Below are 51,181 nucleotides of genomic sequence, written 5' to 3' on the forward strand. Positions count from 1 at the left end.
CAGAGTCAGTTGTCCACAGTCCCATTCCAGTACCAGGGATGGTCCCACTCCAGTCCAGAGGGGTGGCACCAAATCCCCATTTGTCATCAGTGTTCCCAGACCCTCTGGGAGACGCAGGACCAGGCCCCTCTGGGACGGCTGTAACCCGATGGCGAAGGACAATTATTGGTACCTCAAGTAGCTATAACAAAGTCGGTTCCGAGCAGCTCTCACCCAAAACTCCCCAAGAAGGAATCCGTGATTCCTGTTGACAAGTCGGATGCCAGCAGTGAAAAGAAATACCCAAGCGCAGCTTGGCAAACCGTGAGAGCAGAGGGCGCCAGGCTGACAGCCCACAGCCCACCCGTGACCCCTGGCTGTCCCACAGCTCCTACCCACGCACCCTCCCACCTTTTTATTTGCGGGACGGCAGCCCCAACAGGTAGGAAAGGACCCTCTCCCGGCTGCGTCCCCCGCGCAGCTCAGCCCAGTAGGGGCTGGCGCCTTGAATATTTTAACGATAATTAACCACTCTTTTTTTTTTTTTTTCTCAAAGAAAAAACCCAAAACTGTTGTGCATTTAAAAAAAAAAAAAAAAGGCTACTATTAAGAGAAATCAGGCGCCTCGTTACGCAAAGGGGGAGCGAGAGATCCTTACACCAGCTGACGGTGCTCGCTCCCCGGCAGCGGGGCGGCGGGCAGATGCGCGGGTTTGACTCTGCCGTGCGCGCCCCCCCGCTGGCGCGCAGCCCTCGGGGGGGCGCGGGGGGAGCCAGCCCCTGCGCGGGGAGGTAGGACCCTGCGCCGAGCCCCTCCCCGCCGCCGAGTCGGAGAAGAGATGCCCAACTTTCCCCTTCCTCCCCGGCGGCGCGGAGCGGTGCGCGGAGCGCGGAGCCGGGCGGGCGGCGGCGGGGCTGGAGCGCGGCGCAGCGGGCAGCGGGGGGGTCCCGCCGCCGCCCCCGCCCCGGCCCCGCGCTGAGCCCCCCCCCGGGGCCGGTCCTCGCCTCGCCGAGATGCCCGGGACGGTGCTGCTGCTCTGCCTGGCCCTCGGGCCGGTCCTGCGCGCCAGGTGAGCTCCCCCGCCGACCGGGACGCCCCCTCCCCGCCTCAGTTTACCCGTCGGGGCAATGGGAGGGGAGGGGGCTGGAGACGACAGCGTCTCTCCCCACGCCACCCCCAGCCCGGCTTCAGCGGGGGTCTGGGCACCTCTGTGCCCCCAGCGATTCCTTCCAGCCGGCCCCGAGGCAGGATCAGGTCTGGTCGCGGCAGCACCTAGTGCTCCCCCCGGCTGCCCCCCTCTTCGCATGCCGGCAATCAAGAGGACACCCCGTTCTCCATCACCTCGCAGGCTGAATCCTGCCGGGGGCTGAGCCCCCTCTGGGGGTGCCCGGAGCAGGAGCAGAGGGAGCTCGGCACCTCCTGGGGGCTCCATCCATCACCGGGGCATTTCCACGCAGAGTCAGGCTGGGTGGGAAGGAGCTCGCCCCCCCTTTTCCCTGCACTCCATCCCCTGGCACCCCGACAGCCCCCGCAGGGCTCGCAGCCTGGCAAGGAGGAGGGAGGGCAGCGCGGGCTCCTGCCCCGCTCTACAGGTTGGCCCCAGGTCCCAGCCCTGGCTACGGGCTGCCAGCCCGGTGCCACCGGCACGCTGGGCGAGCGGGCGAGCGGAGGCGTGGGGCTGGCAGATTACGGTTCTCTCCCAGGGCCAGCATTCGTAGTGCTTCTCTGTAAACAGCGATGAAAGGCCCCACGCACAAGGGATTTTCAAGTTTCTTTTTCCTTTTTTTTTTTTACAATTCCTAGCCCTGCTGGTGAGTTTAATGGCTAGATCGGGGAAAGAACATGTTGTCAGCAGATTGTTGCCCCCAGGGCTCGGGGGAAGAGGGATTTTACTGGCTGAAGCTAATTGGCAGAATAAGCTGCCTTAAAGCCGATCAAATCCCATTACAAATGCAGTCAGGGACAGGGAGCATGAATCCTGCTACTAATGGTCTGCTCTGCCGAGGCTTCCCGACCTCGGGTGCAGGCAGAAAGTCCGTCCCTGCCGCGGTTTCTCCAGGGCTTGGCCTTCCTGGGGTCGAGGCGGCCAGAGCCACCCCCCGGGCTCGTGCCCCGACACCAGGGCCAGGGGGCATTTGAGGGCCGAGAGGGGGGTCCCTGGTGGCCCCAGCTCCTGTGCCCTACCACCCCTGCAGCGCACTGCCAGGAGCACTGCGTTTTGAGAGGGTGAGTCGTAAGCTGCACGATCGCACGGAGGAGCAGTGAAATCATGTATTCACATGCCCTTGAGCGGGAAGATTTCCCCCAATAGCTGGCCCAGCTTCCCTCCTGCACCTCATGTCTCTCTCTTCCCTGAGCCCTGCTTTGCCAGGAGCAGTATCTCTGCGTGTTGTGGGGGTGATGGATCAGGAGAGGAAGCCTGTGGGAGAGGAAGGAGGAAAGGAGCAACTTGTATCAGTGTCTTACCCTGCATTTACTGCATTTTTCCTGGTTGCAGCTGGAGGGGGGTGAATCTCGCCCGCCCTACAGTTGATGGTGGGTGCTGGGGTGAGGAGCTCGGTTCAGGTGCCGCGTGTGTGTGAACTCCCAGCACAAGCTGCAAGACCCGTGCCCTGGTGCTGGAGTGGGCTGGATGCTTCGTGCTGGGTGACTCAGCACTCCCCAGACGGTGCCCCCCACCACAGAGCCTAATTCACCAGTGTTCCCCAGGGTACTGCCTCGACTGGGACCAAGGCACCCAACTCTGAGCCCTGAAGGCAGGATCCCTGCACAGCATTGCACCACCAGAAAGCTGGGATTGGCAGATGGTAGAAGCTGTGTAGGCTTGACCATCAGGGCTTCACGGAGTGTGATGTGAAAGAAGAGGTACAAACACATGTGAAACTGGTATGATACAGTTTAGTGAGCCCTCGTCCTTAAATTCTGCTTCTAATTTAGAGTAATTTGCCTGAATGTCCGTGTGGGATGGGTGGCTAAAAATGTTCTTGTATTTTACTGCTGTTTGATCCTTGGGAGCAGGAGAGGCTTTAAGCTGCACCTGCAGAGGGGCTGGACAATCACAGCCCCAGCATCGACATCTGCTCCAGTATCTACCTCCGCTCCGGGACGCTCCTGACTCAGGCGAGGGGTGGCTGAGAGGGTGTGTGTCACCTCCCCAGTGGGTGCAGGTCTCAGTACAAAATTTTACCAGTCTCAGATAGTAGTGGGAATGCATCCTGGTCAGGCAAGGAGCAGAAGTGTCTTCAAGGGCTTGTGGCACATGTTGCTCTTCCCCTCCTCCTGCCAAGGGAAACCTTGTCAGACAGCTTGGGCACTGGGGGGAGGGAGCCAGCCACCAGCTCTTCGGGTGGCTTTTACTTTGGCCACCAGTGTGCTTGGAAACCTCAGCAAAACAGGTGTCTGCTTGAGTAAAACAGAATTAGGGAGGCAAGGCAGAGCGCTGTCCTGCGGTAATGCCAAGGGTTGCCCAAGGAGGGTTGTCCAACTCCATCCATATATGTGAGCGCATCCAAAAGGACACCCCCCTGCCATGCAGGCCTCCTGCTCTGGGCACCAGCGGGAGCTGCCACGGCCCCGACCACATCTGTCAGACCAGGGGTTTCCTCACAATGTCCCCAGCTCTGCCCTGCTGTCATCCCCTCTGCCCGCCCCCTGCCCACGCTCACGGCTGCGTCCCAGCCCTGTGGCCGAGCGCAGGAGTGGTGTTTCGACGTTTCAACAAGCAGAGGTGAGGAAACGTGGCTCTGTCTTTCCTCCTGGCTGCACGGAGACATATGAGAACTGGCTGTCCCCTGTCACCAAGCCAGTTGCATGAGGAGCCGGAGCCACCGGGCTGTTCCCAGCACGTTGGGGATCACTGCGGGTTTGCGGTGTGACATTCCCATTAGCGGCTGTGGGGGGGACATGGACACGTCACCTTAATTCCTCTCCTCTTCAAGAGCTGTTGGACTCTTCCCTTCTTGATTTGAAGTGGGGCCACTGGGAGGAGAGACTGGTGAGGAGGCAGGGGCTTGCACAGGGTGGCATGAGGGTCACACTCCTGACCAGCAAGAGCTGGTGTGTGTCTGTGTGTGCACAGACACCCAGCAAAAGCATATTTTCTCCAGCAAAAGCTGGCTTGCTTATGCTAAAATGGCTTAGTATGGTTTAGTAGTCCCGGATTAGCTGCATTAGCAAAAAGCATATTTTTGGTAGTGTCACTGCATCTGTAATAGGGATGTGACTCCCTGGAAATGCTACCCCAAGCCTTAGAGTGTTAATCAGCGACTCTAAATGGTGAGAAGCCAGAAAGCTGAAGTCAGAGTAACCAGCCTGGTTTTATTCAGCTCTGGAGGGATGTTTTGGGCTCTACTGTGGCCTTAACGGCTTGCAGGAACTGGATTTTGGCAGGGCAGTGGGACACACAGCGTTGGGTGCTGGCAGGTGAGCTGTCTTGGGCTGACTTCAAGTAGGGTCAATGGAACACTGAGAGAAGGTTTTGGAGTAGCTTCTTCTCACTCTGCTAAAGGCAGCCTGCATCGCCCAAAACACTGGCAGCAAGGGAAGGCAGATAGGATTGCTTTCCCCTGGCCTGAGCTGGGCTGTTGGCAGACACGTGTCCCTCTTTGTGCCCTGTAGGAGCGGGGCCAGCTCCAGATTTCAGCTCTGGCCAGCTTTCGGGTGGGCGCAGTGGTGGTCCCGGAGCCTCCTGCAGCTGCTGGATGCCACGGAGCTGCCTGCTCGGCTGCATTTCGACAGCCAGGTGAGCCCTGGCTGCAGCTGCTCGCATAGGGAAGTGCATCCTGACAGTGTTGCTTAAGACCTCCTTAAGCATCGTTAGAAAGTGCAGTGCAATCAGACAGGAAACAAGCTGATGAACCAGTACCTAACGCAGCTGCACGCAACCCAGCCCTTGTCGGGGCACACATCCCGGTGCCTGAAAACTGAGGAGATGCAAAGAGCTTTAAAGTGATTGTGAAAGCAAGTTCTATCTGGGGTTTTAAAAGAGAAGCATCTGATAAATTGACTGCAACATGTCAATTTAATGCCTTTTTTCCCCCTTCAAGTACCTTTGCCAGGCTCTGCCTGCCCAGGCACCGAAGGGAGATGTGTATTGGTGGAGCCTAACGGCACCTCCAAGCTGGAGGCTCCAGCTGGGAAGTGTCAACACAGTGGCAGCTCCTGCTGCGAGACCCCTTCTGGCGCTGGAGCCGGTGACACACTGACATGGCAGACGTTCAGGGGGGTGTGCCGGGTGCGGGATTGCTCGGCGTCCTCTCCCACATATGGCTGTGTCATTCCGGGGACAATCTTGTGAATGAGCTGCCCAGAGCAGCAGCAGGCAGTTAGAATTTCCCGGGTGACCATGTGGACCTAATTTAATTAGAGGGTTTAGGAAAACTCCTTTAGGAAAAGGGAGGGGTGCAAAAGGTTTAGAAAGGTGGTGGGAGAAGCTGTTGTTAAGTGGATCGTGTCCAAAGGAGGATGCAAGCTTTCCTTGCCTGGCTTGGAACTGGAAGATCAGGAAGATGGAGCATCTTTAAATGGGAGCTCGCACCAAAGGCTGGGGAAGAAGGGTTGGTGAATATAGAGAACGGGCTGTGGCAGGTCTTGGCCTGAGGACAGAGGAGTTTGCATAAGGCTCTAATTTTGGAGGATCTGCGCAGGACAGATGGCTGGGTTCCTGGCAAGCCAGAACTGTATGCTACCTGCTTGGTGGTTTTAGGACTTCTTTTCTCTGAAATGCTTTTATTGTAAATGCCTTGCTCCCCAAAAATGCTATTTGGTCACTGTCTTCTTCTGCAGAGGAAGCGTCATCGCTGTTTACAGAAAGGCAGCAGGCAGAGCAACTGAGGTATTTGGGGTTAACAGGCAGCTCCGGGAGCAGGAACTGCTGGTGGCAGAGGAGGGCCAGGAGGCAGATGGGCAGGAACATGGCAGAGGAGGGCAGGGAGTGGCTCCCACGCTTTGGGGATGAGCAGTGCGTCTCCAAAGGGAGCTGGGAGGATGAGGAGCACCCCATGCCTACTAGTCCTGACCACTGGTGGCATGTCTGGGGACCCTGAAATGAGCAAAGGCACCAGGTGAGTTGTGTCTTCTTAGCAGCATGGCTGAGAGGAGGTCCCTGAGCTCCTTATGTTCTGCCTTTTAGCAGCACTGCATCCTCCTCCTTTACTATATCTGAAACCCAGCTGTGCCCCTACTCCCACAGAGCACCAGAGTGCTGCCACAGTGATGTCTCTCCTCTTTTGTCTCTCTGCTCCAGGTGTGAGAGCACAGAGGAATACGATTATGATTACCTCAGCATCAATAAAACCTGGGTCCTCACCCCCAAGGCACAGGAGACCGATGCCACGCAGATCCTCAACTCGCTGCTGAAGAACTACGACAACAAGCTGAGGCCTGACATTGGCAGTAAGTGTCCCCTGAAGCTCCCTGTGGTCACCAGTGGTGACCAGGCCTGGCTGTGTCTTGTGTTTTCCATGCTTTTGTGAGATGGAGCCATGCTGATCCCAGATGCTCCCCTTGTCCTCAGCCCTTCACAAATGATCCTAGCCCCAGCTCATCTGTACCTATTTTATTTTCTTTACAGTCAAGCCCACGTTTATTGATGTGGATATCTACGTGAACAGCATCGGGCCAGTGTCGGTCATCCAGATGGTGAGTGGTGCTGTTGCTGCAGGGTTGTGGGATTGCTGCAGTGGAGGGCATGGGAGGTGGCTGGCCCAGTGCTGCTGGCGGGTTGCATCATGCTGGCTAGACATGGTGTGAAGGTGGTATAGTCATGAGAGGAGGTGGATTTGTCTCCTTGCCCTTGGGAAGAGGTGCTCTGACCTGCTGATAGCTGGAGGTAGAAAGGCTTGACAGCCATCCCTGGTTAGGAGCAACGTTTTCAAGTGCCCTTGGTGAGCTCAGCATGATCACAAGCCCAAGGAGGAGGATGATGCTGCTGTCTCCACTGGCAATGTGTAGACAGACACCTCTGCCTGGTGGCTTTGCCCTCTCCTGCCTGGGAAGCGTGTGGGCACCGGGATGCTCAGGGCAAGTTGCACCGCCCTGGCTGAGCCAGCGTGGTGGTGGCTGGGAGGGGGAGCAGCGCGCTTCCCAGAAGGACTGAAATAGGTATCTCGAGATGGTTTCCATGGCAATGGTCTGATGGTGTGAAAGTTGGGTGCCCAGGCCTGGCCTGCAGTGCTGTGGAGGGACAAGGAGGGTGCCTTGGGTCCAATGGCTCTTCTTCGGTACATAGCACCTTAGATTGATGCCACCACATCTGTGACAGTAGCTCATGGCTCAGAACCCCACTGTACCAGGAGCTGCAGAGACACTCAAGAGAGCTGCTCTTTGGTCTGAAGAGCCTCCAGGCCATGCACTGGAGAACAACTGTTGATTATTTATTTTTCACAGGAAACTGCCATTCTTATTTTCTCTGTGAAGTAATTTTTAACTCTTTTTTAGCAAGAAACAAACCTGACTGCTGTCAGGTTTTGAAAGACTTCTTTGGTCCACTGGGCAGTGGAGTGGAGAGGACAAAGGAGAGGTACAGCCAGGACAGTTTGGCTTTTCTTGTCTCTCTCGATGCAAAACAGAGCAGAAACAAAACCAGCCCCCTTAAACCAAAAAAAGAAAGTTCTTGGGATGGGCATGTTATTTTTGGTTTCCCAAGTAGAAAATTTCCACTGAACAAACCCCTCTGGGGATGGAGGGATGGCATTGTAGTTGTAGAACCACTTCCACTCCAGAAAGCATTTTGAAGCAGCCCTTCTGACTGGCCACCGCTGAGCATGTGCCTCCGAGCAGCGCCTGCTCACAAGCCACCAGACGGGCACCTGGCTGGGCACTCGCTTGCACGATGAGGGCACCAGCAGGGATGGCCTCAAGGCAAAACAATTTCCTTTCCTTGTTTCTGTGAGCCCGACCTCCAGGAGGAGAACCAAGCCCAAGCCATGTGGATGTCATCCCTGGCTGCCAGCAGATACCGCAAGCTCCTCCATCTCGTGCGGGTGTGTGGACGTGAAGCCACAGCGATGTAAGAGCAGCAGTGTGGGGAAAAGGGTGCAGGGGCTGCGTAGTGTCACTGCTGTGCCTGGAGGTAGAGCATAAGAGTCATGTCATAGGTGGCTGTCCCATCTGCTTTGCACTGCCCAAGGATATGCCAAGAAAACCATGCAAAACCACAGTGCACATCGTCATTCCTTCTCCTTCCTTCTCGTCCATTTACTTTACCCCTTTGCACCCCTGCTGGAAGCTCTGCTCTCCTCCCTGTCGCAGGAGCACTGCATAGCCATGCAGGTGGTAGCAGTAGGAAGTGGCTTATAAAATCCAGTCTTGCATCCAGAGTTCATCTCTTCTCCTAAACAGAGATACCAGGCACTGCTGCTAGTCTGGTTTCCTAAGAAACACAGCTTATGCCATGGTGATGGGTATGTGAGAACGTACGTACGTCCACCCCAGTCTTTCAGTATTTTAGATCCACTGGGCTAATACCAACCATATATGGCTGCAGGTACAGGAGCTTCAGGCATATTCAGCATCTCCAGTATTTTTGTGAAAACAAGATGCAGTGACAACAGCCCTCCCCACTGAGGGGAAAAACTGTTGTGTGAACCCAACTCTTACTAGACACTAGAGAATCATATGGGAGGGTGCTGCTGAAGACAGCCCTGACCATTCCTAGAGCAGCTCAAGCCACGTGTTTAGCTCTTTCTAAGAGTCAGCAGAAGCTTTTACGCTTCATGAGGTGGGGCTGCAGGACTGCACAGGATCCCAGGGGGTGCCAGCACACTTAATGTGAGCTGGGAGTGTGACAGCAAGACTGGCACTTGGAATTGCCTACAGGGCTCGGTGGGGGAAGCTGCTGCCACAGGGCTGATCTACCCATCTGCAGTCTTCCCACCTGTGGAAGGTACTGCTGTTTGTGGGAATGGCATGGCAAGGAGCTGCTCAGGCAGGGGAGGAAGCCACTCAGCGGAGAGACAGTTGAGGGATCTTGTGGCATCTGTCACAACTGGCTGCACTGTCTCTCCAAAGTGCCCAGATGCTACAAGTCCAGGGGTTCTTCTTGGGTCCCAACAGTCACCAGTGATCTGAAGACACTTCCATATGACTCCCCAGGTAGACTCTCTATGGACATCTCTCCTTCCCCGTCCCCTTAGGTAACTTCCTAAGCTTGAATCTGTGATGCCCATGAGCTTTAAAACCTTTCCCCCTGAGATGCTGGGCTGATATTAAAGGTACTGAGGACAGCTAGACCCAGGTCTTGTAGCCTTGGATGGCAGCTTTCTGCCATCTGTACTCTGAATACGCCCCCCTGCTCATGAGAGAGGGTGCATCCTGCTGTAGTGTCTCCTGAAGCAAGAGAAAAGGGCTGTGACAAAGCTGCCACAGTGTCACCTCTAGAATTGGCTGCTTTGCCCACTTGTTTCGTGTTTGTTTGCTTTTCCATGCTGATGCAGTGAATTAAGTCATTCTGTGGGTCATGCCAGCCATTGGCAGGCTGGCATCAAACACATGATACAGATTGTCTTTGCTGGGGACCTGTCATTCCCATTTTGTCCCTTTTTATACAGCTTCTCCCAGCCTGAGAAGCTCTGCCTTCTCCCAGCTGCCAGGCCTGTCCTACCTGCCTGATCTTTCCCTTTTCCCATGCACAACTTGAGGAAATACACGTTTCCGAGAGAAAGGAACCAGAATTTGATGCAGAGCTAGATGTCTCCTGAGCCCATGGTGAGATATCTCTCTGCTGCAGACACAGAGGCTCATGTAGGCTGGAAGGCCCACTAGAGGGGAAATGTCCCATTGATCTCTTCTAGGTGCATTGTGATGACAGAGTCTTACATAAGTATTTCTTCATGTAGCCAGGCTGTGTAGAAGATAAATCCTAGTTCTGCTTTTAAGAAAGATAGCAGCATTACTGTGGCTATTAGCTTGGACCAGCATGGTCTGTGCATCTGAAGCTGAAGGCTGTAGGACGGCCTGACATGCTGGTGGAACAGGCAGCTTCAACTTAAGCAATGCAGGTTGAATACTGGTGTCCTGTGACCTTCTGCTCACCCCTCAAAGGGTTAACTACTAACTGCTGCCTTCAGCCTGGTGATGCTCTGTCAGGGCTTGGAAGCTGGCCCTGCATAGCCACTGCTCAACCTCCAAATGATAAATCACGTCAGGATACAAAACTGATTCCGGTCCTTAAAAATGAATAGGTTATTTGAAAAATGCCCTGTGCTGGGTGTGAATTCTGCATCACCCTCATCAATCACTTGTCATAAAATAACATTAACAGTCAGGAGTCGGCAGAAGGCGGTCAGGTTTGGAGGGGGAAGAAATGTAAAGTGATTTCCTGGTATGTTTTGTCGACTAGAATGGCAGTCTTGTTTCCCATTTAGGTAGCTGAGCAAATTTTACATTCTCTCCTCCCTGGGGAAAGGACCCTCTTGTGCTCTGCCAGCCAAAATGTGGCAGTAACCAGAAATAAAGCTAGGAGATTGTTAAATGATAGAAGTGGGATGGGGCTTGGTTGAAAGAGGACGGGCTGAGAGAGAAAAGAATGCAGAAAAGTAGGACCATCAGGTCCCACAGCTGTTTGCCCCTGTCACTGCATGGATTGGGATTTCCTCCCCATCGCCACGAACCTGTTGTTTTTGGGTGGAACTGGGGCACTTGGCACTTCTCAGGGCAGTAGAAAGCTGTGTTTACACCATCAGGGAAAGGATGCGCTTGGCCACGAGCCCTTCCAGAGCTGCCTGCTGCCGCTGGGTGCCGGCCAGCAGCACCTCAAGCCAGATGAGTTATCGCCCACAGCGCGGCCGCTTTCCAAGCTGTGTCGCAGATCTGGATGCCCAATTAGATTCCCATTAGCACAGACAGTGTTTAGGTGTCCTTGGCTTATCACTAAGTTGAGTCTGGTGTAAAGACCCACCTTGGTTCTCCAAGCATGTTTGTAGGAAGAGGTGCCAGGGAGGGCTGCAGCAACAGGGGCCAATGGCGGAGACTTGGTTCAAATTTTTTGCTGACTGGTTGTTTGCCGGAGGGATTTGCTCCTGGTTTTGTCTTGTAATGTCACAATTTCTATAGGTTATAGCTTTAACTGGTGTTAAGGGCACCTTCCTTTAGGGATGCTTAACTCTCAGGAAATGATGCTTTAGAAGTAAGGCGGTTGCCAACTATTGGGGCTGAGTGTCTTTCAGTCCTCAGGATGTCCGTGAAGTGTCCATGAGAACCAGCATGGCTCCGGGCTTGGGAATGGAGCAAGTCCTGCCCAGAGCTTCTTAGGTTCCTCCCAGAGGTCAGAGCTGAATGTTCTTTTCTTCCTATTTTGCACACAACCAAGCGTGAGGCTCGAGTTGATGAATGCTGAGAACCCAGCTCAAACACTGTGGTGGCCTCCTGGCCGAAGTGAGTGGAGATGTGCCACTCATCCAGGGACCTGCCTTGGTTACCTGCTTCAGGTGTCTGGGGTCAGAGGCGGTGCAGTCAGGGCTCGTTTAGATGCTGGAGACTCCTCTCTTCGGTATGCACGAGGAGATGCCCTTGTGTGCCCGATTCTGTAGCAAAACTCGCTGACAGCTCTTCTGCCGGGTTTGTGCACCACCTCCATCTCATTACTTAATGATAATAAAGATGGAAAGAGCAAAACTGGCCTCTGTCATTCACCAGGGGACAGATTCTGCTGCCTCTGAAGTGCCTGTGATTTCCAGGGGATAGGGCTAAGCTCCTGCCTCCATCATTACAGCAAATCATTTTCTTATTTCTGCCTGTGAGCAAGGGACTGGAACCTGAAGAGGTTACGTCCAAATACACGTGTTGAATATTCCCCCCTTCCCTGCTTAGGAAGGAGATGCTGCGCACTATTAAATTCATAATGCTGTGCCTGGCTGCATTAGTTACCATGCAACACACTAACGAAATTGAGGATGAAGAACATATTTTCCCACGTCTGAAGTACTGCAGAATAGATTTAATAGATTTGCATGTATGGTGCATTTGTGAAAACACTGTGAAAAATGGGGAGGGAGGGAGGGAAGGGGGAAATGTTTATTCGTTATCAGCTGATGAATAATTAATTTACAAACGTTGTCTTGTTAAATATAAATTAAATCCTCATTTGACACACTTTATAATTTAGAAGTATAAGCCCAGCATGAATGAAGAGAACTCCCCACTGACTGCTTTCATGTAAATCTCGAGGAGCCAGGGAGGGAGGTTTAGCTTTCAAAGTTAAAGCTGACAGGGAGTTAGTGGTGAGGAAGGGGGCTGCTCTGACAAAGGCAGCCTGGGGACCTGGGGCACTCTTGTCTTTGCTCGTGGGTGCAGGGAGGCAGTGGCTGCCCGCACAACCCTCTTCCAAGGATTGCTTCCTCCCCACGCAGAGCTGCGGGTGGCTGAGCTGCTGAATCGCAGCTCTCTGAGTACAATCCCCATCGATGTCGTGTTATCAGAGTGAGCAGCAAGCCGGCAGCTGCTTCTGAACGGCTGAGCTATCCCAGCAGCAGGGCAACGATCCCCAGGAGAGGAGCCAGGCTCCACAAAAGCCCTAACGGGGCTAAGCCACCCTTGTCAGGGAGCCCTTTGGCAGTTTGAGGCGTCTCCACACGGAAGCGGAGCCGCATCCCGAAGAACGGCGGCTGTGCTTTGTCGGAAGGCACTTAGTGTGGGAGCCACGGCGGGAAGCCTTGGGTTACAGCCCTGGTGTCCCACTGCAAGGCTTGGGTTAATATCTTCGTTTCTTCTTAATAGATGGGGAAACCGAGACCGGTAATAATTGTCTGGCTCTGAGGAACACTTAAGTCTTGATTATACTTAGCTTTGGCTGCTTTGGAATAAGTAGGAAGGAAATGAAATGAAAATGGCACACTTTTTAAAATGCTTGAATATGTTGCTCTGGAGCACAAGATAAGCCTATAGGTAAAAGAAATTTGTTACCCCCCCCCCCCTTCTTCCCTGATAATAATAGACTCCAGCAGTTGCACAGCACTTCTCAACTGAAAGGACTTAAAAATGCTTCACAAATCATCTGTCTAGGAGGCAATGGCCCAGATGCACCCGCTTCCAGGGCAGATTGCAATGCTCGAAGCATGCCGCAATGCTCTGCCAAGGACTGCACGCTCTTCTTGGCCTGCCTGGGGTGCAGCAAGAGTCAGGCATCAGCATAAATCTACTGAAGTTGCACAGGACACGCGCTCACATAATGAGCTAGGTCGTGTTTTGGTCCCTGATAAAGATGCATATCGTAGAAGTTTAAAGTGTTGGGAAATGGGTATTGCTCACTAAGGGCCCCAGTGCTTTTTCTGGCTGTTAGTTTCCGTGCCTGAGTGATGGCTCAGCGCTGCTGGAGCTGGTGGTGCATTTATAGCATCTTCCCAAATACTCATTTGCTTGGAGAGTGCTTATATCTCTTGATTCCCTGATGTTTGGGAACGGTCACCTGAACCCATTCCTGTGTGCCCAAGTGCAAGGGACGGTCTGCTCCTCACAGAGCTGCTCGTGTTCGCACGGCGTTGAGGTCAGGTACACGGGGAAGGGCAGCAGCCGTCCTGTAGCCATTGTTTGTCATTGCCTTAAATAAAAAAAAAATCACGAAGCCACTGAGGAATAGCACCAATCATGTGTGACTTGTGGGACAAATCACGAACCGCAACAGAAGGTCTAATGAAATAAATTAGTTATTCCCATCTTGAACGTATCCCAAGAGCTTCCGCAAGTTTCAGGGTCTGCTCCCAAACCGGAAAAGGGCTGATTTATTCACTATGAATAATTCAACTGGCTCCTTTTATTATCCAGAACATACACTAATCCCCTCCAGATAATTTCTGTGTGATATCCATGTTGGTATTTTATTTATAAGCTTTTTATTGTGCAGAAAACACAAGGAGTCTGTTATCAGGGAAGATGAACAAAAAGCTGGGGTTTTGCCTTCAAAATTTGGAGTTAAATAAAATATGAAAATCTGGACAGCGGCCTCCTGGGGGGGAAATGTGCTTTTCTTCAGAGGCATTTCTGGAGAGCTAAGCCCTAAAGTTAATTAACATCTGTGCTCCCCAGTCTGACGCTAAATGGGGAATGTGGCTGTACTCGGTCAGGTTTCTTAAACTGCAGCGTCAGCCCTGGCACACAGGTGCCTCCACAGAGCCCACAGCTTGGGCAGCAACGCGGGATAAATCAACATTCATAACGGAGTAAGCGGCTCTTGTAAATTCCTTCACGGATCCGATTTCCGGCCTTCTGCTGCCAGGGACGGCTCGATCCCGCGTTCAGTTTGTGCCAGCCTTTTGGAGAAAACCCACATTTTTTCAGCCAGCCTGAATGCAGAGGGTTTTTTTTTTGCCCTGGACCCTCGCAGGCAGCCCAGGAAGGATGCTTAATGTAGGCGCTTCCCGAGTGGCCAGGGTGCTCACCATGTCCAACCTGAGAGTGTTTTAACTTGGAATTCCTCACCCTTACCCACAAAAGACCTTTCTAACACAGCTCACGACCGCAGCAGCTGCGCCTGGTCTCCCCTTCCGGAGGTGTCTGCCAGCAACTGGGTTTCTGCTTGTTAATAGACCATGATGACAGTTTTCCAGTGACCAGGAGACTCTCCTTACTGGGGTCTGGACCAGACTGGAGGGATGTCCTGTGCCCTGGCCACCCTGGCAGCTCGCTCTCGGTTTTGTAGGGCTTTGCCCTCTGGCAGGACATTAGAAGAGGCCTTGCCATGATGCACCGACGCAGACACGGCTGCGGTGGCTGGGTGGGGGGGTGCATCCTTGCCCATCACACGCTGGGAGGGATGTGCCCGGGAGATGCGGGCTCAGGCTCAGAGCTGCTGTGTGCAGCTGCACCTTGCGTAGAACCGCGTGGCTGCGGCCACATCCATCACAAACGCGTTAGCTAATGGAGTGGCTCTGTGGTTCCCCAGTGGCCCCACTTCTCCATATGGAGACGTGTGTGTGTGGACAGGCTGGGAAGCATGTGTGTGATTCAGGTACTGATCTGTGTCTGAACCTCATTAAATTGATTCTGCCAAGTCAAAGGGAAAGCACTGTTGTGTCAATGTTGAAAGATATAGGCTCTGAGCTGTACCAACAGTTGTCACTTGATGGGCTGAATTATTTTTAAGGCAGAGCTGATTTATCAGAACTGAAAGCTTTAGATCTCTCCATGGGAGAGGTCTGGATATTTCAGGTGCATGAGAGCCAAGTCAAGAGCTGGTCAGAGGCCAGGGTTTCTGGTCTAGGGTGAACAGCCAGCATTGTAGGGGAGGGGGTCTCGCTCTCCCCTCCCACTTGAGACAAACAGCCAAAATTCTTAAGCATTTCTGAGGGAAAATGGGTTTAGGGACAATCAAAACATTTATGTTTAGTGTCATCGGATTGTTTTGATTTGTTTTTCATACGGTGATAAATTCTGTCCTATATGTAAAGCATGAAAATGAGTATTTAAAAATAAAAGTCAAAATGAAATGAATCAAATAGATAAGAGTAAAACAAAATATTGTGTTAGCTTACTGAAGAAAAAAATGTTTCTGAATGCAGTGATGAGGTTGAGGTAATTCATTTTAGGTTATGACAATTTTAATTTATTTCCAACAAAACTTCATTTTTTTCAGTAGAAATTGGTTCTATTTATTTCCTGCATCCCCAGATGAAGCAATCCTACCATCCCCCCTAAAAGGCTGATGTGAAATCTGCTTGCTATAAATGTGTTATGAAATGGAAACCATTTCTCAGAATTCCATGGTTGTGGGTGACCAGAGGCAATATGTTTCAAGGACCTCTTCATGCTGTGATGTTAAAGACTGAATATTCAGACTATTGCATTCCATCTCCGTGCACAGGAAGGATTTAATTGCCCATGATATGAACTGCAAGCGAGCAGCAGTGGAGCAGTGATACTGCCAGCCTGAGCCTCCCTGTGGCACCGGGGTGGCCGGGCTGAGGCAGCGCTTTGGTTCTCTTCCTTGCAGCCCCTCGGATCTCCTCCGTGCCCCCATGACCCCCGTGTTAGGGTCAGCAAGTGGGTGGGCTGGTGGATCTCCACAATCACCTGCAGCGATGCCTCACGCCGGCTGGCAGCAGCCCACCCTTCCCCGCTGCAGGTTTGCTGATGTTGCAGCCATTTCACGCCAGCACTGCTGAGACTGGCCCCACCAGTTCCTGATGCAACCGCTCCTCAAAGCCCCAGAGGGATCGTGCTGGCTGCGTGGGGCACTGTGGGTGGGGCAGTAAGTCTGGTCAGGGGTCTTGGGCTTTCTCTGTGCTGGGCTTGCTGTGTGCTGGTGGTACGGAGCTGATGGTACCTGGGGACCCTGGAATAAGCCTTGCTTGTCCATCTTCGTGTCCAGAGGGCTTTGGTGTGAGGATTTCCATGGTGGTTCTCTGACCTGCAGTTATCTGGGACTGGCTCTAACCATCTGATCAGCTTTGCTCAACAGGAGAACTGCAGTGCAGGCTTACCCACCGGCAGATGCACATGGGATGTGTGAACCAAAACACTTCTGAGTGTGGGTGGGGGAACACCTTGTCTCCATGTGGCTGGGGAACAGGGGAGGTCAGAGCAGGGACTCTGCAAATGTTGTAAGCCTCATTCCTGACACTTCCCCCCGATCTGCTTCTCTTTCCCTCCAGCTTTGCCAGTGTACCTGTTACAACTCCCACAACAGACCTGTGTCCCTTGGTCTGTCTTTCTCCTCCACAGACACCCAAAGCCACCTTAGTAGTGTAGTGAGGATAAGGAGACAAAGTGGAGCAGTGGGTAGAGAAGTGGAAAAAATTTGTGGGAGTTAGGCTGGTGGTTCCTACAGCGACAGGAAGGTAGGAGGGTGAAGTTAATATGATAACTGGCTGATCTTCTCTTTATTTGCTCCTTGAAAAGAAAAGCCGAAGACAAAAAGAACCATAATATTCAAATGACCGTTTCCTTTCCTGATCTGGTAGTGGTGGACTAACAGACCTGTCCAGAGCTTGCAGCCTTAGTTTGTCACGTTAATCTGTACCTTATGAGAAGGCACGATGCACCTGGGTCCCCCTGCCACAACAAAGAGCCACAGTGGTGACATGGCTTGGAGCTGTGTGCCAGAGGGATCTGCAGAGGAAATCTCACCAGGAGGCTTGAGGAGGAAGGGTCTCTGCTGAGAAGGGATGGAAGGAGCACTGGGAATGGGGATGTCAGGCACCCAGTTTGTGCTGCAAGGGAGGAGTGAGCCATCGCGTGAAGCCAAGCTCCCGTTGCACTGCTCATGGCTGTTTGGATGTGAGCTCTGCGTGCAGCCTCCTGCAGAGCTGACTGCAAGCTTCAGTCCAGTTCCGCAGCAGCGAGGTCGGGGGCTGCTTAGATGCTGATCCTCTCTCACTGGATCAGCAGGAGAGGAGATGAAAATACCTCAGTGTTGCTGCTATCACAGAAAGTCAAAGGCAGGTCCAGTGGTGGGATTTGGTAAGGAGCAGGAGAGAATGTGCTGTCCAGCTCCTGGGAACTTTGGACTAAGCTCAAGACCCAAAATTGTTTAGTGTCTTTGTATGTATGATTCTGGGATATGCAAGTGCATTCCTTAAGTAGAAAACCTGAGCCTTCATCTTATTCACTATTCTCCAGAGAGGTCCTAGAGCCATCTAGGAGAGCTGGAGAAGGTAGAGTGGCTTAGTTTTAAAGGAGGCATCTGCAGTAGGCTGGGGCTCTATGAAACAGCTGGAGGCTGGAAAAAAGGACTGGGACTACCAGCCCCCAGTTTCTGAGGAGGGTCTTTGGCAGCCGTCAGATGCCATGGGAAATGAGCAGCCTGGAGCAGCAGAGCTCTGCAGGTCCTGCTTGCCTGGTGGCTCGTGTCCTAGCTTCCAAATGACCACCACGCTTGGCCTGAAGTGTGGGTGTGTGCCTGGAAAGGAGAATCAGCTGGCCTGGTGTAACTGCAGTCCGGCTTCCTTTGCCCTTTGAATACCCAACAGGGGAGACAGAAAGAAATTGTTCTTTCTCTGTAACCTGTTCAATTTCTCCAAGCTGCTTTCCTCAGCCTGGTGCTCCCTTGAAATCTCATTAGGACTGGGCTGTGATTTTGTGGTGGCTTGAAAAGAGGAATTGGGAAAGGAAAAACAAAATGAAGCAGGGAGAAAGAGCTAAATCAAGGAACTGGCAGGGCAGGAAGAGAAAGCTGGCAAGCACAGCAAGGGGTATGAGAGACAACATGAAACAGGTTTCCTTGAAGGAGTCAGCAGAGCAGAGTACACTGTCCCCACCTCCTCCTTCATCTGGGGCCAGGAGAGAACAGTGTCAGGAGTGAGGATTTCTGCAGAGGGCACGAAACCCTCCCCTTTTGTGAAAGCAGAACCTTCTCAGATCTTTTGAATGTGCTTTTTTTCCTTGAGGATGAGGATTAGAAAGGGATTTATACAGGCAGACAAGTCATTTTCCTCCTGGCCAGCAGAGGCATTTCCATACAATGGATGGCATCCCAGGGACGTGGGTGCACTGTGCTTTCTCAGACCCATTTTGGTGGGAGGACAGAGCAGTATTGGGGTTTGGGAGGCACCTCTCTCTGAGGTGCCACCCTGGCTCACTGATTCTTGGAGAGCTGCATCATACTGCCCAGCCAGGGCCAGTTTCCTCCTGACGCTTTGTGCCGTGCCATGACTCCTCGTGTGGGGCAGCCCGTTAGCCCACGGCAGCCTGTGATTCACCTCCCAGGCGCAGCTCCACTGCCATGGCTACTGGTGAGCATCGCTTCTTCAGCACCAGTTCTGGGCTCTGCTGGCTTCTCCATTTTGTCAGCATGCCACCCAAGAAGGCGGTTTGACAGAGCTCAGTGCTCGTTGGACGCGGGTGGTTCCCGCAGAGGAGGGCATATTTTGAAGGCTGCAGTAATTTTCCTGCTCCTTATACTCTGCCCCTACGCCCCTGTGACTGCCCGCTGTAGGAGCCTGCTGGGACAGAGGGACGCTGCCTTACCTTGTTTGCCCGTTCTTACCCCCTCTGGTTTTGCATGCTGCTGTGTGCCAGGCCAAGCAATTCCTGCACTGGAAGAAGCTTCTGGCTCCGATCCGCACAGAAAGCAGAGCTCCTATGGCTCCCAGTCTCTGTCAGCCTTTCCTTCCTCTCTTGACCTCAAAGCACAGCTTCTGTAGCAATTTCTTCATCACTAAGACTGCAGTGGGAGGGACTTTGTTTTCTTTCCATGACAATCGGCATCCAGCTGAGATCACTAGACACCTTTCAGTCCATAGAGAGAGTCAGTCCCTGCCCTGGAGACTGTAGGGCCTTACTAGACAAAGCATGAGAAGTTGGGAAGGGGGTAAGAAATGATGTGATGTTTGAACAGGGCGATTATAATTGAAGCAGTTTCTATTTGAAGGGGGGTATGGGCAGGGTGGTAATGCCTTTCTTGCTGAGGCAGAGAAGCAGAGGGGTGAGCTACAGACCAAAGAGAGTGTGGAGGAGGAAAAAAGATTAGAGCAAGGAGTGAAATGAAAAGAGGGAAAACCCAAGAAAGCCTGGGAAGATGAAAAACCCGCAAAGGGAACTGGGCAGCAGATGTGGACTGTTCAGACAGGGAAAGGTGCTGAGACCTTTACAAATGTCTACAGCCTACTGTGGACTACTCTACCCCTCCAAAACTCTGTCCCCCCAAACAGGGACTGGATATAAGTAAGAATCAGACCCTAAATCTCAGAGGCAGTGTTGACTCTGCCAGTCCATCGGGTGAGCCAGCAGTAGCAGTAGGCAATACTCTGGCAAAGCCAGTGGTGATGCCAGTGGTGGTCCCTTCTGTATGAGGTACCAGACTGGAAGCAGGGAAACAGGCCCAGCTGGTGAGCCCTAAGCCTAGAAGGATGCTTGCTCTAATACTTCAAACCACACAGCCACATGCCTCTGACAGTTGAAGACACTCATCTCATTTAATGTTTGGAGAACTTTCCTGACTTCTTTCGCTTCACCTGAGGGCCATTTCCCTGCTGCTGCAACAGGATACTGCTCTCATTCCTGCCTCTCCATCCTAGGGAGGAGGCAGTGAGGCTGCAGTGTCCAGCTCCTGAACTGAGCAGGAGCCTGCAGGCAGCCTCACGGGAATCCAGCAGCCCAGGACAGTGAGTTTTGTAAGGACAGAGAGATGGGGCAAGGACCATGTCAGAGCTGGCGAAACAGATCATGTTCCCAGGCAACAACCGACTTGCAGATGTCTCCATGGGGACAAGCTGACCATCCCAGACACCCCTCTCCAGGAGTGTTTAGGATTTGTGGGACCTCCTGCCTTCCTTCGCCTGGTACAGGGAAGCTGCAGCAGCTGCTCTCCCCGTCCTGGGCAGTTATTAGACTGCCCATCCCAGTGTTTCATTTTAATTGCAGTGGGTGGCATGGGAATAGGAAGTTCAATTAAAGAAATTCCAGCTTCTCATCTGAATCTTGCCAAGCTGTCCTGGAGGAGCAATCTTGGGGAGTTAATTGTATGCAGTGAGAAGGTTTATCTTCTAGCCCTTTCAAAGGAAATTTCTTTTCATCTTGTCAAACACCCCATGAGTTTAAAGGACAAATCAACAAGAGCACCTGCCCAAAGTGCTAAGTATTCTCTTCCAGTTACCCTATGTGATTCTGTCCTCACCTCTTCGCCCACCTGCTTCCTTCTTCCGGCACAAAGTTCCTTCAAGCCCAACACTGTGGGGAGCATTTAAGCTTTAGCAGTAAGGTTTGACACACAAACAAGACTTCGGACAAGTGTGGCTTTGCTCTGCAAGCAGCCCAGGCATTTTCTAGAGATCATGGTAACTGGGCTGCATCCTTGTTTGCATCAGAAGGTGCTTACAAATGACTTTCCACCCAGGCCATGTTCTGTCCTGAGAGTGATGAAAAACCAAACTGAAAGGAGGCGGCTCCTTCCCTGTGGTACTTTGCATAATACTTCATTGAAGTGTTCAGTATCTTCTCCTTTAATTAATTCTGCCCCATCTGCATATAGCATCCTGTGTCCATGCCTCTGCCTTTTCAGTAATAACCTCATCAAGGACAATGCAGACAGACTGTGCTTCTATAAACCAGAGTCTGGCTGATGTCATGTCTCAACTCAAGGACTTTCCTTGATCCTTGGGGTAATGACTGTTAATCAGATGCTAAACACACAGGTCTAGGTCACATGCCCTTGGGGCTCACAGTGAGAGGCTCCTGGTGCCAGGCTACCTTCCCATGAAAAGAGGAGCGGGCACCATGGCAATCAGCAGCCATCGTGGGGTTGCATGTGAGGAGGTAACATCACCGAAGGACAGGAAGCGGTGGAACAAGAGAACAGCTCAGAAGAAAGGGTTTGGGGGGAAAGAAACAGTCTGGGGTGGTTGGCTGTCGTGAGTATAAAAGCCTGCCTTTTAGATGTCCCTGCTTGCACGTGCATGGGAGCAGGCATGAGCAGAGGTGTGTGGGAATGGGCAGGTAGAGATCTCAGAAGGCAGCACTTGGTTTTGAAAGCCCTGTCCAGTTCTCATCTGCAGAGACTCCAAGGGTGAGCAAGCCATGATTGGGGAGTCCGCAATCGGCAGAGCAGCATGTACAGAATGTCTTGTTTGAAGGCTCCTGGCACGAGCACAGGACATGGTGATGGTTTTTAACAGCGAGTTTGTATTATAAAAAGAATGCTGTCTCAACTGAGATCCCTGGGCAGAGGCGAAAGACATTAAGACAAGGACAGCGCTGCCAGTGTTGCTGCAGAAGTGAAGCAGATGGGAAGTTCAGTGTGTCACCTTGAAAACACAGATCATCAGAGCTCTGCTCCTTTTGTCCTTGCGAGCTCTCCTAGTCACTCCAGCATCATGTCCAGAGAGCTCTCCGGGGTCCGATTTGGAGAGACGAGGACCTTGGAAACACAATGAAATTTATATTCTCATTCTTTTGCTCTTTGTGTTCAGGAGAAAAAACTCACCCAGAGCAGGGACATGGAAGCATCCACAAGCAAGGTGTCTCACACTACTAATGGGAGAACTGGGAGAAGCCTGATGCTGCCCAGCCAGTCGCTGAAGTGGTCCAGTGTCAAGCATCAGCATATGCTGTTAGTACACGTCCTCCCCGCTTGCTGCCCTTGGAAAGTGCTTGCACATGTCATGCTAGAAGCACGTTCCTGCCCACAAGCTGTGGGGACAAGAAGTTGTGCATCAGATTCAAAGATTATTCTAAAACAAGATTATTTTATTTAGTTTATTTATTTACCCTGGAGTGTGTCTCCAGACTTTCTGCTATTATTAAGAGTGTTCCCTGGGACATGGAGCCAGCTGGGAGCAGCCCAGGGTTTGTCAGAGATGTTTACAGGCTGGGAGGGATGCATGGGATGTTGTGGAGAGGAAAATGCTCACCTGTGCAGGGCTGTGGGGGTGTGGAATTGCTGAACGCAGTTCTGTCTGCAGGGGGGATGCTTGGGCTGACCTCTGTTTTGCAGAAGAGGGAGACTGGAGGAGAGGCTTCCTGACGTGCCTCAAGCTACACAGAGTGACCTACCAGCCCTTGAAAGAAATAACACCCCATTCCTGGGTCTTCTCCAATAAGTCCTGAGATTTTCCTGAACTACAGCACCCCTGTAATATCTGCTTTGCTCAGCTCTGTGATTGTCAGCGTGGACCCATCAGATTCCCACCAGCCCACCTGAAATGCTGGCCATGCTTCCCAGGAAAGCAGCCTGCTTTACCGTACTGCAGCAAGGGATTTGCTTGGAGGTGCAGAGGGAAGGGGGCTGTATGAATAAAAACAAATATCAGAACAATAAAAGCTAGAATGAGACTGGCTAGGATGTTCATCTCTCAGCCCCAGTATTAATTAGGATTTTTCCAAAGTATCTCTCCAGCAGGGGAAAATGGAGGAACCTGTTTCCAAGTCTCTGTCTCCTCTATTTGGAGATGTTGTTGAATACCAGTGAAGTTGCAAAAAACCCCATTAAATCCTTGATTTTATCCTAATTTAAGAAGACATCTAAGACATCTTCATCTCATGGCTTTGCCTCTCTCTTTGGCATTTGTCAGAAAGCTGAGCTCTTAAAGAACACAGAGGAAGAAGCTCATAGATGGATACAGGAACCATGGGGTACCAACTCCTCTGTATCCCACTAACTGCACCCTTGAGAGGGGTCAGCTGAACTGCACACCCTAACTTGCTTTGAGCCATTTCAAAAGGATCTTCTGGTGGCACACAGCTGTGTTTATTTAGTGTATAAAGTAACCTGAAAATACAAACTGCTAATTCCAAGTTGTGTCATGCTAACCCTGTGAGTTTAAGCTGTTAGTCTGAAATTGGGTAGCCCTAACTCATATCTGCTCAGAATCCAGCGTGGAATTTAGTCTAGATTAGAGTTCCTGGGGCCAAATCCAACTGGAAATATGGGCTGATTCCCCATGTGTATGCGCATACACACAGAGGTGAGAGAGGAGGCACGGGGAGGAGCTAACAGGGCCAGACTGGATGCCCTTGCTGTATCAGGACATCAGGATGGGAAGCAGGGAGGTGCTCCAGGGCCATGAAGGTTAGGCTAGAGCAGCTGGGGCTGGGATGACCCAAGGAGCAGGGCTAAGGGTAGCACACAATGAGAACAGTGGCCAGCTCCCAGTTCTCTTGTGCTGGGAGCAGGCTGGTTTCTGAATCTGTTTATTTTCTTTTGGATTGAAAATTTTGGGGTTTTCTTTGAAATTTCTTTTCACACAGAAATTCCATAGCTTTTCACTTAAACTATGTTTTTAAAAATGAAAGGGTTTGAGAGTGCAGTAAAATCTTTTTATTGTTTTATTTTTTTTTTCTTCCAAGATGAAATATTCTTGTCAACTCCACATCCCTTTATTTCCCACAAATGCTCTTTTACAGGACAGGGGTTTTTTTCCGTTAAATATTTTCAGATTTTACCATTTTCTGGAATTGGGTTTTCAGCAGCATCTGTGCTGCTCGCATGAGGAAAACAAGGACTGATCAGTGATGTGCCAGGTGATGGCGGTGACCAAGGGCCAGCAGGGACATGCTGGAAGGCTGAGTTGGACACCAGCCCACACCTCTAGCAGCGGCGGCGCTGCAGGGCGTTCCTCAGCATTGGGTAAACTCACGTGATAGCAGTTAGGGTAGGCAGTCTGCCGGATTTGCCTTACGGGTAGTTTCATTTATTATTTTGTGACTGAAGTTTGATGTAATGTTGCATGCGTGCCAACATGTGTGTGCCACCCTACGTGTGATTCAAATGGCGTGACCTAACTGTTAGAGCGATTCCTCTTACTTCACTAGCTGTTTCTGTTGAAAACACTCAAAAAGCCTGTGCTTTTACAGAGAAGTTAACAACCTCCATGTGCTGCATAGCAGATGGTACAGTAATGTTGGAGGCGTATTTTACAATAACCTTTTTTCACACGGGGAAATTGAGGTATTGAGAAATCTCTTTCTGATGCTTGAGAATGAATCAGGGGCAGAGGGAAACTACAGGGGTGTGGGAGTTCAAGAAACAGCACTGCCATAAGTTTTAGGGGCTGAGCTCGTCCTGCCAAACTTCAGCTATTCAGCCTTGATCTGCCTGGACTCTCCTAAGGTCAGTAAGAGTGTGAGGCATTTCCAGAAGACAGCTGCTTCATATTGGGATCTCCCTCCAGAAGTGCCTACCCCTCTCCAATGACTGTGGGGAACCCATGGTCACACACCTCCCATTTGAATCACCTTGATCAGATGCCTACAGCCAAGTGGGCTCTGATTAATGCTCAGAGAAAGGTCTGAGCACTGTCCCACAGCTGATGAGTGCAGAGCCGCAGTCCTGCAAGGCTCCCTGGCATCAATGCAAACCGCACCTGATGGATACAGGTGCTAAAAGTCTTCAGGAACTGTCGTGGTTTAACCCCAGGTGGCACCTAAGCACCGCACAGCCGCTCGCTCGCTCTCTCCTCCGCAACAGCATGGGGGAGAGAATCTGAAGGGTAAAAGTACTCCCAAAAGCCAGAGCATTTTTGTATACATCTTGCCTCGGATAATTCTCAATGAAAATACCATGTAAAACGTAAATGCCAACATTTCCCAATGGGTTCCCCACCTAGAGGCAAGGGAGCCAGCTCAGCTAGTAAGTTGTTCCTTGTGAATAGCTGTACTAATAATAGCTACTGAAATTAGATCAAACCACAGGACAGTGACAATAACAGCTCAGATTTTTCAGAAGAGCTGAATGACTTGTGCACTACACCTTTTGCAAAGGCTGGCTATGAATGGCACAAGAGGAGCTCTTTAATGCTGATCCCTTCTGAAAATCTGGGCTTGACAACAAACACCAAACCCCTGGGATAGCTGACCCTCCACTCTCCCAGAATGTTAGCACTGGTTATCCCAGACCTGCATGCTGAACTTTACAGCAGGACATCTAACCTGAGCAGCCAGCCCAGAAGCGAGATCTCACAAATGACTCCAGTTAGGAGATAGAAATTGATAGTGGCATCTAACATGGATTTATCACTGCATTTTTAGTTGCTTTCTCCTACACCAGAGATTCTGCTTAGGAGGAGCAATGTAAGCTTATACTGGCTCAAATGGGATTTGCAGGGGTGGGGAAGAACATGTCAAATGTTGCGTTATTTTGACCCCAACAGCTGGCAAGGAAAAAAAAATGGCCCCAAGCAGAATAATGTCATTTTCTTGGGCTGCCATTACCCCACCTTGTCCCTGCTGTGCCCATACTTCTTTGCCCACCCGTGGGGTCTCTTTCACTGTTTTCACAATCTGATCCATGCCTTCATCACCACACACCCTATATGCCCAAGCAGTGCCCAGTGCGATCTAGAGCATTCAGATGCTGGAATGGGCTCTCCTGTTTTCAGGCAGCGGCGATGCTTGCGCGCTTGGCTTTGAGGGCTGCTGCTATCCTAGCTCTATGTCTCCTCGTGGCTGTTTTGAATGAACCGTGGAAGCAATGCCATCACTTCGAATGCTCTGCATCTGTCCCCATTTAGAGATATGTTAAGACCTCATCCCCATCACCTTTGCTCATCCCCCTGTCTAAGCAGGGTGAAGGATCAGTCCAGAGAGTGCCTCGACCGCCTGATGGCAAATGCTCTTTTCTCATGATCTCATTCCTATGCAAGGGATGTTTTCGGTAACAATCACTCATCACCGGTTGGCTGACAGTGGAGCGAGGGCGAAGAAAATGAAGCGAGGAGTCGTGTGCTGCCCTGCTCTGCCTGCCCTCAGCAGGACATGCTGTCCAAGAGAGCGCGCTAAGAGCACCGCATCTATTTTAACAGCATGGTTTGAGAAGTCGGCTCTGAACCAGCAGCAAGGGCAGCGGAGGGAGGATGTGCTGCAGTCATAAAAATTCCACCAAGATCAATCAATAGAGGGAGGAGGAGAATAAGAGGGAGAGATGGCAAAGTCAGACATTGTTCATCTCTGCCCAGAGGAGAGAGTGAGATGATGCCTTCATGGTCATGGGGGTTTAACAGGAGTGAGAGGGAGCAAAGTCCAAGTCAGAGAGGTGCTGTCAGGAGCAGTCAACAGCCTTTAATATGGGCTGGTGGAACTGGATTTGGGGGTCTGGTTCAGACAGCCACTGAGTGCCAGACATGCTCCTGCATGGCACTAATTAGCACCTTCTCAGGCAGTCTGAAAAAGAGGGTAAGGAGTAAATTGGCTTGCAGCAGCAAGCAGCAGAACGGTGGGCTAATGATGTGGACTACTGCCAATCCAATCTAGACAGGAGCTGCCTCCCAGAAATGCTAGTTAGGGGTGAGCTAGGACACCCTCTCTCTTACCAAAACCAAAGGTTTTCATTATGGTGGAAACTCTGTTTTCTGTCTGCAAAAGACTAAAGATTTTGAACTGGTTGCACCAAGAGCTGGGTCCATAGCAGCCCCTTCCCCAGCTTCCTTTTCGCATCTTCAGCATCTTCAGCATGGTTTTTCATATAAACCATTTACTGTGTAAATCCTGCAGCAAGGGATGGATTCTCACTAGGTTTATGCACAACATTACTATTGCTATACGTACGAATTAGGTGTATGGAGCACTGCTGGGCTGTATCCTAACAAATAACAGAAAGAGCTGTCTGCTTGCCCTCTCTGGTAAGCTGGTGAGCAGCTTTCCTTGCCTTTGTTTGAAAGGTGGAGCTGAACTTAGGACTGGATTCAGCCAATGTCCATGCCTATGCTTAAAAGGAGTGTTTGGCTTGAGTTGTCCACCAAGAGGAAGCCCAAGCCCTTGTTTGTATGGTCTTGGCTTTCCAGGCATGGGTCAGGCAAAACATGCTACAGCTCAGCCCACTAGCCAACACACAGTCTTTGGCTCTTCCTAAGTGTGCCATGGACATCCTGACCCCAAGCTAAACATGAGCCTGGAAAGGTGTCAGTGGTCACCAACATCTGCTCTCAGACTTAAAAAGCGAATGTTCTGGCTGTCACTCTAAAATGGTGGCCTGCAGACCAGAGGACAGGGCTCTGCTTTGCCCGAATCCGCCTCAGAAAGACATGTTCTTCTTTCTCTTTCACAGGAATACACCATTGATATCTTCTTTGCTCAGACGTGGTACGACCGGCGCCTTCGTTTCAACAGCACCTTGAAGGCCCTCACGCTGAACACCAACATGGTGAGCCGCATCTGGATCCCAGATACCTTTTTTAGGAACTCCAAGCGGGCTGATTCCCACTGGATAACCACTCCTAATCAGCTCCTCCGCATCTGGAATGACGGAAAAGTGCTCTACACGCTCAGGTACATCCAGCAGGCACTGTGGCCGGCTGCTGAGGTGAGGGAACAAGGAGCTGGTGAAAGCAGAGGAGGTTTCCAGGTGTCCTGGGACAGAGTAGTGGAGATGTCTCCCTGAGCTGATGGGAGTACACATGCAGTACTAGTTGCAGAATGGGCTTCCTCTTCCCAGGATGAAGGCTTCCAGAAAATCAAACTGGTTTTCCATATTATACCTAGAAAAAAGTCAAAACTACAAATGGTTTCCTAAACCAAAATCCTTTAAAAGTTTATGTTGGTCAGTCCAGCTATCTCATTCTGGTAATAAACATTTGGCTTTTGTTCCCATAAATTCTCACTCCCATAAATGAATCTGAAAAGCTCACTAAACAAAAAGGCTTTTTGAATGTGAAAATTAGATGGTTTTTCTCACTTTGAAAATATCCAAACATATGTTTTATTTTGCTGCTGTTTTAAAATGTTCCTGCAAACAGACTGATCTTCAACAAATTAGTGTTTCTCTCTCAAGGAAGCGAGAATCCCGCTGTCACATTGTTGTGTTGGAATCAAACCACCTTCACCAACACAAAATCTCAGTCTCCCCCTCTCTCTCTCCCTCTCTCAGGCTGACGATTGAGGCTGAGTGCCTGCTCCAGCTGCAGAATTTCCCAATGGACACTCACTCCTGCCCTTTGGTTTTTTCCAGTTGTGAGTATACGTATTTTTAAAACAGTTTTAGAAGGCAAGTAAAGAAATCTCAGTAGAGTAAAACTCTTCTGGGGACACCATCCTCCCTTTTAGCTACATTTTTCACCTAATTTCTGACTCTCTTCCTGGGCCATTGCCTGTCATCCCTGAAGCATCTTCCCACTCCTGGGCTAGCAGAGATCTTCAGGGCCGGATTCACAGCACCTCTGAGTTTCTCCTTAGTTTGGGTGGACAGTTGGAGGTGATTATTCCAGTGACCTTCTGGTCACTCTGGACAGAATATATCCCTTCAGCTGGCAGACAAATGGCACCCATCCTGCCTGGCATCTTCCCTCTTCTCCCGCTCTCTGAGAGGACAGCTTGGCTCTCAGCCCAGAGACAGGACCACTTTCTGCACCCAAGGCCATCACAAAGGAGGGGTACTCAGACCTTCCCTCTCAGTCCCCACTTGTCCATTCTCATCAGCAGAGAGGGCTGCTGATATTGGCCCATCTCCACTGGTAATTTTGCAGTGAGCCTTTCTGCACCGAGAGGTTCCTGTCCTCATGCATTAGTTGGAAATCTGATTTAGTCATCTTAGCTGGGGTTTGTATCTCCTGCTTCCCCTGCCACTGAAGAGATACAGCTCACGTGGCTCTGAGGTGCTTCAGAGGGAGGCAGCATGCTGAGGAGATACCATCCCCTTGTCTCCCACCATCCTTCATTCTTTGCTAATTAACGGTACATGCTATACATGCTTGGTAATTAGAAACACACTTCTAGTTAGCTGCCAAGCTCTTGCTCCTTCCTTCCTCTGAGGAACTCTCTCGTAGTTGTCAAGGTCCCTGCTTCGCAGTAGGCTTGGTTCTTTGTCAAGAAAGCCAGAGCCAGGAGAAGCCATGCTCCAGCCTGCCAGGCCTTCTTCTCCACGGAGAATGCACCCCTTCTGTTCCATACAGAGATCAGCTCCCAGGGTGGGAGGTACAGATAGTCTGAGCAGCCACAGCCATGCTACCTCCATGTTGGCACCTTTGTATTCTTGGTGTACTCATGCCTGGGAAGGGAAGGTAGTCATAAGGAGTAGTGAAGGCCCCGTGCTGCCCCAGGGAGCTAAAACCCATAAAAATTTCAGGCTGGGGATGTCCTCTTACACCAACCCAAGTCTTACTCCCACCAGTGCAGTCCTTACAGAATCACAGAATTGTCTAGGTTGGAAAAGACCTTGAAGATCATCCAGTCCAACCATCAACCCAACATTAACAGTTCTCAACTACACCAGATCCCTCAGCACTAGAAAGGCTCCGTTTCTAGCCCTGGTCTTCCCATCCCTAGGATTTGAAGCAGCCCACAAAGGGAGTTGCTGTCCCTACTCTCATTGCATGTGGGGGTGCCTAAGGGAATCTAAACAAAACGCATCAGAAATAACTGCCTGAAAGCTTCATGTTTACAAAACAGCTCGAGTGAGATGCCAGCGCTTTTGCAGTCAGGGTGGTGAATGAGTAGAGGCACATGACATATTCTTTCACTGATGCCCTTGCCCCTTTTCCCAGATGGCTACCCACGTGAGGAGATTGTCTATCGCTGGAGGCGCTACTCCATTGAGGTCTCTGACCAGCGCACCTGGAGGCTCTACCAGTTTGACTTCACAGGGCTGAGGAACACCTCGGAAGTTCTCAGGACTGGGGCAGGTGAGGCAAAGGGAGACAGCCCACAGAAACGCCAGTGTCTTGGAGACCTCGTGGGAGGCAAAGGAGCCATCAGACAGTGCCACAGTGGTGGGGAAGAAAGGTCACTACAGCACAGTTAGAGAAACATAAGGATGAAAGGATGGACCTTTGCTAGAGGGAGCAGAAGTGATGAAGGGTGAGGGGAAGACAAAGCAGGGGGAGGCCAGAACCACTGACATCTGTGAACTGTGGGGTGACAATGCTGACGTGAATGAAGCTATCCCTAACTGAAGGGTCAGGAGAGAGGGGAGATGGAGCTCAGATCCCCTCTTGCTGCAGTATGTGCATACTATGTGATCCCTGGGTGGGGAAATCAGAACTTGCAGGTCTCAATCTTTCCTTCTGTAAAGTTGTGTGGGGCAGATGAACACCCGCATTATGCTTTAAGAGACAGGAACAAGGCTGCATGTGTGAAGAAACCAGGGAATGGAGGCCCTTCAGCTTCTCCTCGTCATAATAGCTCACATCCTCTTTCCTTCCCACAGACAACTGAGGAAAGCCTCTGGATTCCTGCAGGTGGGGTGAGCTCATGTTTTTAAGCCCTCTGAAGCAGCAAGTTCAGGTAGCGCTTCTCCCACTCTGCAGAAATCTGCTGTTGTCAACACCGACAGCCAGCCTCTAACCGGGGTAGAAAGGCAGCACAAACCGGAACAAGAAGTGGTGCAGTGAAAGTGTCTTGAATGCACCAGTGGCTGTCTGACATCTCTAATTCTCTTTTTTGGTAATTGCTTGCAAGCTCCATCTTAACCCTAGAGCTGTCGGGTGGCTTTCTTCCAATACTCGCTAGGAACTGCTGAAAAAGAGGAAGAACCTCAGCTGTAAGTTGCCAAATGAGCAATTAGGATGTACAGCACCACATGCCTTTTCCAGGGGCAGAACCAGAGTCCCGATGAATGTGACTGAAGGACACCTCTTTTGTCACAGCTCAGGTAGTTAGTTAGCAACCCAGGCCATGTAGCTTGTTACAGCTAAATAGCTTCTATAGAAAAGAAACTCTTACAGCAATCAGCTGAAGATGAATACTCTCTTCCCTGCAACTTCTCCAGACAGTGTGCTCTTCAGTGTGCTTGGACACACAGGCAGGCCAGTACAAATGCAGCCTGGTGGCCACATAGCCAACCAGGCAGATTGCCAGCTGGGCAACCACAAAGTCAGCTCTTAAATTAGTCACAAAGGCATTAAGTCAGACAGCTACAGAGCCAGCCAGGTAACCACAGAGTCCACTAGCCACAAAACCAGCAAGCCAGTGACAATGCCAGTGAGTCATCAAACCTAATCAGCCAGCCACACAGCTGTCCATGAAGCTAAAAATCTGGGCAGCCACAAAACCAGCCAACTAGGCACTTAAAACAAGAAAACCTCATCAGAAAGACTCTAAATTCTGAAACTTTGCTGATTTTTGTGTTTTAGGAAGTCACATCTTATGATTCCAATGTCTCTGTTGCTTTTTCCCTAGGGGAGTACATGGTGATGACAGTTTCTTTTGACCTAAGTAGACGTATGGGTTATTTTGCCATTCAGACCTACATTCCCTGCATCCTGACTGTTGTTCTTTCCTGGGTTTCCTTCTGGATCAAGAGAGACTCTACACCAGCCAGGACATCTCTGGGTAAGAGACAGGTTGTTGCATGTCTGATGCTTGTCAAACTCTGCAAGGCTAGCAGAGTGGCAGTGTTGGAGTGCAAAATCTCCTAAAGCACTTCGGCATTTTCTGGCGTTATTCAGCTTACTGGAGGATAGTCCACTCGTCCATCTTTCTGTTAGTAACACTATCCTCAAGTTCAACCAAATCTCCAACTGTGCTGGTTTGGACTACTGGATTATTTCAGGACAGCACAACACTCTCATATCTTGATCTGAGACCCTTGCACAGCCTCTTCCAAGTTGACAATGTGGTAATCTCATGTGCTGAGAGGAGAGGGGTGAGCTGTGGCGTTGCAATGCTGACCAAAGGGCTCCTGTCACATCCATGCATTCTGCATTTCCTCATGACTTTTCAAGGGCTCACTGTAGGACCAGCGACATGAAGGTTGTAGGGTAATGAGCAAAGTTGCTCAGCTGTATCCATAGGGTCCCAAGTTCTGTCCGGATGTGGAAGCCCTGTAGGTACAGCCTTTCTCTGTCAGTCACACCACAGTGGGAGTCCAGGATGTGGCAACAGCTTTGCCTATTGTTTGGATTTTCTCAGCATACTGCAGTAGCTCTTTGAGGCAGGAAAAAGCTTATGTCAATTGAATCCTGCTCTGATAGGTGCTGGAGAGGTCTTTACAAATCTTTAATGCACTTTGGCTGTATTTGCATTTTGCAGCAAGCTCTGCGTCCCAGCGCTGTCCTTCCCATCAGCCCGGACGACTTTCTCTTTAATTGGAGGTGGCGTTCCCAGCCCTGCCTGCAGGCCTCTGCAGGGAGGAAGAGGAGAGGCGAGGGGCCATCAGCATCAGGCAGGGCTATTCAGAGCTCATCCATTCTGACCATCTCTCCCCACCTCCCTATCAAAATCAATTTCTTTGGTGCCCATGGAGAGAGCAGGAAGAGGAGTGGGGTGTCATTTCCAATGGAGGTGAGGGTACGCCATAGTCCATGGCTGGGAAAGGAATGAAAAGCAAGAGGCAAAATTTCTGCACGGCTGACACCACTGTGGTGGCTGCCTCAAAAAGCAAAGGCAAGTTTCCCCAGGAGGGGAGCCCCTCTCTGTGGTAAGGGACTTCAGCACATCAAGAGTAATGTATTCTCTCCACAGCCCCTGTTGTACTTAATACAAATGATCCCCAGTACCTTTCAAGCCCGCCAGCCTACATTAGGGAGATGGAAACTGGACCAGTTCCATTGGCATTTCAAATACATGGGAATTCACATCACATCTGCTAATGCAAATACAGTAGGAAAATATGAAAATCTCTTGTCATGCTCCCACCCATTGAGGTGACCCCAGGAAAGGGTGGCAGGTGGATTTAGATGAATGCTAGAGAAGGAGGAACAGGTGGAGTTCCTGCTTCTTCTCCACATCCTAAAAAACAGTGGATGAGATCACGATACCAACTCTTGCAGCTGATCCCTTGTTGGCTCCTGATACTTTATGTCTGGAAACAGGTCTGTGAGCTTTACTGCTGCTGCAAAAACAATTCCAAGCCCCATTCAAGTCAAAAGAGATTGCTTATCATCTCCTACCCACTTGCCCTCTACATCAAGAAATGGACAGATTGTGAAGAGCTGTCTCTGAAGAATAGCCATGAGCAGGTTGAAAGCTTATGGGTAAGAATTAGAGACCAAGGCAACAAAGAGAATCTTCTTGTGGTTGGTGTTTACTACAGGCCACCCAATCAAGGGGGGCCTATGGACGAAGCCTTCTTACTCCAGCTACAGGAGGCATCGCAGTTGCAGGCTCTTGTCCTGCTGGGGGACTTCAAGCACCCCGACATCTGCTGGAAAGGTAGCAGGGTGAGCTGTAGGCAATCCAGGAGACTCCTGGAGTGCATCGAGGAGAACTTCTTAAGCCAGGTAATAGACAGCCCTACCAGAAGGAATGTGGTATGGGACCTGTTGGTCACCAACACAAGTGAGCTAATCAGTGAAGTCAAGATTGGAGGCAGCCTGGGCTGCAGTGATCCTGCACTGGTGGAGTTCGCAGTCCTGAGGGACCCTGAATTTTAGGAAAGCAAACTTCCAGTTGTTCACAGGGCCAGTCAATAGGATCCCTTGGAAAACTGCCCTCAGGGACACGGGAGCAGAACAGAGCTGGCAGATCTTTAAGGACGCTTTCCATAGAGCGCAAGAGCTCTCGATCCCCAGGTGTAAGAAATCAGGAAAGGAAGGCAAGAGACCAGCATGGATGAGTCAAGACCTGCCAGTCAAACTAAAACACAGGAATGAAATGGCCAGGAAGTGGAAGCAGGGACAGGTATCCTGGGAAGAGTACAGGGACACTGCCTGGTTGTGTAGGGATGGGGTCAGGAAGGCCAAGGTGCAGCTGGAGCTGAGCTTGGCAAGGGATGCAAAGAATAATAAGAAGGGCTTCTATAGATATGTCAGCCAGAAAAGGAAGGTCAAAGAAAGCAATACACCACCGATGAACACAACTGACAAACTGCCAACCACAGACGAGGAGAAGGCTGAGGTACTCAACAAGTTTTTTGCCTCAGTCTTCACTGGCAACCTCTGTTCCCACACCTTTCGAGTGGATGGGCCGTAAGACAGGGACTGGGGGAGCAAAGTCCCTCCCACTGTAAGAGAAGATCAGGTTCGTGACCACCTGGGGAACCTGAACATGTGTAAGTCTATGGGACCTGACAAGATGCATCCCAGAGTCCTGAGGGAATTGGCTGACGTAGTTATCAAGTCAGTCTCTGTGATACTTGAAAAGTCTTGGCAGCCAGGTAAACTACTGACTGGGAACTACCAACCTGTCAGCCTCACCTCTGTGCCTGGGGAGATCATGGAACAGATCCTCCTGGAAGGTATGGTAAGGCACATGGAGGACAGGGAGGTGATTCAAGACAGGCAGCATGGCTTCACCGAGGGCAAGTCCTGCCTTCTGTGATGGAGTGACCACCTCAGTGGCCAAGGGGATTGCTGCAGATGTCATCTAGCTGGACTTCAGTAAGGCCTTTGACAAGGTCCCCCACAACATCCTTCTCTCTAAACTGGAGAGATACGGATTTGATGGGTGGGCTGTTCGGTGGATCAGGAATTGGTTGGATGGTCGCATCCAGAGAGTGGTGGTCAACAGCTCAATGTCCAGATGGAGATCAGTGACGAGTGGTGTCCCTCAGGGGTCTGTATGGGGACCAGCACTGTTTAATATCTTCATCAGTGACACAGACAGTGGGATCGAGTGCACCCTCACTCAACAAGTTTGCAGATGACACCCAGCTGAGTGGTGCGGTTGACACACCTGAGGGACGGGATGCCATCCAGAGGGACCTGGACAAGCTGGAGAAGTGGGCCCATGTGAACCTCATGAGGTTCAGTAAGGCCAAGTGCAAGGTCCTGCACCTGGGTCAGGGCAACCCCCAGTATCAACACAGGCTGGGGGATGAAGGGACTGAGAACAGCCCTGTGGAGAGGGACTTGGGGGTACTGGTAGATGAAAAGCTGAACATGAGCTGGCAATGTGCACTCACAGCCCAGAAAGCCAACCGTGTCCTGGGCTGCAGAAAGAGAGGCCAACAGGTCAAGGGAGGTGATTCTCCCCCTCTACTCTGCTCTGGTGAGACCCCACCTGCAGTGCTGTGTCCAGCTCTGGAGTCCTCAGTACAGGAAAGACATGGACCTGTTGGAGCTGGTCCAGAGGAGGCCACAAAAATGATCAGAGGGATGGAACACCTCTCCTATAAGGAAAGGCTGAGAGTTGGGGTTGTTCAGCCTGGAGAAGAGAAGGCTCTGGGGAGACCTTATCGCAGCCTTTCAATACTTAAAGGGGGCTTCTAAGAAAGATGGGGACAGACTTTTTAGTAGGGCCTGTAGCAATAGGACAAGGAGTAATGGTTTTAAACTAGAAGCGGGTAGATTCAGACTAGGTACAAGGAAGAAATTTTTTCTGATGAGGGTGGTGAAACATTGGAACAGGTTGCACGAGGAGGTGGCAGATGGAAACATTCAAGGTCAGGCTGGACAGGGCTCTGAGCAACTGGATCTAGTTGAAGATGTCCCTGCTCATTGCAGGGGGGTTGGACTAGATGACCTTTAAAGGTCCTTTCCAACCCAAACCGTTCTATGATTCCATGATTCTATGATGAGATTTGCATTGGGCTGAATTCATCCCGGGAGCAAATGCTCAAAGACAAAGGGAGAACAAGAAAGGAGGCCTTTGCATTCCAGCTTTGGTTCATATCAGACAGAAATAGCAGTTCTGTGTCATCTGAGACATTGCCATGCTTATTGCTGACTCAGCCAGACATCACTGACCAAATCCCAACTCGCCCATTGCCTGCCCAAAGCGATCCATCCAGTGTTATTGCCTCAGCACGTCCTTCCTCTGAACTCTCCTCTCATCGTCCAAGCAATTGTTCCTGTATACACACTTAAGCAGAATCCAAGTTCCCCACTCCTTTACGAGTCCACACTGCTAGCCTGTCTGACACCTGAGTTTTGAACAGCTCTTTCTCGATAGAACATTGTCAGAGCTGTCAGGACCAGAGTCTGGCTGAGCAGAGCAAAAATGGGACCAGACAACCAGAGGAATTTCTCTCCCACAGGAAAGCGGAATTGGGGATGTTTTGGGGGCTGGATGCATGTAGAAGATAGAAATTCTCCTCTTCATTACTTAAACCAGCTCTTTTCTCTCTTAGGTATCACAACTGTGCTAACGATGACCACCCTGAGTACCATCTCCCGCAAGCACCTTCCCCGTGTTTCCTATATCACAGCCATGGACCTCTTTGTCTCTGTGTGCTTCATCTTCGTCTTCGCAGCTCTTATGGAGTACGCTACGCTCAACTACCTGGTGGGAAACAAGAAGCCACTTGAGCACAACAGGAAAGCCAGACTGGTAGGTCAAAAGGGCCAGCAGAGGGGGATGCTGTTAGAACCCCAAGCTATCCCTCCTGAGCCTGCACTGGAAACTGCTGATGTGATTTAGTGCCTGTGCTGTGTTCATAAGGTCCTCTGACCACTCTGTGTGCTGGGTCTGAGAACCTGAAAGGTGAGACACAACCAGAAAAAGCAGCTGAGGCTCCCCCAAAATGATGAGGTCCCTGTCAGAGCCAGACACCCTGTGCTTTCTTCAGAACTGCTGGAGAGCTTATCAGTACAGTTTAGGATGACTCCCATGACCACAAGTCCACTTTAAGACAAGGTGAGCCACTCCCAGGTTCTTCCTCCTGTACCGGTTTGATCTCTGTGGATTACAGAGGTATCTTAGGTCACAGAGATGCAGAAACCTATTTTCTTTTGTGGTGTGTCCATCAGAAGACCTGAGTGTGGGGACAGTGAACCCATAGTGGTTGTCATCCTCCTGAGATCTACCCAAGCTCATGGCAGGTACTTCTGACACATCAGCTGAAACAGGCCTCTGAATTGGGACAGAACTGAAACCAAAAAAGATAGATCTCTTCTGTGCCAGTCTCATTTCCCAGCACAGGTGGAGAGAACTCTTCCATGAAGCTGATGATAAGCCTCTTCTCCTGGGCCAAGAGGTTATGAGTCACACACAGCCTTTCCCTGGCTTTTCTCCAGCATCTGACAGCAACCAGAAGACACATCTGGACTGTGTGCTGTGTCTTCAGAGACAGCTGAGCTCCAGGGAATGAGGGAAGAGGCTAGCACATCTGAAATCAAACAGGTCCTGTTTCTGCACTGTTAGTGGCAGAGATGGGGAATCAGAGCAAGTAGATCTTTGCTAAGGCTATGCCCTAGGGTGCCAGGAAGGAAACTCATAGTCTTGCAGGGAGCTGCCAGTCCCCAGTATGCCAAGGTGGTGATTTACAACCAGGTACAGAGATGGAGGATGATCAGTCACCCCTCTCCACTGAACTGCACCTATGCTATAAACTGCTCTATTGTCAGTGGGATGGGGTTTGGTGTCTAGAACATTTTTTCTTCTGTTTTCCTTCCCTTTAATCCACCTAGCCCTTCTCATTACAGCCACCTGCCGGTGCACAGGTGATGCCATCCTTTACCACCATCAACATCAACAACATCATGCACTGGCCCCCAGAGATAGAGGAGGATGAGGATGAAGACCCTGGCTCCCCGTGCCTGGAAGGAAAGGAATGTGAGAGGTTCTTCTGCTGCATTGAGGACTGCCAGACAGGAATGTGGCGTGAGGGGAGGGTCCGCATTCACATCTCCCGCCTGGACTCCTACTCTCGCGTCTTCTTCCCCACCGCCTTCCTGCTCTTCAACATTGTCTACTGGATTGCCTATCTCTATCTCTAGCCATTCTTTGTCCTCAGCTGGAATGGACTGGAGACCAGCAAGATGGGCACAGAGAGCTCAAGGAGCATAGAGAACAGCATCTCTCCCGTTGTAGTCGATTGTTGGTCTGAACAATCCAACCTGGTGATTCCCTCTCCCTGCTCTCTCATCTCTTCTGAGAAGAACCAGACAGCTTTTTTTTAGCCTTCTAACATATCTTTTTAGAGAATCTACCATTCCCAAACAACCCCCTCTCCAGCACCACCAGCATTTTACTCCTTGTAAGATTGCCCCAAAATGTCCTGTTCCCATCTCAAACATTAGGGGTTTTATCAAAAACTAAAACTTAATGCATTTCATTTTTCCATCCAGTCCTACCCCTAAATTCCATGGGAAGCGATGGCAAATGGAGTTTTCTGCATAGTTATTAAGACTGCAGAGGAAATAAAGTAGATCTTACAACTTCTGCACCACTTCCACCAGAATAAACTTTGTCAAGTCTAAGATGAGAAGGAAAGAAGTGTGAAAGAGGGCAGCAGTACAGCTTTTCCACAGTAGCTAGGCTTGGCTAAAATGTTTTGAACCTGCCCAGAAGCTGGCAGTGGCACTGACAAGGATGGAGTAGCTGCAAGCCCTGTAGAATATCTGTGGAGCATTCCTCATGGATCACTCCACTTGTTGTACCAAGTGGCACCCAAGGCATCCACCCACTGAGGCCTTGCTGATTCTCATCAGATGGTGGTAAAAAGCACTTCACAAGTTTGAAGGGCCCATCTGCCTTACTGGAGCAGACTCTTCAGGGCTCATGCTGACATTCTGCTTTGTGATCAGGACTATGCAGCTTACATTGGCCATAGCCAAAAGAGGGAGAAAGTCCTTATGCTACAAAGACCAGAAGCAGTCTCATGAGCCTGTTGGAGGTGGCTTGGTTTGACCTGTCTCCTGTGAGCTGGGCCCTACTGTACCATGCGTCACAGCAGAGCAGTGCTCTCCTTCACAGTGACACTTGTAGAAACCATCAGATCTGTGTTTGGGAGTAGGTGCTAACGTGAGAAAGGAGTACTAGAAAAGGGAACACGATCAGCTACCAGTGGTGGGGGGACAGCATTCCTGAAGCTCAGATGTGTTTCCTTCTTTTTTTTCATAATTACATAAAAATACAGACTTCACTAAAACTGTATGGCTCCCCCCAGTTGCCACCAATACTTGGCCCTTCCCAGAATCAGGAAACGGAGCGAGTCATCCTTGCTAGATTTCAGGAAGGTCAGACATAGTGAGATGGTTCCTTATGGTCCATCTTAAAGGGATAGAGAAATGCATAATACAGTCTCAGCTGCAAAGAAACTGCGTAACATAGAAGAGGCAACTCAGAGCCAAAGTCCATAATGTGTAAATCAGCTGCCTCCCCATTTATACCAACTGCCGATGTGTCCCACAGCATGGTTGTGAAAAGCAATGTGCCATTAATAGGTACTTACTGTGTAAATTACGAACAACACAAAAATCTTTTTAAAAACAGCATGGTTTAGAAACAATTAGTACTTAAAAAGCTTGTCACCAGAAGAAAGCTGGCATGGCTGCAGAGAAAAAGTTAGGAAAGGCTGGCTCAGAGGACAGCTAACAGGGGCAGGAGGTTTTACATATTCTTAGAGAGCAATTTGATCTGGTTTAAAGACGGATTTTGACACTGTTAAATCTGATCTGAATAATGAAGTGTCATGTTTAATTCATTCATAAATACAGCCTTACCTTGGTTCCAGAGGAACAGCTAGAGCGCCTAATCAAGTATACAATAGTACAACCCTCAGCTAAGTATAACCTAATGGGGTCAGACCAGCATAGCTCTGGAAGGGGAAATTGTGCCTGTCTAACCTGTTACAGTTCTTTTAAAATACCAAGTAAGAGATAAAGGTTACCCAGAAGCATAATTTGCTTAGCTATTCCGACAGCTTTTGAAAGGATGGAAAGAAATTATGGCGGGTGGTTCTAACTGAGGAAATTGATTTAGCAAAAGAATTATTAAGGAGGTTCTAATTAGAGGAAATTAACTGAGGAGAGGGGAAAAAAGAATTGTTAAGGAGGTTCTAATTAGAGGAAATTAATGTTTCAGAGAGAAAGACACAAAGAGGGAGAAGTCTAAGAAAAGAATCAAAACAATTTCCAGACAAGAAGAGCTGCTGGGTGACAGTGCCAACTCCCAGCCAAGCGGGTTGATGTTCTGCTCCTAATAGCAAAGCGCTATTAGATGTAGCAACAGAAAAACTGCCTATGACTCAATCGTACACCGACAGGGAGTTGGATTAAACAGGGTCCTGTGATCTCTGTGGGGAGCCAAAAGGAAAGAGCATCCTAGATGAAAACTGGCTCACACGGCAGACTCTGAGTGAAGCATGTCTTCACATGTCAGAAGGCAGCTGCTAGTATGTGCACGGGAAGGGGCACCCCGGCGGCAAAGCAGGGCCCGTGCCAAATATGCTCATTAACAGTACAGTGACATAAAAGGTGTGCAGGCTATGTAGGCTGCAGCGAACACAGGCAGCAAAATGTGGAAGGGGATCATCTGAGAAAGGCATGGTGGAAGGGAAAATTTAACATTCATCTGCAAAGGAGTCCAAACATCTGCAATTCACTGTAGCTTTGAAGCACTTGGGAGCCTTGACGGACACAGATGGTTGTCATGGGCACTGGAGTACAGACTTCAGCCCCAGGAGCAGCAGCTTGTTGAAATTCAACCTTTTACAGAATCAGCCAGGAGAGAAGCAGGGTGTACAAGAGACCTAAGAGGATGACAGGGACTTGGGCAAAGCAGACTTGAAAGATTATAAGATTTCACCAAAAAAAGATAAAGCCAACACACACCTAGGTAATTTAACCAATGATGGAGGATTTGACAGAGGAAAATAGCCTAGCGTGGGCTGGAGCACAAGGAAGCTGATTACTAAGGCTGGGGAAGGAGGAGGGAGGGGGCTTTTTGGCTTAGGGAAATCTGTGCCCATCATAAATAGCTCAATAAATAAAGGCATGCACGAATTCAATCATGTTTTAAAGTTTCTACAGTATCTCAAAAAAGGAAAGCTAAGAAAAGCCAGGAAGAAAAATCCACCATTTTTTGGAACTACTTTGCAAAGCTCCAGTTCCCTGGAAAAAGGTTTCCCTGCTATCAGCAGGAAATCCACGGCACAGAGACATCCAGGAGCCATGTGTGGCCCTGCTCAGCAAGACAGTGGGAGCTGAGCCCCACCGGTCCCCTCCTAGATCATCATAAACCACCTGCTTTTCCCTGCATGCTGTAGTTTCTGCCATCACACTGGAGTGGGTTATGTTACCACAGCATCTTTCAGCCCAGGACAGCTATTGCCTTTCCACCAGCGTCTGACTAGCTCACTCCAGGGGACACAGCCCAGGAACACAAGGCAGGAGACACCTGCACAGCTGTGAGACACCTGGGTGGCTGCGCTGCCTCCTCCTATCACGTAGGTTTCAACTTTCTTCCCTGCCCGGAAACTTGGTGGAGGAGCCGTGTATTGACGCCGTCACAGGACGTGTTCACACTGGGCTTCCCTCACCTCCTCCCTCCCCTTCCCGGGGAACAGAAAATCACATTCTCATCCCCGGCACCTACAGAGGACCTCTGTCAGACAGCTACTACATGACAAGTTTCCTTGCTGGTGGCCCGAGAGTGCCTGATGCTGGCTATCATGGCTGATCCTGTAGCAGAAGAACACGCATCCCAAGCTAGTGAACTTTGCTGTGAATGTGGCCAGTTCACCTCTTGCTGGACAATCATCTCCACAACTCCCACGATGAAGTGGACAATGCCACATCTGCCTTTAGGCTCTGCTCCAACCTATGGACACCCTCTGTGGACATAGGTACTGTTTAAAATGCCTTGAAAACTTCATGCAGGAATATAATTTTTGTCCTGTGGCTCGGATAAAGCTCTCTTTCCAGCAGTGCCACAAGTCCAGCCTTCTAGTACGAAACCTGTTGGATAAGCTGATTGTCTTCTGTCCTTTAAAGGCAGAGTGTCAGCAGAAAATGCAGCAATGTGAACTAGAAGCTCATCTGCAGAACAGGTGTCCTGGTTTCAAGAAATACAAATCTGAACTACAGCGGAAGAACAATTACATTTCGAAAGGGAAGGAACATCCAAGGTGGAGACAAACACACCCAAGGATCCAGAGGTACCAAGTGGAGGATCGTCACTTGTGGTGGAAAGCTCTGCAGCTGCTGTGGTATCACTAGGGGCCGCAGAGCCTGGACTGGTTAATCCAGCTTCTGAGGAGACTAAAGACGACCTTCCTCAGCAAGTTAGTCTTATGGCTGAACCAAGCACAACTGAAATTCACCGAGAAGACCTGGAGGAAAAGTTGAGGATAGGTGAGGGTAGACTCGCAGATTCTGTCATTGTTGCAGATGGAAGAATAGCACCTGGGGACCATATTCTTGAGGTGAATGGTGTCAACATCAGCAGTGTGACTCACTGCCAAGCTGTCGCCTTCCTGTGCCACCCAGGGCTCAGTACTGGGGCCAGTTCTCTTTAGTGTCTCCATCAATGATCTAGACAAGGGGATCAAGTGCATCCTCAATAAGTTTACAGGTGACACCAAGATGGGTGGGAGTGTTGATCTGCTGGACGGTAGGAAGGCTCTGCAGAGGGATCTGGACAGGCCGAGGCCAGCTGTATGAGGCTCAACAAGGCTCAGTGCTGGGTCCTGCACTTGGGGCACAACCACCCCCTGCAACACCACAGGCTTGGGGAAGAGTGGCTGGAAAGCTGGCTGGTGGGAAAGGACCTGGGGGTGCTGGTCGGCAGCCGGCTGAATGTGAGCCAGCAGTGTGCCCAGGTGGCCAAGAAGGCCAGCGGCATCCTGGCTTGTATCAGCAATAGTGTGGCCAGCAGAGACAGGGAAGGGGTTGTCCCCTTGTACGTGGCACTGGTGAGGCCGCACCTTGAATACTGGGTTTAGTTTTGGGCCCCTCACTACAAGAAGGACATTGAGGGGCTGGAGCCTGTCCAAAGAAGAGCAGTGGAGCTGGTGAAGGTTCTGGAGCACAAGTCTTATGAGAGGCAGCTGAGGGAACTGGGGGTGTTTAGCCTGGAGAAAAGGAGGCCCAGGGGAGACTTTATCACTCTCTACAACTACCCCAGAGGAGGTTGTAGCAAGGTGGGGGTCGGTCTCATCTCCCAAGTAACAAGTGATAGGACAAGAGGAAAGAGCCTCAAGTTGCACCAGGGGAGGTTTAGATTGGATATTGGGAAAAATTTCTTCACTGAAAGGGTTGTCAAGCGTTGGAACAGGCTGCCCAGGGAAGTGGTTGAGTCACCATCCCTGGAGGTATTTAAAAGATGTGTAGATGTGGTGCTTAGGGACATGGTTTAGTGGTGGACTTGGCAGTGTTAGGTTAACAGTTGGACCTGATAATCTTAAGGGTCTTTTCCAACCTAAATGATTCTGTGATTCTAACATCTGGCTAATGATGGGGACTGGAAACGATGATCTCAGCATTTTTGGTTTATGGCTTTTGTTTGGAAGATAAAAGTCAGGAAGAAGGTTGATCTCTCATTTCTCCGTCTCCGATTTCTATCCTTCCCCTCCAAATTATGCCATGTAAGGGACCATTTTTAGACTGTATGCTCTTCAGGGCAGGGACTCTTTACTGTGTGTTTGTACAGGGACTAGCACACTAGGGCTTGATCCTTAACTGAGATTTCTGGATGCTACTTATTATAGATAATAAACAACAGTATGGACTACCTGTCTTCAACACCACTGTCTATCCACACCTTGTAAGAAGGCTAAAAATTGTCCCCTATCCCCCTCCTGATGAGGTTACATTTTTATTTCGCCAGAGAAAAATATGTTGTTGGAAAGTAGGGAAAAATGTTAGTCTGATATTTTTGGGGTGGATTTTTCAGATTTTTTTTTTTTAAAGAAGTTGCTTCAAATCAACACTGCTCAGAAGCAGTCTTTACCATTTAAAAGCATTGTTTCTAATGCAAGAGAAATTCTTGCTTGATCCCCTCAGTCTGTAGCCATTTTAAAGCAAATACTGTTTCCCTAAGTGTTGGGGTTTGGGGTTTTTTTTTTTTGGGGGGGGGGGGGGGGGGAGGTGGCATTAATATTTGGTGGACTTTATTTTGGCCTTTCTGCTCCCCATCTAATGCTGGTGACTTCTGGGGTGATCATACTCCAAAGGACAACCCCAGCTCTGAAGAAGGCCTCCCCCAAGAGCCACCCAGCTCCTGTCCCCAAACCACACGGAGGAGCAAAGGCCAGAAGCGTCTGCACGGCTGCTGAATCCAGCCCTAGGCACACACAGCCATGCATGCGCAACCTTACCCTTCTCTCCTTTGGAGCAGCGCTCATTACTCATGCCTGATGTGCTACAGAAATTAATTGGCCTCTCACCATTCCCTCCACTCCCACCTCCTTGCAAAACGCTGTCTTCCTGCATCCCACAGAGCCCCACCATGCTGCCGCTGCTCCCTCGGCCTTGAAACCCCGCTAAGATTTCCCCTGAACATCCAATTTACAAAGGCAATAAGGGAGCACTGATGCTAATGAAAAAGCCCCCTCCCAACCATTATAAACATCACAAGATCATCCTAACACACAAAGCATCACGCCTGAGGATGGCCTGCTGCCCTGAAAGCCTCCTCCACCTCTCTACACCCACATGTCCTTCACAAACTTGCCGGGCGATGTGGCCCCGCCATCGTCTCACCTCACCCACAACATGGAGGAGGGCTCAGCCATCTCCAAGAGGCCGCAGCCCACGCCACTTCCCGCCCCCTTATGTTATTTTTCTCCTTAATCTTCCTTTGGGGGCTTGTCTTCTGGGTTTCGTCCTGCCCCCCCGTCCCGGGCCGCCCAGGGTTTTCCCGACACACGACAGCTCATGTCGCCGACGGGCGCCTGGCCCGGGGCAGCTTCTCCCGCGCAGGCGCGGAGCGAGGCCGTGGCCGGGCTCCCCCCTCCCGTCCCGTCGCCGTGGAAACCATTAGGCCGGGGCGCTGCCGCCGGTGCTGGAACTATAAAATCATCGTATTTCTAACGCGATTTCCCGCCGCCCCCCCCTTTCTTTCTTTCTTTCCCCACTTTTGAGGTGTCGTTATTTTTATCTGAAGAGCAGCGAGGGAGGGCGCTGGTTCCTGAGGGAGGCCGGGGTGCCCTGCACGCTGGGGCAGAGGGCCGGTCGCCTCAGGGGAGAAGCTCCTTGCAGGCACAGCTCACACCTTCCCGGAAAGGGAAAACAAATAAACCTCCCTCCTACTTCCCTCTGGCACACATTATATCCCTTCAAGCTTTGAGAGTTCCCAAAATGCTAAAAACATGGCGGGGGGGGGGGGGGGGGGGGGGGGGGCAAGCAGAGGGAGAGGAGAAAGTTATATTAAGTTGTTACTTTTTATATTCCTAAAATACATTCATTATAATTTGACTTCCTCTTAATGCCTCAGATTTATAGGCTTTGGGAAGATTGAATTTAAAGAGAATGAGTGTGGCCAAAAATGTTTCAAGCTGTGCACCGCAAGGGCAAGGGGGGAGACAGCCCCGGCGTGGCTGGCATGGGAGCTGCCACCCCGGGCCTGTGTCAGGGTGACCGCCACACCAGGCCGATTTGTTGTCTTTGTCTCGTGGAAATGGCATCCATCGCCTGACAGCACAGCACAGCTCCTGGCAGCCCCTGAGGTACCTGCTGTGAAGTGTGGGGGCATAACATGGCTCCCAGTGTTCCCATCAGACTGAGGGAGGAAACTCGGGTACCCAGGGGAAATGCCCTATTGCCTGCAGACCTTCAATAAAGAAGTGTGTTTGGGAAAAATACTGCGTTTGGGTTTTTTTAAGGATTGTGCAGGAGAAAATCGACTCAATTGTCTGTCAGAGGAATCTCAGGTCTTTCAGGTTGGGTTTTTTTGTTGTTGATGTTGCTGATTCTTTATATTGCTGCCTGGCATGGTTTTACCCCTCTCTCCTTGTTTTTTCCCCTTCTCCCCACACCTTCCAAAAAATTAAATAATAGAGTCCAGGCCTCATCCATCCCAGCTACACTTCTGGCACCATCTGAGCCCATATGACAATAACAACACCACAGGATGGAAGAGAGCAATCGAAGCCTTAATAGTTGCTGTAAGCAGGTCGGCATAGCAACATCTCCAGAGAGAGCTCTCCATGGGGTCATTTCCATTCACTTTAAAGCCCACTTGGGCTGCTAGAGTGCTATAAAACGGACTCAGAAAAGCTGTTAATTAGGATTAGCAGCTTCAGGAACATCAAGCCACAGTGCTCCAAGCTGAGCCATTTATCTGAGAGAACTCAGGCCTCTTGAGTGCCTTCTTAACCGAGGCACAGGACACCACATGTCAAGGCAGACAACTCTGAAATCAGATGGCAGAGCCACCCGGCCATCTATGAGAGAAGGTTCCTACCCTGGCTGCTGAATGATACTGCAGCACTTCTGCGATCAGATCGCCCTTTGCTGGATTCGAATGGTTGGCAGGTCCAAGATGCACCAGCCAGGTTTACAGGAGCAGGGGAGAAGGCACAGACCCATCTTATCAATCCAAGTTGCATGTGGTGCGAAATCCACAGGGCATATGGTGGGTGCCCCTGGGTGAGGTTTCTGGATGATACATATCCCATGACAGGTCTGTAGGGCTCCAAGAGAAAGCATCCGCAGTGCACAAAAGATGGCACCTGTGCGTGTCAGCATGCTCTTTCAAGGCCAGTCACAGACTCCATGGAATAACAAAGTAGTGACTTGTGTTTCACAGCTGCTGGGATAGGACTTTCAGTCTATTGCCATAAGCTTCCTGCCCTTCATCAGTCTGCAGTGTGAAAGGCCCAAGGAAGGTGATAAGTCCCTCATGTGTAGCAGTAACACGGAAATCCAGCTTTGCAATAGCTTCTGTCACACACACGAGCAAAACAGGCTGTAGGGAAAGGTTGAGCCATTGCTAGGCTGCCATTGGCTGATTTGCATCTCTCATGTGTCACTGGCCCTTACAAACCTCCTAAGGCAATCTTTTCTGACACCTTCCCTTTCCAAATGCAAGGTGAAACACACGTGTCTCCCTCACATTATTCTGCTTCTCTCGGTGTTCTCATCTCCTCAGGGTAAATCGTGAATCATAGCCGAGATGAAGGCAAAACTTCCCATCTGGGAGTGGAGTACTAGCTTCCTTGCATACGCCACTCTTCCTGGAGAAATACTATTAGGTCTGGTCAAAGAAATACCTGTGGCAGCAATTCAGGCATTCACACTGCAATCTGTTTTTCAAAATCACACTCTTCAGGGATGCTGGTAGCCATGCTTTCAGCTGTGTCTATCATAAAGGGAAAAGTCTTTTACCATATTGACAGCTGGACCAGGTTCAGGCAGATCTGAAATCAATTTTAAGGCAGAACTGGGCCTACACCCTTCTCCCATTTTAGCCATAGAAATTCCCAGTAGCCTCAAAGAATATATATGGCAGCAGAGACTCACCAGATCAGAAAAACAGAAATCCCTACCCAAGAGTTTACAGTCTGCATCTTAAAAATGGTAGGTACCTGCTGTGGTCCTTGCCATAATGGAGATCTACTGCTCCTCTCCAGGAATTGTCCTTTACCGACCAACCCTTCTATTACAGAGCTTCAGCCAGCCCCCAGCAGTGTCCAACAGAGATCGACATCTCAGGGAAAAAAGTCAAGACAACAGGTGAGAAGAACAAGCTGTAGGAAGAATTTAGTAAGCTAGAACTATCACACCTCGAAAGAATGTGTACGATGCTAGGTGACTAAATCTGTGGGTAAGACCATATGTTGGTGCTTTACCCAAGCCGGTAGAATCATGAAATCATAGAATAGTTTGGGTTGGAAACAGGCTTAAAGAACATCTAGCCCAACCCCTCTGCCATGAGCAGGGACATCTTCAACTAGATCGGGTTGCTCAGAGCCCTGTGCAACCTGACCTTGAATGTTTCCAGGGATGGGGCATCTACCACCTCTCTGGGCAACCTGTTCCAGCGTTTCACCACCCTCATTGTAAAAAATTCCTTCCTTATATCTAGTCTGAATCTACCCTCTTTTACTTTAAAACCACTACCCCTTGTCCTATTTTAGTACTAAACCAAAAAGCAAAAGGAACTGCACAACTCTGAAACCGTCTCAAAGTCCCTGCATGCCCCCTCTGCCCAACACCACTGTGAGCCTAACAGCTGAGCGGAGAAACATGCCAGGCTCATTCAGGCATTTCTCATTAGTTTCCCAAGATTTCTCAATATTCTGCTTCTCAAGATATTCATCTGGCAGCAAATTATAGATGAGGGAAAAGCATCTCTCCCTAAGCCATCCAGAGAACACAGAACGACAAAGCAAAATCATAACAGACAAGGAAAGTTCTTGTGAGTCATCATCTTCCTTCCTTTCCTTCTCCCTTTCCAACATTGCTGATAGCCCTGGGATTGTTCCATGTACCCTGGAACCAGAAGGTACCTATTCCTGCTGCAGGCGTAAATCACTTCACTCCAGAGGAGAAAAGAGGATTTTTAAACACGGCAAGACTTCTACTTTCATTTTACATAAGCAAAGGAAGAAAACAGCAATTGCATCTTTGTTTCTCTCTACTTAGGCACCTTGTACATGCTTTTCTGAGATTGATGGCCCAGTTATGCCAAATGAAGGAAATAAAATAACTATTCCTTTCCCAAAACACTTAAAATCGTGCCCAATATGATCCCCCCAAAAAATACCCCAAACCAAACCAACAAAAAAACCCACAAAACAAAACCAAACAAAATAAACCAAGCAAGTGGATTCATCAAAGAGAACACAAGAGCAGTTGTGATCAGTGGAAAACAAGCCAGGGTGGCTACGTATATATGAAGTCACATGAAAGGAAAACAGCCTGATGTCTGTAGAACAGAGAACATGTTTTTGTCAAATCTTCAGATCCATATGTCCAAACTGCAAATCATTTTCAATGGCATTGATTTTGCTGTATCCTACCACATATTTCAAATTATGGCTTGATCACCAACTTTCACTGCTCAGAAAGGAAGATAAAAACTTGCTCTAGGCTGATACATTTTAAAGAACCATTTCTGATTTCTTTGGCCAAGTTTTCAGAACAAATACATTTGTCCTTGAGATGAGTTTTATTTGATCTGCATTGATATTCACAAAGTAACCCACTTCTCCCTGGCTGAAGAGACTGAAATGTTTGCTACAGAGATTTCAGATAAGCCATTAATACATGTTGCTGGGTTTAGGGGTTATAGGGTCACCATTCCACGTGGACTATAGGCAGCCAACATTTCTACAGTGTTTAGGACCTGAATTTAAATTCAGCACCATATGTTTATATTAGGGGGAAACTCAGCAGGTTGAAACATAGTTCAGCATATTTCTAACATATTTTTCTCAATGCATTCTTCATCTCCCAGGGAACCTCAGAATTTGGTCTAAGAGGAGGTCCAGGTAGGGCCAGCATACCTCATCTGAGGAAGCTCTGCTCTTCCAATTCCACTTGGTGCACAGAGACTTCAGGCTCATGTAAAGGAGTTACTTATTGGCTCTTACAGCTCCCCCAGTTATTACAGCCCTTGGTCTTCAAGAATCAGAACCCAGCAGATTTTATATTGGATTAATTTGAGCGATAGGTCCATGTGTTAGCTTGCCAACATCATTATCAGACTCAATAGCATGAGTCTCTATAGCCATAAAAAAGCAAGACCACCAGGAACTGTCACCTCTGAAGCTGAACTAGTGGCATAAAGTTCTGCCACATGCTACAAAATCTCATAACCAAGTTTTGATTGATCCTATAGACTCACAGCTCACAGCATGCTACACATGGATCCCCATCCTTCATTAGATAAAGCAATAGAAATATCTTGTTTGGAATGTTTGGGATGCAAAAGTACAGAAAACTGAGTCCACAGACACCATCCCACTGGTGAAAAGGTGGATAAAAACCAGTGAGACCCAGGCACAGCACTCCAGAAAGGGGACTCCATTAATTCAGCTTGTCCCTGGTGCCTGCCACCTTCTTCCTGCTCTGTGATTAATTAAATTTAGGCTACTGCCCTTGCAAACTGGAAATCTTATTAAGTGATGTGCAGAAACCATCCGAAGACACAGGAGGTTGCTCTCCCTCTTTGTTCCATAAGCCACAAACACACACACACACACACACACACTTTTTGCCACCAACTATCTCTTGCAGAAGCAGCTTTCAACTGCTGAATGTCCAGGCTTCTCTCCAGGGAAGAGTTTGTCTCAGAGACTCTTGAAAACACTGAGTTGAGAGAAACCTGTAGTGCTGTACATGATGTTTGTTCAGCCTGGGGCACTGAGTGTATGGGGTGTGCTGGTTTTCACCATCTTAGGCCAGCCAGAGCTCCAGGTTCTCCAGGAGCTCTACAGAGGGAAGCAAGAGTGAATCAGCAAGGGTCTCAAGGGAGCAGAAATGCATATGGCTGATACCTGCATTTACGGGAAGAAAGAGGAGGAGCAGAATATGAGTTTAGAGGTTTTATCCAAAAAGGCAGCTGATGAATGCAGATAAGGCATCTACTTTCACGTGTAGTTCATGACTTTGGAGGGAGCAAGTACAGCCAAAAAAAAAAAAAATCAAAAAATAATATAAAATTTTGGCCACCTAAAAATGTATCAGAACAGAAACAACTTCTGACTGTGATCAGATTCTAGAGCAAAGCCAGAGCTTTTCTCAGAAGTTCAGACTCTTTGTAGGCTGCTTAAAACAGACTCAGTGAGGATGAAGCAGAGGGACCTCACTTTCAGGCAAGTAAAGAGCCTACTGACCCCAAGCCACCCATACCAGCTTGCTGTAATATTTCCCAGACCCCGTCCTGGCCAGAATAAGTCAGTGCCTCCTACCCAGTCCCACTGCATGGAGGCAGTTGAAAATTGCTCCAGACACCTCCAGTACCTGGGAGCAGGTCCCCTTCCCCAGTGATCCCGCTGTTCATCCACACTGTGCCCCAGGGGAAATTACTTTGTCCCTGTGCTGTATTCAGACATCCTGCTATAGAATACCCTCTAAACTGAAGAGCAAATAATTAGATGCAGGCATTGAGACCCCATACAGATGGCATCTAACTGCTCTGGGGCAGCCAGGACACAGCCAAGCCTTCCCTGAGCCCCAGTACGGGACTGGGTCCGTAGCAGGACCTGCTCAGTGCCTCCTCTCCTCATCTCAGGGACTGCTGCATTGTAAAGGCAGATTATTATACTGCAAAATTAATTTTAGCTATAACTGGAAAAAGTAATCAAAGCAAATGCAACAGCTCAGGAGGAATCAGAGTAGGATTAGACATTTATATGAAT

The 51,181-nt window shown here is 49.9% G+C and overlaps 1 protein-coding gene across 1 annotated transcript; it reads left to right on the forward strand.

Annotated features, from left to right (window-relative positions):
• The first annotated feature begins 649 nt into the window (after positions 1–649).
• Positions 650–43,605, forward strand: LOC141949260 (gamma-aminobutyric acid receptor subunit gamma-4). The gene is made up of 9 exons (XM_074882638.1): positions 650–1,048; positions 6,224–6,372; positions 6,551–6,618; positions 27,386–27,606; positions 28,205–28,287; positions 29,817–29,954; positions 31,450–31,602; positions 36,281–36,480; positions 37,575–43,605. Exons 1-9 carry the CDS (start codon positions 993–995, stop codon positions 37,866–37,868), a joined length of 1,362 nt encoding a protein of 453 aa, XP_074738739.1. The 5' UTR covers positions 650–992; the 3' UTR covers positions 37,869–43,605.
• Positions 43,606–51,181: the final 7,576 nt, after the last annotated feature.

This window comes from Strix uralensis, chromosome 13 (assembly GCF_047716275.1).
Source record: "Strix uralensis isolate ZFMK-TIS-50842 chromosome 13, bStrUra1, whole genome shotgun sequence".
Classification (NCBI taxonomy): Eukaryota; Metazoa; Chordata; class Aves; order Strigiformes; family Strigidae; genus Strix; species Strix uralensis.

What these genes read in the sequence shown, in the direction of transcription:
- LOC141949260 (XM_074882638.1), top strand. Translation starts at nt 993, where the DNA reads ATGCCCGGGACGGTGCTGCTGCTCTGCCTGGCCCTCGGGCCGGTCCTG. An exon ending in GCTGAGGCCTGACATTGGCA is followed by an intron (nt 6,373 to 6,550) that starts GTAAGTGTCCCC and finishes TTTTCTTTACAG; the next exon opens with TCAAGCCCACGTTTATTGAT. An exon ending in AAAGTGCTCTACACGCTCAG is followed by an intron (nt 27,607 to 28,204) that starts GTACATCCAGCA and finishes TCCCTCTCTCAG; the next exon opens with GCTGACGATTGAGGCTGAGT.